Raw genomic sequence first — 60,948 nt, forward strand, 5'->3', positions numbered from 1 at the left:
GCAGGCTCGAGGGGCCGAGTGGCCTACTCCTGCTCCTAAGTTGTATGTTCGTATATTGTGGGCCATCAGAAACAGCAGCCATATACCACCATAATTGAGATGTGCCACCATTGTTTTATCATTGCAGCAGTTCAAGGAGGCTCCACCAGCTTTTCAGGGCAACTAGAGATGGACGATAAATGTGGCTTTGCCAGCATCAACCACCTTCTGCGAACAAAATAAAAACTAGCTGCCACATAAATGAATAGTTTTAGGCAAGGTATAAAAATTTATTAGTAGGATAACATTTTTATCTCTGATTACAGTCCTCTTATTTTTTTCTGTTGTGTTTGATTTTTAACTGTGTTGCAGCAAGTTGTTTTTTCTGTATTCTAAGCCCGTTGGGCAGATGGAAGAGACAAGTCCTAAAAGGGGAGATTGTCCTGCGTCTGTATCCAGTCACATAGGATCATTTTATGAAAACAGATGGAAAATCAGGTGAGCTCCTTTAACAGGGATGTGCTCTGACTTGCTCGATCTTCAGATAGTCATTGTGTCCACGCGATCCAGCGCACCTGGGCAGAAACCCAGGAACATAAGAACATAAGAAATAGGAGCAGGGATAGGCCACTTGGCCCCTCGAGCCTGCACCGCCATTCAATAAGATCATGGCTGATCTCGGGCTCAAAGCCACTTCCCCGCCCACTTCCCATAACCCTTCACTCCCTTATCTTGCAAAAATCTGTCTATCTCCACCTTAAATGTATTTAATGACCCAGCCTCCACAAATCTCTGGGGCAGAGAATTCCACAGATTTACGACCCTCTGAGAGAAGAAATTCCTCCTCATCTCAGTTCTAAAAGGGCGACCCTTTATTCTAAAACTGTGCCCCCGCGTTCTAGATCCTCTCTGCATTTACCTTGTCGTGCCCCCTCAGTATCTTATATGTTTCAATTAGATCACCCTCTCATTCTTCTAAATTCCAATGAGTATAGGCCCAACCTGCTCAACCTTTCTTCATAAGTCAACCCCCTCATCTCTGGAATTAAACTAGTGAATCATCTCTGAACTGCCTCCAATGCTCTGCCTTGAAAGAAAAAGTATTCGCAGGAGTACTTATCTCCCCTAAAGTCTTTAATTAGTATGTAATGGAACCAGACCCCACCCACCAATCCCATGACATAATTGAATTTTCTCATGACATAGAAATTGTAACAGTTTTAAATCAAGTGCGAACTTACATTTTGATTTTACCTTTGGCTTGTCATAGAATATTGTACATTTTTGATAAAGTGCACAATATTCTATTTGGTGTCAAGTTCTAGTACAGTTCAAAACACCACTGAATATTTGGGCAACCTAGTGTTACAGCATTCGACTCCCATTGTGAGGACCTGGTGTTGAATTCAGCATGAATTCTTATTCAAATGTAGCTGCTTTTTATGTGCAAGTACCCAGCTGGGCCACCAGATGGAGAAACGTTCAGTGGCCCGTGCTCTGTCTTGAAAGAAAAAGTATTCGCAGGAGTGCTTATCTTGGCATTGACTGAAACAGAAGAGAAATCTGCAACAAAGTTATCTTGTATGTACACAGAAAAGGGAAATGGATTCATTCGGGATTGATGATTTGATACAAATTTTTCTTGGAGTCTGACTAAACCAATTTTCCACCACCAATGTAAAAGGATTAGGCTGAAGGGAATGAGGATGCAGGGAGGAATTAGATATACTGTATAGCTTATACCCAGTCCCGGCCCTCTTGTTAAGGAAAGGGAAATTATCAGTTGGGTGATGCCTGATCACAAGCTTGGTATACAAGGACATGGCAGGTTAGCAGTGGGTGCTTCATTCATCAACAACAACTTGTATTTATATAGCTCCTTTAACGTAGTAAAACGTCCCAAGGTGCTTCACAGGAGTATTAAAAGACAAAAAAATTGATACCGAGCCACATAAGGAGAAATTAGGGCAGGTGACCAAAAGCTTGGTCAAAGAGGTAGGTTTTAAGGAGCGTCTTAAAGGAGGAAAGAGAGGTAGCGAGGCGGAGAGGTTTAGGCAGGGAATTCCAGAGCTTAGGGCCCAGGCAACAGAGGGCACGGCCACCAATGGTTGAGCGATTATAATCAGGGATGCTCAAGAGGAAAGAATTAGAGGAAGCGCAGATATCTCTGGGGGGTTGTGGGGCTGAAGGAGATTACAGAGATAGGGAGGGGCGAGGCCATGGAGAGATTTGAAAATAAGGATGAGAATTTTGAAATCGAGGCGTTGCTTAACCGGGAGCCAATGTAGGTCAGCGAGCACAGGGGTGATGGGTGAATGGGACTTGGTGCAAATTAGGACATTCAGAAACAGTAGAAGTACTCTGAGGTGACGAGACTTTTAGCGCTTTTGTGACGGTGATTTTTTTTATATTCGTTCATGGGATGTGGGCATCACTGGCAAGGCCAGCATTTATTGCCCATCCCTAATTGCCCTTGAGCAATAAAAGATGGCCTTGCCAGTGACGCCCACATCCCATGAATGAATATTAAAAAAATCACTGTCACAAAAGTGCTAAAAGTCTTGTCACCTCAGGTTTCCCGACGTCCGGACACCACACCAGGTAAGTGTGGCTTGTTGTGAGTCTGGTGTAATGTTTGTGAAAAGATGACAGCTGTAGAAGTGGTGTGAAGGATGCAATGTTCAACATGTTGCATTTCAGAGCAAAGAAAATGTTGGTTACTGCATTTTTAAAACATATATAGATTTCTTTAGCTTACAAATGTTTAAATCCAACTATATGTCCAGTGCCACCTCATTGGGAGAACCTCTATCGCCAGTGACAGATCGCTTCTGTTATCTCACCTGTCATCTATTCCAGCAAATGGAGGGAGTCATTGGAGAGCCTGGGTGCAAGAGTTCACCTTTGTGCAGTGATTGTCAGTGTTTTCAGCCCCTCAGTGCTGTCAAACACTGAGAAATCAACTGTCAAAATAAAATTGTGCCTGGTTCCTTAAGGAAATGGGCAGATGACGCGTCATCAAATGATGTCATCAGACCCGCTTACAGTTAATTGGCTGTTAAGCCCACAGAGCGGGCTTAACAAGGTCAATCAAGGGAAAATCACGTCTGTGGAGCGGAGGCAGCTGGGGGAGGGACCAGAACCCGGAAACCAGCCAACCCGCACCCATCCCAACACCGAATGCAAAATCGTGGCCTATGTCTCCATTCCCTTGCCTGCCCAGGTGCTGGTGTTAGTTGCCAGTTTCAGGATACAATGCATTTGAATCCAATATCAGCAAATGGATGAATGGGCTAGGAATAGGGGTGCAGAAACCTATGTGGTGGGCAGGGAATTGAGAAAATAAGCTCCCAGTCAAGGGCTCTGGAAGATTATAAATCCTGTGGAGGAATCAAGTGGTAGATTCTGCATTCTGAAAATGCAGAAGCAATGGCAGGTCTAAATTAGGCTGGTTAATGAATAGCGTTCAATTCATAGTATTGTACTCTGCTACTTCCCTGGATGGTTACTATCAAGTCACTTGAGTCCATCTATACCAGTTGAGAAAGCGAGAGAAGGTGGAGAAAAGACCAAACTGTATAGAATCAGTTTCAGAAAGACCTTTTACTAAATTAAAACATCTCCTATTTAAAGCTATTTCCTTCCTCTTAAGTATAATTTGACAAGGATTGGATTTGGTATGATAAACACACCATCATTGTGAACCTGCTATTACTGCGGATGCTGGAAATCTGAAATAAAAACAGAAAATGCTGGAAATACTCAGCAGGTCAGGCAGCATCTGTGGAGAGAGAAACAGAGTTAACGTTTCCGATCAATGGCCTTTCGTCAAATGTTCTGACGAAAGGTCATCGACCTGAAACTCTAACTCTGTTTCTCTCTCCACAGATGCTGCCTGACCTGTTGTTATTTTGGTCATTATTTTGGTCATCTTGCTGACATTTGTTATTCCTGGGATATGTACTAGCCTATCCGTAATGACAAGAATAATGTTTTTATTTTCTGTTGAACACCCATATCCTGTTCAGTGCCCTTCTCTCCGTCTAATATTTAAAGATACCTAAGCCTTTTAACCCTGTAATAATAAGACATAGTTTGATACATTCAATAAAATGTTTTAATCCACCCTGGAGAGAGCTAGAATGAATATTTAAAGCGTAAAACATATCAAGTGTATGAGCTTACACCAAGATATTAAATAAAGTTTGAAATTGGGTGGGACAGTGGGACCTGTGTTCGAATCCGGCCTAGACTGATGTGATGGAAGTCTTTTGGAGGTGCTGTTCGGGACAGCATTGAGGGTGTGCAGCCTGTGTAATTACACGGGGCCCCGAGCAAATCCAGTGAAAGGGCACTTACACTGACATGAAATACAGCACCAAACACAATCAGGAGGGTTATTTAATGTTTCTGCTGGTTTGTTATCCTCGCCTTTACTATTTGCCTCTGGAAACGGAAGATGGAGCTCTTGTCTGGAAACGGCAATTGATGCTAGATCAATTGTTAATTTTAAATCTGAGATTGATACCAAAGGTATTAAGGGATATGGGCCAAAGGCGTGCATATGGAGTTAGGTCGCAGATCAGCCATGATCTCACTGAATGGCGGAACAGGCTCGAGAGGCTGAATGGCCTCCTCCTGTTCCTATGTTCCTAAGCGAATCACAGGCACTCTGGTCCAGCGCAAGAAGTTAGTGGGAGACTGTCCCAGCCAGGAACCCCAGCCTTCGGGTCCTGGTAGAACTTTAGGCACTGATTCCAGAGAAAAACATTTCACTTTAGGGCTCTTGATACTGTGCTGCTAGTGAGTGTAGGGGTATGTCTTTGGGGTCCCATAGAACAAAAGGGCAAGGAGGGAGTGGAATTAAGTCAGTGAGAGAAGTCAGGACAGAGGAAGTGAGAGAGAGAAAATAATAAAAAGGAGTACAATCCCCTCACACCGTGAGATCGGGGTACAATCCTCTTTAACTCTGGGATCAGAGTACAGCTCCCTCTCCCTTTGTGAAAAGGGGGGGGTGCTACTGAGTGAGAAAATGAGAGTGCGCAAGAGAATGAGTGACTGACTGCGTGAGCTTGAGTGTGTGAATGAGTGAGTGTGAATCTGAGAGTGAATGTGTGAGAGTAAAAGGGATGAGTCACTGAGTGAGCGAGTAGATCGGAGTGAATGGGCATGAATGAGTAAGAGAGAGTGAGGGAAAGTGATTGAGGGAGAGAGTTTGAGGATGAAGGGATGTGTATGAGGGAGTGAGTTACCAGACGAATGAAAGAAGAAATGAAGGAGGCAAAGTCTGCTTTCTTTGCTATTTGCCCTCCGGCCTCGCCTCTAACTTTGCTCTCTTCTATCACCTTCGAGAATGTCCGTTGCATTCCAAAACTCTTTCAAATCCCTCAAACTATTCTACCTTCTCTTGGCATCTTTCCTAAGTACCCTAGCAACTTTTCTCTCGACTCTCCATTAGTCATGACAACCCGGTGAAAATGGTCATGTTTGGCTAGGCCGGTGCCACACATTTCAGAGAGAGAGGGGGAAATCCCATGACAAAGCGGTAACCTTGATCATTATTACTTTTGGAGGTGGAGTGCCCTTAGTGGTTTGGCTGTTTTCTCTGCTCTCAGTGGGTCTTCCTTTATACAGCCTCAAATGGCAAGCTGCCGCCCTACACTGAGCAAAACAAAAATCTGGAACGCAAGAGATGAGATAGACCGTGCCGCTAAAGATTGTTCACTAGATTAAACTGCGATTGGAATGAAAGGCTGCAGTGAGGCAAAAGTAATAATAAAAGAAATGACAGAACTTTGCAGCAATTTTTTTGTCAGCCTTTCTGTTATGTTCTAAGCTATATCTGTTGTGATACATTATTAAATAAAGCAGGTTCCATGCTAATTGCACAACAGCTGAATGACTTAACTTTAGTAAGATAGTAAGATTATGTTAATGTGTAAACAGTGTATGAACACAAACAAAAACACACCTGCTCCAATCTACCAGTCCCCCAAAAAATGGTTCAGCCATTTATATGGATTTTTATTAATTAGTTCTCAATTTGTATAGCGGTATTAATAGAGCTAATTTGAGTAATTCACTAAATTCCTATGTAACAATTTAATTACAAAAGACTTTTATTGCAACTCAAGCTCAAATAAACATAAAAATTGGCAGCAATAGGAGTGGTGGGAGAAGAATGTCGAGAATTATAATAACTTCAGCTAATTCCATGAGATCTACTGCAATTGGCTGTGTGTTGTAAGTTCGTGCATCTTGGCATCTGCTAGATATTTGCTGGATTTTTCAAAAACATTCCAAAGTAGCTAAAACCATCAAACCAGCTGAATTATTTTTTTTTATAATTTAGTATTGCTACTCTGCAGCTAAGAGCAAATTTGAACCAGAAAGTCAGGAGAAACCTATTTTGGCATTACATTAAGGCAACTGATTGCACTCATCTCTACTTCCTATAAATGATTAAGAGATAATGTATTCACTCACTGTCATTATTGTTTAAACTTTCAAATGTAAAAAATCATTCTTGCCATGAGAATGCAAAAATAATTCTGATGCTCCCCCTTATCTATCTTTTATTGTACCAAGTGAAGTTAAGTTAGTGGATAAGATTATTAAATTCTGTTTGCCATGAGACTAAACATTAATGTGTGGTAAAAGTTCAAATTATTACAGCAAGCTGCTGCTCAATAGTTACATCACAACCTATCTACAAATAGTCATAATATCTGTTCCAGTACTTTTTATGCTAGGATTGAGGATAGAAAACTGATCACATAATTTACAACTCCTATGACCAAACAAAAGAAAAACGAGGATAACACAATGAATAACAAAACAGGTTTCAGAAACCCCACAGTGCAGATAGAGGCCATTTCGGCCCATCGAGCCTGCACCGACATATATCCCACCCGATCCCCGTAACCCCTACACCAACACATATCTCACCCTATCCCCGTAACCCCACGTATTTAATCCCCCTAACACTAAGGGTCAATTTATCATAGCCAATCAACCTAACCTGCAAATCCTTGGACATTCAACATTACATACTTAGATTGAGGAACGTTAGAAACTGTGAACATATGACGGAACTTTCAGAGATGACACATCTGCATTTCTAGACTGAAGACTCATTACTAGTCTAGGGAGATAAAATCAAATACTAATCTTTCAAAGAAAATATTGTCATCCTAATCCTATACTACTGTAGCTGATTCCTTTAAGCCTTGGACTGTAGCATTACCAGGGATTCTGTACATCAAATGTTGTGACCAATTCTTTCTAAGGATCAACACCTAAGAAGTGCAGTCATAATTAGAGCTCATGTGAATAAATTACTAATTTCTCTACATTGCTCCAAAGTTTCACTGACCAGTATTTTTTTTGCCTTACTTCCTCATATCAACAGACTTTTTGTGTTGCTGAGAAGAACACAAATAGAAATAGAGTGAACCTTCACAGAAAATGCAAAGACGAACAACTCTGAGCACCTTAGCTGGGACATCCCTATATGCACTCGGTAATTTTCCTTTAAGACAGGCAGATTAGCCTGACTGTATCTGTTCTTTCAAGCAGAAGTGAATATTTAATGGAACATTAAATTTACCTACTGAGAGCATGGGCTTTGTTCAACTTTATGCACAATTGCAATTATTATAGTATTACTGTGTATCTATTTTGAAAAGCTTGTAATTTTATCCAGCATTAATTATATTGCCTTGGTGTCATATTTGATTATGATCTGAGCGTCCTACCTCATATTCATTCAACAACAACAACAACTTGTATTTATATAGCGCCTTTAACATAGTAAAACGTTCCAAGGCGCTGCACAGGAGTATTTTAAGACAAAAAATTTGACACTGATCCACATTTGGATAAATTAGGGCAGGTGACCAAAAGCTTGGTCAAAGAGGTAGGTTTTAAGGAGCGTCTTAAAGGAGGAAAGAGGTAGCAAGGCAGAGAGATTTAGGCAGGGAATGCCAGAGCTTAAGGCCAAGGCAACAGAAGGCACGGCCACCAAAGGTTGAGCGATTATAATCAAGGATCCTCAAGAGGGCAGAATTAGAGGAGTGTAGATATCTCGGGGTTGTGGGGCTGAAGGAGATAACAGAGATAGGAAGGGGCGAGGCCATGGAGGGATTTGAAAACATGGATGAGAATTTTGAAATCGAGGCGCTGCTTAACCGGGAGCGAATGTAAGTCAGCAAGCACAGGGGTGATGGGCAAACGGGACTTGGTGTGAGTTAGGACATGGGCAGCCGAGTTTTGGATGACCTCAAGTTTACGTAGGGTGGAATGTGGGAGGCCACCCAGGAGTGCATTGGAATAGTCAAGGCATGGATGAGAGTTTCAGCAGCTAATTCCATCACTAAGACTGCCCATTTCCACCTCTAACATTGCCCGTCTCCGTTCTTGCCTCAGCTTATCCGCTGCTGAAACTCTCATCCACTCCTTTGTTACCTCTAGGCTTGACTATTCCATTGTACTCCTGGCTGGCCTCCCTAGTTCCAACCTACATAAACATGAGGTCATCCAAAACTCTGCCACCCGTGTTCTAACTCGCACCAAGTCCCGCTCATCCATCTTCCCTGTGCTCACTCGCCTACATTGGCTCCCAGTTAAGCAACTTCCTGATTTTTAAAATTCTCATCCTTGTTCTCAAATCCCTCCACGGCTTCTCCCCTCCCTATCTCTGTAATCCCCTCTAGCCCTAAAACACCCGCGATCTCTGTGCTCCGCCAATTCTGGCCTCTTAAATATTCCAGATTTTAAGTGCTCCAACATTAGCAGCCGTGCCTTCAGTTGCCTAGGTCCTAAGCTCTGGAATTCCCTCCCTAAATTTCTCTGCCTCTCTACCTCTCTTTCCTCCTTTAAGACACTCCTCATTGATCAAGCTTTTGGTTACCTGCCCCAACATCTCTTTATATGGCTCGGTGTCAAATTTAGTTTTTTGATAACTCTCCCGTGAAACACCTTGAGGCATTTTATTATGTTAAGGGCATTTATATAAATACAAGTTGTTGTTGTTGCCTCTTACCCAACTAGATAATCTGCATAACAGCAGGAGATTTTGAAAGTACCAATTTGTCTTCCATTATTTATCACGTGCACTTTTTATTGAATGGGGTTATTTACATCCCCTGATCATTCATACAAAACTTTGATCATTTCTCACCCATTGATTTATATAATCTGTTGTCAAGTTACTATAGGGCTTCAAGACTCTGAAAACAGAGATTTTATTGTTAGTTTCTGCTGTCTTTTTTACTTTTATTCATAATCATAGTCCATATATGAGGTTTAATGATTGTGGAAGCGAGGTAAAGCTCCATTAACTTTAATGTTGTTTAATAGCATAAATGACTTACAACATTGTGAAATTAAGTGGGAGTTATTTGGAAGAGGCTCGTGTTCCTGTACAGATGCAACTTAACTAATATAAACAAAAAACTCCAAATGGTGGAAATCTGATACAAAAACAGAAAATGCTGGAAACACTCAGCAGGTTAGGCAGCATCTGCGGAGAGAACAGAGGAGTTAACGTTTCAGGTGTTGACACTTCGTCAGGTTTCTACCTGACCTACAGAGTGTTTCCAGCAATTTCAATTTTTTGTTTAAAAAACTTAACTGTCATCTGACTGCAGACAAATAATTGCCTTTAATCAGTGATGTATTCAGATATTTGAAGTCAATAGTCTACTCTGATAAGTAAACAGTAACTTTTCATTTACCTCCAACAGACAATGAATGTCTTGTGTTGACTATAAATGTTGAAGCGTTGGGCCAAGATGTTTTAGTCAAACATCTTTTGAAGGCCACTTTGAAAAGTTATTGGCCCGGATTTTGCGGTAGGATTAACGGTGAGGCTATCGGCCAGCTTATAAATAATAACATACTTGCCCTTGAATTGTATCTTATCACATAAAAAGATCTAAAAAAGCATCACCCAATTAATTACATTTGAGGTGCAGTGAATGTTATCTAGCTAAATACATCACCCATGCTGCATCAGTAACATTCCATCGTAGCAATAGGATGATTGACTAGTCAATCTGTTTTTGATGACATTGGTTGAGGGAAAGGGTTGGCCAAGATACCAGAACACCCTACTGCACTTCAAATATAGAATGCCCGCCTGAACCAATGAAATAGGCAGGATGGGGCCTCCGCAGCAGGAGGAAGAGCTAGTGCCACAAGAGTAGCCGTTGCCAAGCCATACCCATACCTTAAAGGGGCTGCATACTGAGTAGCAATAATTAATCAGCAGAAGCTATTCCTGCAGTCCTTTGATAATCTTCAGAGCTCCCTGCATGGAATGTTGGAGAACATATAGCAGTGCTGATCCAATATTTGTGTAGGCATGTGAAAAGGTTTCAGGAACCTGCAGAGGCAACAGAGGGAGCAAGTGGCAACTCCAAGACCCAAGTGTTAATACAGTGTTAACCACCAGCAGCGTGTCTGCTGCTATTGAGGAGTTAGACTCCAAATTACTGGACTACGGAGAGAATCAGTTTGAGAGCACTTTAATGGCAGATTTTATGCCCTTTAGTGTGGTGGCCAAGGGTCTGTCTTCACACATATCCCTACTCATCCATAAGAGGCAACCAGCATCCAGGATATGGCAGGAGGAGAGATGGATGAAGACTTGACCTCGCAGGGTGATGGCACATGCGCCCAATCCAGCCAGCCACCTCGGGGATGCAAAGGCAGGTAGGGGTCACCAGGAGCCAACCAGCGCAGACTGAGTTGCTGGCAGCAGTAGTTGAGCTATCTCATGATCCTGCAGAATGGTATCACCATCAGTGAGGTCAAGGGTCTCCATTGAGGGCCAGCAGCATCCACTACACTTGCTCCTCCCACTGAGGTGACACTTAGAAAAAGCAGATTAGAAAGTAGACAACACACCCCTACACTATCACCAAGGGCCATCATCAGGGAAACAAACACTGATGTAGGGGCATGACTGGAGTAGGAAAATAAACTGCTTTCACCTCCTTTGTAATGTCAGGTCATTTTATGGATATATGGCTGTTGGGTGCAAACAAATAGGAATAGTAACAAAGGGGGATTTGACCCAGCATGTTGGTACTGGGCAAGAGTAATACAAAGAAGCCCATAGGATGGCTCTAATAGGGGCTGCTGCAAGGCTTCTTTTAACTAAAAGTCTGATCAATCAGTTCTTGCCACACCAGCTACATCATCAAAATCTTTTTCAATTCATACATGCACTGGGTTGTTACAGGAACAGGAGCATGCTATTCATCCCCTTGAGCCTGTTCTGCCATTCCATTAGATCATGGCAGACCTGTATCTCAACTCCATTTACCTGCCTTTGCTCCACATACCCTTAACGTTGTTTGGCATTCTGGCAGTAACATAAACAACAACTTGCATTTATATTCATAAATATCCCAAGGTGCTTCAGAAGAATGTTATAAAACAAAAGTTGACACCAAGCCACGTAAGGTGAGATTAGGATAGGTTACCAAAAGCTTGGTCAAAGTGATAGGTTTTAAGGCGAGGTGGAGAAATTTAGGGAAGGAATTCTAGAAGATGGGGCCTAGGCAGCTAAAGGCACGGCCGCCAATGGTGGTGCGATGAAAATCAGGGATGCGCAGGAGGACAGAATTGAAGGATGGCAGAGGTCTCGGAGAGTTATAGGGCTGGAGGAGGTTACAGAGATGGGGAGAGGCAAAGCCACGGAGAGATTTGAAAAGAAGGACGAGAACTTTATTTGCAGCAACTTCTGAGAGCCAAGCCACTGGTAGAAATGCTGTGCCATCTCCAGTTGTTCCTTCCTTTCATCGGCGGTTTAAAATGAGTTGGTAGCGTAAAAGTTCAATGTAGTGGTGACTTTAACTACAACAGGTGTTGCTGTCTCTTTGCTGGATGTTGTTTGAAGGTTAGGCTCATGTAGATGGTACAACTCAATGGCTGTCTCCGTCCTGGATCACAGACGGCGAATGCAGGTCTCGTCAGGCATGCCCAAATAGTCATGCATGAGTCATTTGATGTAATGAAAGAAAAATAGTGGAGTTGAAGAACTTTTCTCTGTGTGGACATGTGGAGCACTGCTGTAGTCAGAACTAAGCAGGAATCCAGACAAAACTTTAAGTTCTGCATGGGAATTAGGAAATCAAGTTTGCAAAAAAAACTTCAGCATCCCCTAATTTCCCCCCATCTAATCAGGGCTCAGATGAGTTATAACTGCTTGATCTGCTAATTTGCTTTCTGTTTAGTCCTAGGCATCCACTACAGTCTACTCCTGTTAAAGTACTTTTCTGCTTGGAAAAAAAATCAAATTATCCACAGAATGAATTAAGCAATTTTAATGAAACGGCACAGGAGACTGTTTTTTGGACAACTTCAATTCAAATTTGTAGAAAATTCAATTTAAGCAACTTTGAATTGGGGAGGAGGAGCAGATTATATTCTGTATGGAATAGCCACACTACAGTATATGATTAAAACAACTGTATGAAGATTTAAAGGACATTTTCCCAGAAGGAAAAGGCTAACCATATACTTTAGACCTTCTTGCTTGCTTAACAGCTCAAAAGGAAGTTCTATTGAATTATCTGAAGTAAGACACCGACCATGCATTTATTTGGTTTCACAACAAAACTGGAATCCAAAATTGGCAAAAATTGGAGTTTGACAAAGAGTGAAATTCTCTCCAGCGCTTTTGCTAATTTATACAAATTACTCGACGTATATTTTCTTTCTCTTGAAACAGTCTAGCCTTTAAACTCGCTCAAGTAAAATTACTAGCATGCCATCAGAAAAGACTTTTTTACTTTAAAGGAAAGAAGGCACCATATTTGGACAGAATCAGAGCAACAAGTCACTTAATCCTTTTCCTCATTGTATGCACACCCACACAGAGCCGAAACCAAAAATTCTCAAATTCCTTTAATGTAAGGTTAGGCAAACCGCATTACAAATATGCAGGATAAAACTTGTAAGGAAATGGTGTTCAATATTGGTAACTTTGAGAATTAAACACAACTGGTTCCGAAGAGTCTGTTTCAGTTATTTTTCTGTGAAAACCATTTGGAATGTTTTTACTTGTTTGGCAAAGGGACAAAAAGGCATAGCATGAAGGATGATATCAGTGAAGTCATATACCGGCCAACACCTGCATAGAATTTGAGCTGATAGAACCACAGTAAAAAAAAGCTTTTGTTAAAATGCCAATGAATACTTCATACAATTGTAAGAATCAGTTACAGTGTATGAGCAACAACTAATCAAGATTAACGCCTCTTTATGAACAATCTGCCACCCATTCAAAATAAACAGCTGTATTAGATTACAGGAGGAGACTGCAGAACAGTATTTTTAAACTACATGTACAGTATTAAATAGAAATCCTAATAATGTCCAGGAGGAGATTTACGAGAATGGTACCAGGGATGAGGGACTTCATTTATATGGAGGGCTTCACAGAATCACAGAATCACAGAATCTACAGTGCAGATAGAGGCCATTTCGGCCCATCAAGCCTGCACCGACACATATCCCACCCTATCCCCATAACCCCACGTATTTAATACTAAGGGTCAATTTATCATAGCCAAATCAACCTAACCTGCACATCTTTGGACTGTGGGAGGAAACCGGAGCACCCGGAGGAAACCCACGCAGACACAGGGAGAATGTGCAAACTCCACACAGACAGTTGCCCGAGGCCAGATTTGAACCCGGGTCCCTGGCGCTGTGAGGCAACAGTGCTAACCACTATGCCACCGTGGCTTGGAGAAGATGGGATTGTTCTCCTTAGAGCAGAGAAGGTTAAGAGGAGATTTAATAGAGGTGTTCAAAATGGCTACCTTTGGAGCTCAATGGAACATAGGAATAAGAGTAGGCCATTCAGCCCCTCTGTTGTGTATGTCCCTTTAAGGGAATAACTGGTCTCAGACTGCAGTACCGGCAGTGACCATCCCTGTATAAAAGACCCTGGCAGGCTTCTGTAGTTTCAGTTTCCAGATTGTCTCCATTCAGTAAAGACTTGTTAAACCAACTCCTGCATTCCGTGTCTCCATTAACACACGGACTTAATACCCTCAAGCCTGTTCCGCCATTCAATGAGATCATGGCTGATCTGCGATCACGCCTTTGGCCCATATCCCTTAATACATTTGGTTAACAAAAAGCTAGCAATCATGATTTAAAATTAATTGATCTAGCATCAATTGCTGTTTGCGGAAAAGAGTTCCAAACTTCTACCACCCTTTGTGTGTAGAAGGGTTTTCTAATTTCACTCCTGAAAGGTCTGGTTCTAATTTTTAGACCATGCCCCCTAGTCCTAGAATCTCCAACCAGCAAAAATAGTTTCTCTCTATCTACCCTATCTGTTCTCAATATCCTGAAAACTTTGATCAGATCACCCCATAACCTTCTAAATTCTAGAGAATACAACCTTAATTAGTGTAATCTTTCCTCGTAACTTAACCCTTGAAGTCCAGGTATCATTCTGGTAAACTTACACTGCACCTCCTCCAAGGCCAATATATCCTTCCTAAGGTGTGGTGCCCAGAACTGCTCACAGTACTCCAGGTGTGGTCTGACCAGGGTTTTGTACAGCTGCAGCATAACATCTACCCCCTTGTTATTCTGTTTAACTTAAGTAAGACAGCCATCTGATGTGGAAAGCAAAGTGTGGTATTATTTTATACTATTATGTGAAGGCAAGTTATCTTGCTTGAAATAAGTGAAACCGATCATAACTGTTGTTTTGTATGTTCACTTGATGTGGAATAAGAGAGTTTAATTATTCATATTAAGCTTCTCATCTCACCAAGTGTTAACTTGGTCTGTTTTCAGAGAGATTAAAGAAATAGATGTGGAAAATCATGATTATCGGGTCCAGATCACAAGTGGATGCTATTGTTACATCCTGGGTTATCATACAAGTAGATATAGAGTCAACTCCATTAATAGTAAGATGCTCAGACCACTTGTGGGCACTACTGATGCTGTTGAACGTGAACAGGTACCTACGAAAGACTGAATTTGTAATGAAGGGAATTTTACTAGTCCTAGCCCCATTAGGGCTACCCCGGATCAGGTGTATTTCTCAGACGTTCACTTTCAACTAAAGTTTGAGGTAGCCGAATCCTAAAGACGCTTAATTGGGTCTAAACATCCGGACTATCTCTCCCTAAAGGAAAGGAACAGCCTGAGAATGTTACCGTCTTCCAGATAGCGCTTTTAATAAGTTTAGCTAGACTGTAACGTTCCGGATATTATGAGGGTCCGGAAAACTCCCTCAGAATTCTGCAACTCCTGGCCAAAGAGTGTACAGAGATTGAGTTCGTGAGTTTTTGATACAGAAGTCTTATGTGAGACAATTCTAAAAATGTATAGATTTATTAAAGAACCGACATGCAATTTACAGTTGGTGAATCAGTCAATCACAACATTAACTGTTCTAAAAAGAGAAAACTTACGATCTTATCAGAGAATCTTACTTTTAAATCTTAACTTCGCTACAGTATTACAGATCTTAAAGTTCTCTATACAGGATATCTATCAATATCAAATACCTTTGATCCCCGAGGTACAAAGAGTGGTAGACTACACAGCCGCCTCTGAAGCCGAGAATCGCTTTGCCCGATTAAAGCGAGTCTGTTATCCCATTTGAGAGTTCAATATTTATACCCTTTTCCAGTGGTATTTCCTTTAAGGTTTTCTGCTGATGCAAGCTAATTATCTCTAGTCATTTTTCTGCTGACCCCTGCAACTCTTACTGCCACCTCAGCCAGAATCTTGTCTCATCTCTAGGTGTTCTAAGTTTACCATATAAAAACGGTGTGACGGCAGGTGTTCCTTACTTTGTCATCTTTACAAGGGCAGATGTTCCTTATCTTATGTACTATCTTTATGAAGTTTAAATTAGAACACCTTAGCCAGGGTGAACCATTGTTTTTTTCCCCAAAAGGTCAGCCTGTCGGAGCCCGTCACCTTCTGTTTCAATAAGGTTATTTATTCAGGGTCAACAACTGTCTTATCTCAATAGCCAGAATGCTTTCATAGTTATTTCATAGTTAGGTTTCTAAATTTCCAAACCCAGCTTGTCTTGTTTTAATAAGGTCAGAATTCTTTCATAAGATAGTGTATTTTTCTGAATAGGTTATATGGCTTATTCCTTCATGGTAATACCTGGTTCCAACACAGTGAATTAAAATTCCTTTATTTTACAAATCCCTCCTTGGTCTTGTCCCACCAAATTCTGTAATTGCTCCAACCTTGCATCCCAGCCTAAGCTCTATGGTCCAATAACTCTGACCTACTATGTAAATCCTCCCGCCCCCGGATGCCCCTCATTTGTTGGCAGAACTTTCAGTTGTCGGGGTCCTACCTTCTGGAAATATGTCACTATATCTCTTCACTTAATATATCCCTCAAATCTTTTTCAGCTGTGCCTTCAGTCAACTCTTCTACAGCCACTCAGTCGGTTCTCTCATATATGAAGTACCTTTGGACAGTTTATTCTGTTAAAGATGCTATACAAGTGTAACACCTTACTACATTTCTCAGGACATCCCAAAGCAACTGATATCTAATGAATTACATTTCTGAGTAAGGTGAAGTAATATTATACCCTCTTTAGAGGTGTGTAACTTTACTGGAGTATCTAATAATTATCTGATTGTAGCTGAAGGAAATGCAGAGCATTTCATTGCCATGGAAATACTGGCAACATATGACCAGATGTTTCAACATGTTGATGGTTTAATGCCAGCCAGTCATCATTTACAGTAAGTGCAATGATATACTTACAGCTCATTAATGTGACAGGAATATGTCTAAAACATACACCACTGATTTTAAACTCAGTAAGCCTTTCCAATCATAGAATATAAATCATGAAACAAATGTACAATTTCCCATTAAAATCAACCTTGGTAATTCAGAAGATATGCAGATTATTATTCTTAAAAGGAAATCTGATTTCATCGGTGCAGTTACATATATCATTGCTACAAATGAAAAGGTCCCACATGAAGTTTATAGTAGGTGTAGAAAAAAGTCTATATAGCACTTTATCATGGCCTCAAAATGTTCTAAAGCACTTTTTATGCAATGAATCACCTTTCCAATTGCATTCACTGTTAAATTAATTCAACAGGCACAAGTAGCATCAACAACTATAACAGCATCAAGAGCAGTAGCCCAAGACCAGGCTGCAGTTAGGGCAGAAACATTCCATGACATTACATTAAGTATCAACAACATATATAACCCTTGTACTTACAGACAGGGTCAGGGTAGCTCAAGCCTTGCGTATTTGGGTATTAAAATGTAACTCATTTTAATGTATCTCACTCCTAAAAATGAACACAGCTCCATTTGTTAAAATAGGTTTCTAATTTGTCTCGCTGTTTATCAATATAAGTCTCGCTACTAACAACTCCCTGATGTCAACAGCTCTGCTATGCATCATGCACGCTGGAGATATACAAAATGTCAGAAGATCTAACCCGTGTCACCACACTTACAGCTTGGGATGGGCACGCCTATTTTTTCGAGCAAAATCATGAAAGTCAGGAGCAAAACAATTTTTACTTTTATATTTTTAAAGCATACCGTAACTCAACTCACTCATTTGACAAGTGCATTCTTTAATGGTCAAAAACACTCGCTCTGTTCCTGTATGTCACTTTTTTTCCTTCTGTCTGTCCCTGTGTGTAACTGTATTTTATTTTTGTCCTTCTGTGTGTAATACCCACTGGAAATGTTATGTACGCTAAGTATGGTTATCAATCTTTAACTTAGACACTGTATTATCATTGTTATAAATCCCTGGGTTAAAGTTGCCCATGTGAAGGTACGGCAAGAACTTTTAAGGACACAATGTGACTAAGAGCATACTTTCCATAATTCTGCACCAGTATCAACTGTTGCAGACAGTGAGGCTGCGCAGTCTCCAGGCAGAAACCCCAGGAGGAAGGGGTGGAGTCGGGTTTTTCGAGCGGGAAAAGCTGCAGAGAACGACTGGAAGAGAAGAGGGCAGGAGCTCTGAAAAGAGGGCTCAGGAGGCAAATGGCTGCCGCATCCCGTCCCGGGCTTCCACAATCGGCCGCCGCCCTTCGTATTAGTAGCACTGCATCCTGAACTGGCTGGCTGCAAGTCACCAGTACCGGGGGATCGTCGTCTGAACCCAGATCTGCAAGGCAGAGGTCTGGGGAGAGCTGCTTGCCTCGTGCTGATGGGGAGCTACTTGGAAAAGCTGCAGAGAGAGAGAGAGAGAGAGAGAGTCACCAACTCCAGCTGCTGCTGTGTGCTCTGCATCCAGAACTCAAAGTGGGATTCAGTGATCGTGAAGAGAATTCAACGAAGGGGTTTGGAGTCGTAAGTCTTGCAGACATTATACATACCATGAGCTCCAACTTAAGCGCGCCAACGAAAGAGTGCACTCGAATTTGGACACAGGGACAGATTCTCCTTTGAATCCATGTAAATGGAGAATGTATGTTTATTATGTCTAGATTCATTCTAATGCATGCAAATGTCTAATTTAGTTCATTGACCTGTAATCTTCTTATACTGTCTGATGTTAAAACTATAAAGTAAGATAATTAGAATCAAGCCATTGTAGTAGTGATCTCCTTACTGGACTATAGAATACTGTCTACAACAGAGACCACATCTCACATATATCTAGAGAACCGTGAAAGGGGTTACATTTTGGGGGCTCGTCCGGGATTGTGGTCTATTTATGTCAGTAAACTAACAGTATTGAATGCTCATTGCTAAGAGAGTGGTTTGTGGTTTCTACTGGGCTGTTTGAGCATAAAAGATGGATGTTATTGAGGTTGAAGCTTGGTGCAAACGGAAGCAGATAGCTACTACCCATGCCATTGTGCTGAATGGTGTTGCTAACGATGACCCTGATGATGTCTTGCTAAGGGCTTTGAATTGTGTCAAAGCCTTTGGAAAGGTTAGGATAGTTGTGCGCTGCTTGGATACAGCTACCAAGAAGCAGTTTGTGTTGATCCAGACATCAGAGAACCTGAGAGGTCATGGTTTACCTGAGGCAGTTGGGCTTTCTGAAGAGGCTGGTCCCTGGCCAGTTCAGTTTGTCCCTATTACTACTAAGGAAGAAGAAGGGTTTCAGACCAAGTTGTTGTCATTCTTGAGACAAGAAGGAAAGACTGTTGCTGATGTCAAAGGTCTGATAGGTCCTTCAGCCCTAGATATGAACACTCAGTTGATCAGTGCCATTAGTTCTCTGGTGGATAAATGCACCAATCTGCCCTTCGAGGCTCAGGGATTGATGCGCTATCAACAATACCAAAGACTACGAGATGGACTTAAATGAAGTAGGCTTTTATTGACTAAGAACTAGAGCATGCCTCTGCTAGTGAATCCATCCTAAGAGCTCCCGGGGGAAGGGTGGTGAGTCACCTTTATACCCGGGCTTAGGGGTGGAGCCAGGGGCTGAGACATGCCTGGACTTGTACAGGGTTAACAGTGGTTTACCACACAGGCATGTACAGGTTAACAGTGGTTTACCACATTCACCCCTCGTTTAAAAAAGAGTCCGGCGGGGTGAAGTGTTTCAAAAGTTCGTATACGAAAGTCTCTCCAGGGGTCTTGTCTGCCGTAATGATCTTCGTGGTGCCAGTTGCGGCGGTTCTTTACCCGCGGCCGCTTCTCGCGTGGGACGGAGCACTGGCGTGTCGTCCTCTCGGGGTAGGGATGGCACCGGCATGTCGTCAGTTCGTGGTAGACACCCCAGTGGTGCGTCGTGGGTAGTGGTGGTGGGTGGAGGTAGTGGATGGTGATCGATGGTGTTTCGGGTGGTACCTGAGGGTGCGAGGTCTCGAATTGAGACTGTGTCCTCCCGCCCGTCAGGATACGCCACGTAGGCGTACTGTGGGTTGGCGTGGAGGAGGTGAACCTTTTCGACCAGGGGGTCCGTCTTATGGCTCCTCACGTGTTTCCTGAGCAGGACGGGTCCCGGAGACGTCAGCCATGGCGGTAGTGATGTCCCCGAGGTGGATTTCCTGGGGAAGACGAACATCTTCTCGTGAGGGGTGGCGTTTGTGGCAGTACAGAGCAGTGATCGTATGGAGTGGAGCGCATCGGGGAGGACATCTTGCCAGCGGGAGATTGGGAGGCCCTTGGATTTTAGGGCGAGCATGGCGGTCTTCCACACCGTTGCGTTCTCCCTCTCTACCTGTCCGTTACCCCGGGGGTTGTAGCTGGTAGTCCTGCTCGTGGCTATGCCCTTCTCGAGCAGGTACTGGCGCAGCTCGTCGCTCATGAACGACGAGCCCCTGTCGCTGTGGATGTAATTGGGGAAGCCAAATATGGCGAACAGGTTGTGGAGGCACCTGATGACTGTGGCGCTGGTCATGTCCGGGCAGGGGATGGCGAAGGGGAAATGGGAGTACTCGGCAATAATACTGAGGAAGTACATGTTGCGGTCAGAGGAGGGAAGGGGCCCCTTGAAATCGACGCTGAGACGTTCGAAGGGGCGGGTGGCTTTAATCAGGTGTGCCCTGTCTGGCCTATAAAAATGCGGTTTGCATTCGGCGCAGACCTGGCAGTTCCTGGTCATGGTCCTGACCTCCTCGATGGAGTAAGGCAGGTTGCGAGCTTTAATAAAGTGGAAGAACCTGGTGACCCCCGGGTGGCAGAGATCATTGTGGAGGGTCCGTAGCCTATCGACTTGTGCGTTGGCACATGTCCCACGGGATAGGGCGTCTGGGGGCTCATTAAGTTTCCCGGGCCGGTATAAGATATCGTAGTTGTAGGTGGATAACTCGATCCTCCACCGCAATAGCTTATCATTTTTGATTTTCCCCCTTTGTCTGTTGTTAAACATAAATGCTACTGACCGTTGGTCAGTGAGCAGGGTGAAACGTTTACCGGCCAGGTAATGCCTCCAGTGCCGTACAGCCTCCACTATCGCCTGGGCCTCCTTCTCGACTGAGGAGTGTCGAATTTCGGCGCCCTGGAGGGTCCGTGAAAAGAAGGCCACGGGTCTCCCCGCCTGGTTAAGGGTTGCGGCTAGGGCGAAGTCGGATGCATCGCTCTCCACTTGGAAAGGGATGGACTCATCCACTGCGTGCATTGTGGCCTTCGCAATGTCCTCTTTTATGAGGGTGAAGGCCGCACGGGCCTCTGCCGTCAGGGGGAAGGAGGTTGACTTGATGAGGGGCCGGGCTTTGTCCGCATAGTTGGGCACCCACTGGGCATAGTAAGAGAAGAACCCTAGGCATCTCTTCAGGGCTTTTAGGCAATGGGGGGGGGTAGTTCCAGGAGGTGGCGCATTCGGTCGGGGTCGGGGCCGATGACTCCGTTTTCCACCACGCAGCCAAGAATAGCGAGGCGCGCGATGCGGAACATACATTTTTCTCTGTTGTATGTCAGATTCAGCCGTTGGGCCGTACGGAGAAATTTTTCTAGGTTGGCGTCGTGGTCCTGCCGGTCATGGCCACAGATGGTGACGTTGTCTAGATAGGGGAAGGTGGCCTGCAGCGCGTTCTGGTCAACCATCCGGTCCATCTCCCTTTGGAAGACCGAGACCCCGTTGGTGACGCCGAAGGGGACTTGGAGGAAGTGGTAGAGGCGACCGTCAGCCTCGAAGGCCGTGTACTGGCGGTCCTCAGGCCTGATGGGGAGCTGGTGGTATGCTGACTTCAGATCAATCGTCGAGAATACCCGGTATTGTGTTATCTGGTTGACCATGTCAGATATGCGGGGAAGTGGGTATGCGTCTAATTGCGTGTATCGATTGATCGTCTGGCTGTAATCAATAACCAGGCGCTGTTTTTCGCCGGTCTTTACTACCACCACTTGGGCTCGCCATGGGCTGGTGCTGCCCTCGATAATCCCTTCCCTCAGGAGTCTTTGTACTTCTGATTTAATAAAGCTCCTATCCCCGGCACTGTACTGCCTGCTTTTAGTAGCAATTGGCTTGCAGTCTTTGGCGAGGTTAGCGAACAACGGGGGGGGGTTTGACCTTCAGGGTGGACAGGCTGCATACTTTGCGCGGCGCCGTGTTTAAATTCTGCTGGCTGCAGACTGTAAGTGGGGGCAGGGGCCCGCCATATGCCATCGTGACGCTCTCCAGATGGCACTGGAAGTCTAATCCTAGCAGTACGGGAGCGCAGAGCTGTGGCAGGACGAGGAATTTAAACTCTCTGTACTCCACGCCGTTCACTGTCAGTGTCACTACACAGTAGCCGCCGACGTCCGCCGTATGGGACTTTGAGGCCATAAAGACCTGGTGGCGTGTGCGCATAACCGATAGGGAGTAGCGTCGCACCGTGTCGGGGTGGATGAAGCTCTCCGTGCTTCCGCAGTCGAAAAGGCAATTTGTGGCATGGCCATTTACCTTTACGTTCATCATGGACCTGGCTAGTTGATGGGGCCTAGATTGGTCCAGGGTGATGGAGGCCATCGTCGAGGTTGGTGGGTTGCTATAGTATTCGCCCGCGCCGAGGGCCTGGTCCCGAGATGGTGTCCAAGATGGCGGCTCCCCCTCGGCTGGTGGTGTCCAAAATGGCGGCCCGCACGGCTCACACGTGGTTGGTGGGGTCCAAAATGGCGGCCTGTACGGTTCACACGCGGCGCTGCTGGAATTGGGGGTCGATTTCGCCTTGCACACTCTCGCGTAGTGACCTTTCTTGCCACATTTGGAGCAGGTCGCGTCCTTTGCTGGGCATTGCTGTCTGGGGTGCTTGGCCTGGCCGCAGAAGTAGCATTTCTGGCCTCTGGTCATTGCAGCTGTAGTTGGGCTGCTAGCGGCTTGTGGCCTTACCGGGTCCCAAGATGGCTGCTCCCGTGGCATCCACGTGGCCATCCGGTCAGGGGGGTAGGCGTCCATGTTCTGGAGGGCCACGTCTAACGAGTTAGCGAGGGCCACCGTCTTCTGCAGGTCGAGCCCCCTCTGTTCCAGCAGCCTCTGCCGAGTATAGTTGGACCTGATGCCGGCTACGTAGGCGTCTCGGATCAGGTCTTCCGTGCATTCCTTGGCCGTCACCGCTTTGCAATTACAGTCCCGGCCGAGGACTCTCAGTGCCAGTAAATATTCAGCGCCCGATTCCCCGGGGCGCTGTTTTCGGGTAGCCAGGAGGTGTCTGGCGTAGACCTCGTTAACAGGCCTCAAGTATTGTTCCTTTAGTGTCGCGATGGCGGCCGCGTAAGTAGTGGCGTCTCGGATGATCGAGTAGACTCGGTGGCTCACCCGTGAGTTCAAGACAAGCCGTTACGCGTCATCTGTAGTGACAGTAGTGCTGGAGGCCTCCAGGAAGGCTTCGAAACAGCTCAGCCAGTGTTCAAAGTTATTGGCTGCATCTGCTGCTTGAGGATCCAGGTCTAAACGTTCCGGCTTCAAGATTTGCTCCATGTTGAAAATTAGTCAATAAAATTGATGCGCTATCAACAATACCAAAGACTACGAGATGGACTTAAATGAAGTAGGCTTTTATTGACTAAGAACTAGAGCATGCCTCTGCTAGTGAATCCATCCTAAGAGCTCCCGGGGGAAGGGTGGTGAGTCACCTTTATACCCGGGCTTAGGGGTGGAGCCAGGGGCTGAGACATGCCTGGACTTGTACAGGGTTAACAGTGGTTTACCACACAGGCATGTACAGGTTAACAGTGGTTTACCACAGGGATACCGTAAGCTCCGTATGTTCTCAGGAGTGAGACCAACTCACAGTGGGGAAGAGGAGTACGACGCCTGGGCTGAGCAGACCCTGCCTCTGCTAGAGGAATGGCAGTGCAGTGACAATGTGAAGAGGCAGAGAATAGTAGAAAGCCTTAAGGGTCCTGCTGCTGACATTGTAAGATTCTTAAAGGCGCAGAACACCTCTGCTACTTCCTTTGACTACATGCAGACTCTAGAAACTGCCTTTGGAACTACTGAAACCATTTCAGATTTGATGGTCAGATTCAGAAGCACATCCCAGTGTGAGGGAGAGAAGCTGTCCAGTTATCTGCTAAGAATAGACAAACTGCTGCATTGTATGTTACGGAAAAGAGGGATTGAGTTGCCTGAAATGAATCGGTTCCGCATTGAACAGGTTGTGCGAGGTGCATTGCTTGAAGACGTGACTGCTCTTCGCATACGCATGACCCATAAGTTGCGAGATCCACCTACCTTCACTGAGCTGCTAAGGGAAGTCAGAGAGGAGGAGGATATGCTTCAGGCCCGGAATGTAGCAAAGAGTACTGTGATGTCCAAGCTTGTGACTCCTGTTACAGTTCCTACTCCTAAGGGTGATGTCAACCCTGAGATGGAACAGCTGAAGAAGGAAATAAATGTCATGAGAGCCGAGATGGCATATTTTCGGTCTAAGCCCAACACAGAAAGGGATGACGCACGGGTGCAAAAGGTTGAACACCCTGCGAAGTCTAACAGCAAAATGAATGATTCCTCTAAAGGATATCCCCATGAAGGAGATAGACCTGGAGTCTTTTGTTATAACTGTGGAAAGGATGGACATTTCAAGCGAGAATGTAGAGGTGAGGAAAATCTAAAAAAAGTAAATGACCGTCTCATAAAACTTACCAAGAAGTCGGGAAACTACAAAGGGGCACAGTAACGGAACGGCCTGCTGTCCCTGTAGTTAAGACACGTTCCGCTAAGTGCAATAATAGACGAGGGGATATGAAAGACATCATACCTGAAGGTTTAGTAGGGCCGAGTTCTGCTGTATCAATACAGATTGAAGGCATTTATACTAAAGCTATCCTCGACACGGGTTCTCAGGTTACCATACTGTACAGATCCTTCTATGACCGATACCTGACGCATTTGCCATTAACCCCAATCAGTCTTCTGCAGATCTGGGGCCTTAGTCCTGCTGATTACCCATATGATGGCTATTTGTCGCTGAGGTTGGAGTTCTTGGAAGCTGATGTAGGGACCACTGAGACCATTGATGCACTTGTGTTGGTTTGCCCTGACCCCATGGTGAAAGGTGAGGTTTCCATACTGGTTGGCAGTAATACACCCATAGTGAGACGACTCCTGACAAGCTGCAAAGAGCAGGGAGGTGAAAACTTCTTGAGCACCAGACACATTCACCCTGTTTTCAAAAAGGCTTTTGAGAAACTGCCTGAACTTTCTTCCGACGTAGATGATAGCAAAAGAGGAACTGTGTGGTACGTTCGAGCCAAACCTATCACCCTGCGTCCTGGAGGAGTGGCTAGAATCCCTGGGATACCAAAATTCCCTGGAACGCCAGGTACTGAAGCCATTCTGATAGAGTCACCTGATGATCCTGCAGAAGAGTCACGGTTTCCAAATGAGCTTCTGGTGAGACCAGAGTTGCAGACCTTGACAGCTGTGATGTCAAGGAGAGTTACAGTGACCGTGAGGAATATGTCAGGCAAAGGAATCACATTGAGGAAAGGAATGCCGATTGCGCATCTGTATCCTGTAAATGTACTGTCGTCACATGCGAAGGAAGAGTCCAAAGTTAACTCAACCGGAGATCTGACACCCTCCTCCTTCAACTTTGGAGATTCACTCGTTCCTAAAGAATGGAAGGACCGACGTACTATTCCCGACCAATACACCATTCCAAGAATTGAGGATGCACTGGCTTGTCTTAATGGAAGCAAGTGGTTCAGTGTGTTGGATCTCAGAAGTGGATGCTACCAAATATCGATGAGTGAATCAGACAAAGAAAAGACAGCCTTTATATGTCCAGTTGGGTTCTACCAATTTGAAAGGATGCCACAGGGAGTTTCAGGCGCTCCAGCAACTTTTCAAAGAATAATGGAACAAACAGTTGGGGACATGAACTTGCTCGAAGTATTGGTGTACTTAGATGATATCATTGTGTTTGGGGCAACTCTTGAAGAACACGAAGCTCGGTTGCTGAAAGTGCTTGGTCGCCTGGAGGATGAAGGTCTCAAGCTATCATTGGACAAGTGTCAGTTTTGCCAAACATCCGTGTCCTATGTGGGGCATATTGTATCACAGGATGGAGCAGCCACAGATCCATCCAAGATCGAAGCTGTTACCACATGGCCCAAACCGAACACAGTGACTGCCTTGCGGTCATTTCTTGGGTTCTGCGGATATTACAGGCGCTTTGTGCAGGATTACTCCAAAGTGGCCCATCCTCTGAATCAGCTGCTGGCTGGTTACCTCCCACCAGCCGAGAGGAAGAAAAAGGCTAAAGGTAAAGAGAACAAGGACTACTTCAAACCCTCTGAGCCTTTTGGTGTTAGATGGGATGAGAAATGCGAAGAGGCCTTCCACACCTTAAAGCAAAGTCTTACTCAAGCCCCCGTGTTGGCTTTTGCAAACCCACAGCTGCCATATGTGCTACACGTGGATGCCAGTCAAGAAGGGTTGGGTGGTGTGTTGTATCAGGACCAAGGAGCAGGGCTGAGACCCGTAGCGTTCATCAGTCGCAGTCTTACGCCATCAGAGCGTAACTACCCAGCTCATAAGCTAGAATTCTTGGCGTTGAAGTGGGGGGTGGTGGATAAGCTGCAGGATTATCTGTATGGAGCGAAGTTTGAAGTGAGGACAGACAATAATCCATTAACCTATGTGTTGACTTCGGCAAAACTTGATGCCACCGGCCACCGCTGGCTTGCTGCACTATCTGCTTACGACTTTAGTCTCAGGTACAGACCTGGGAACCAGAACATTGACGCAGATGCTCTGTCTGGTCGCCCACACTACCAGAAACCAGAGTGGAAAGATGTTGCTTCAGCAGATGTGAAAGTAATGTGTCAGATGTCCGTGGTATCTGGACCAAAGAATTCATTTCATGCCCGAGAGATTGACCACTTGGGAGCATCAATGCATGCTGTTCCCCAGGCATTTTGCAACCTTTCCAGTTTGGATGTACAAAACTTACCCATGTTGTGTTCATCTGAAATATCCAAAGCACAACAGGAGGATCCCTGTATTCATGAGGTGTTTTCAGCTCTCCGTCTGGGTGATATTACACAGGTCGACAAATCAAAACATCCTGACTGTCGTCTGCTCCTAAGAGAATGGGACCACTTGGAAATTAAAGAGGGAGTGTTGTGTAGAATCACTCACCCACCCACTAAACCATGTCATTCACAGTTGGTCCTGCCTGAAAAGTACAGGGAAATAGTGATGAAGTCTTTGCATGATGACGCAGGTCATCTGGGAGTAGATAAGACTTATGGGTTGGTCAAGGACAGATTCTATTGGCCGCGTATGAAGTCTGTGGTTGAGGAGTTCTGCAAGTCCTGTGCACGCTGTGTCCAGAGAAAGACTTTACCTAAAAGAGTTGCTCCTCTGTTTCACATGCAAAGTGATGGACCTCTAAACCTTGTCTGCATGGATTTTCTGTCCATCGAACCCGATTCCAGCAATACCGCAAATGTCTTGGTCATTACAGATCATTATACTCGCTACGCCTAAGCTTTCCCCACAAAGGATCAGAAAGCATCCACCGTTGCCAAAGTGTTGTGGGAGAAATACTTCATCCACTATGGACTGCCAAAGCGAATACACAGTGATCAAGGTAGAGACTTTGAAAGTAGACTTATACATGAGTTGTTGTCCATGCTCGGGATTGAGAAGTCAAGAACTCCATACCATCCTCAGGGAGATCCTCAACCTGAGCGGTTTAACCGTACTTTGTTAGACATGCTTGGAACGCTGGATTCAAAGCGAAAGAACAAGTGGAGTCGGCACATTGAACATCTTGTTCATTCTTATAAATTGTACCCGAAATGACGCTACTGGTTTTTCACCGTACTACCTCATGTTTGGACGTGAAGCGAGGATGCCGGTGGATTTGTGTTTCGGAGTATCCAGTGATGGCACATCACAGAGAACTTACCTCAAGTATGTATCTGACATGAGAAAGGAATTGCAAGCTGCTTATGAACTTGCTGAGTCTGTTTCTGCCAAACAGAATAAAGGAAATAAGCAGAGGTATGACCAGAAGATCCGTTTTTCCCAACTCATGCCTGGTGACCGAGTTCTCATACGGAACCTAGGACTTCAAGGGAAACATAAGTTAGCAGACCGCTGGGCTTCTACACCTTACATTGTTGAAAGTCAAATGTCACAACTACCTGTATTTCGGCTAAAACCTGCAGGTGGGAATGGACCCATAAAAATACTGCACCGGAATCATATCCTGCCATTGGGACAGCAAGTGCGTCTGGATCCGCCAGCGGATAATGAGCCGACACCTAGTAGGAGAACCCTGCAGAGAAGAAGAAGGAAAAAAACGAGAAACCAGGAAAACTTTGTTCCAGAAGACAGAAAACCCATGACACAGTGTGTGGATCATGAGGAACCTGATGAGTCGGAAGATGAAGAATGGGGTCTATGGTACGACCTCCCAGAGGGACGCATAAGACAGAATCTGGATGAATTGTCTGAACCATTTGGCTCAGACTTGGACATGGTCTGGGAAGAACCAGATGCTTCCGAGAAGGAGATAAAAGAGACTGAAAGGCACGATAACAAAGGAACCAACGCCTCCAACGTAGTTGAAGGAACTGAAGACCGGGTATCCGAAATAAGGAGCTCACAGCGAGTTAAGAAGGTTCCTGAAAGATTGACATACAGTACACTAGGAGTGCCAAGTGTAATGATAGCCCCTACAGTTCGATATGTTACCTCCCTTTATACATGTGCAACCACTTATGTGTAAAGTTCATTAGTCATGGGGACATGCCTATATTTGGTGGGGGAGTGTAATACCCACTGGAAATGTTATGTACGCTAAGTATGGTTATCAATCTTTAACTTAAGACACTGTATTATCATTGTTATAAATCCCTGGGTTAAAGTTGCCCATGTGAAGGTATGGCAAGAACTTTTAAGGACACAATGTGACTAAGAGCATACTTTCCATAATTCTGCACCAGTATCAACTGTCTCCAGGCAGAAACCCCAGGAGGAAGGGGTGGAGTCGGGTTTTTCGAGCGGGAAAAGCTGCAGAGAGCGACTGGAAGAGAAGAGGGCAGGAGCTCTGAAAAGAGGGCTCAGGAGGCAAATGGCTGCCACATCCTGTCCCGGGCTTCCAAAATCGGCTGCCGCCCTTCGTATTAGTAGCACTGCATCCTGAACTGGCTGGCTGCAAGTCACCAGTACCGGGGGATCGTCGTCTGAACCCAGATCTGCAAGGCAGAGGTCTGGGGAGAGCTGCTTGCCTCGTGCTGATGGGGAGCTACTTGGAAAAGCTGGAGAGAGAGAGTCACCAACTCCAGCTGCTGCTGTGTGCTCTGCATCCAGAACTCAAAGTGGGATTCAGTGATCGTGAAGAGAATTCAACGAAGGGGTTGGGAGTCGTAAGTCTTGCAGACATTATACATACCATGAGCTCCAACTTAAGCGCGCCAACGAAAGAGTGCACTTGAATTTGGACACGGACAGATTCTCCTTTGAATCCATGTAAATGGAGAATGTATGTTTATTATGTCTAGATTCATTCTAATGCATGCAAATGTCTAATTTAGTTCATTGACCTGTAATCTTCTTATAATGTCTGATGTTAAAACTATAAAGTAAGATAATTAGAATTAAGCCATTGTAGTAGTGATCTCCTTATTGGACTATAGAATACTGTCTACAACAGAGACCACATCTCACATATATCTAGAGAACCGTGAAAGGGGTTACATGTGTATCTATATCCTTGCGAGTGACTGTGCTGCTTTCTATGTCTTTCTCTCTGTCCCCTTTCTGCTTCCTCCCTCTCAACCTTTCACTCTGTGTATGTGGGTCTCCATCTCTAAACCACAGCAAATTGAATTATGGAAGATATCCAGGTATTAGAAACAGATACCCTGCTTAGCTTATGGCCAAGTTTAGTATCATTCAATAGGTTTCCCTCACATTAGGAATAAATTAAATGGTTCAGAACTTCAGTATGATCTTAGTGATTTGCAGCAGGCCCACTCAGGGTAATCAGGATACAAATTTGTCAGATAGATATAGGGACTAGGTACTTAACAGATGCAAGCTTTGAATTGAAACTGATGCAGCAAAGATGTACATAGTCATAGAATGTTACAGCACAGAAAGACCATTTGCACAAATCTGTGCCAGTGATTTTCTTCACACTTTGCCTGCTAATCTAATCCCACTCTTCCAATCCATGAGGTTATATTTCCCTTAATTCCACATGCCACTAACTATGCTATATATCAGTTATGTGGTATAGTGCTATATATACACAGAACATAGAGACCAGTTCATTTTAATTAGAAAGTGTTGACTTTTTTGCATTTAGTGGGAGTGATCATGCTGGCAATATTACAATGGTTACTGACACTAAGCATTCAATGTCCGCATCACTGACTGATATAGTAGTTACAGCAAAGGTCAGGCGCAGAATAACACCTATGGCTATAATTTTCTAGTAAGAAAGCAGGTAGGTGGGATTGACAATCAATCAAGAAAAGCAGCCTTGTTAGACCAAATATTCTTTCACTGTTGAATGTTTCATATTTTTGTGTTAATATGCCTCAGATTCAGAAAATTACACTACCTACAGCACTGTTCATATTTTGCCATGATAGCCATTCTTAAGGTATTGAGCAAGATAGCCATTGGTGAACAGAAATCCACACCCAAAAGCAACTCCAAAGCATTTTACAAAAACATACTTGTCTTGTGTGATTTCAGTCAGCTGCTGCCATTTTGAAAATAAGTAAATGCCTTAAATTGCCACTTTAATTGAAATCCGTTGTATTTTGTCAAAATTTGCATTTATTATGTGCAAATTCATATTCAAAACAAGATAGTCTATCTGTGCAAAATACTGACCACTGATAAGCCTATACGCAGAGCCCATCTGTCTGCAGTTTGGTCATCTAACCAAAGGAAAGATATTATTACTCAAAGCATACATGAATAGTAATGATTGAATATTTGACACTTAAACTATGAGGAAAGGTGAAAGAAATGGGGCTTGCCTTCTTTGTAAAAGAGACTTCAAGTTGATCGAATTGAGGATTTTAAAATTATGAAGGTAATTTATAAAAGTGACGCACATAAATGATTCACTTTGTTGGAGGGCTCAATACCATGGGCATAAGTTTAAAAATTAGTGTTATGAGTAAGAGGAGGATTCAGGAAATGAGCTACCAGTGAAGGCTATTGAAAATGGGCAGTATAACTGTTCGAGACAATAGAGGCATTTCTGGAGACAAAAAAGATTGGTAGAGGTGGGTTGGTGGGGGAGGCTTGTTGGGCCTATTAGTCCTTTCCTGCTTCTAACATTACCTGTTAAGGTGTGTGTCCTGCTTCTGACAGAACTGGAAAAGCAAAAGGAAGAAAAGGGAACTAGATTGCCTACATCTAGTTTTATTAACTGTACTCAGCAATAGCTTTCCTGATTGTGGGGGGATAGTACTAAAAATGGTGACACTTAACCACTTACTATATCCAAAAACAGCGTAGGAGGCAGAGGTCAGAGTGGGAGCACAGTTCCAATGAAGCTCAACAGAAGCTCGAGGAACAGCTCCTCATCTTTTGATTAGGCACTTTACAGCCTTCCGGACTCAACAATTTCAGATCATAACCTCTGGCCCCATTTTTTCCCCAGACGGCAGCTGTTGCTGATGATTCTGATATTCCCATTTACACCTCCTCTAGACCCATCTTTTGTTTCTTTACTTGTCCCATTAACATTTTCTTTTGCCTTGCACCACTTTGGCGACAGTGACCATAATTCGGTGAGATTTAAGGTGGTCATGGAAAAAGACAAAGACGGCCCGGAAATAAGGGTTCTAAATTGGGGGGAAGGCCGATTTTAATATGATAAGGCAGGATCTGGCCAAAGTGGACTGGGAGCAGCTACTTATAGGAAAATCCACATCAAAACAGTGGGAGACTTTCAGAAGGGAAATAGAGAGAGTACAACGCCAACATGTTCCTGTAAAGGTCAAGGGTGGGACCAACAAGCAAAGGGAACCTTGGATGACAAGGGATGTACAAAAATGCATTAGAAATAAAAGGGGGGCTTTTGGCAGTTACAAAAGACTAAAGACGGAAGAAGCCCTAGAGGAGTATAAAAAGTGCAGGGGCATACTTAAAAAAGAAATTAGGAGGGCGAGGAGGGGCCATGAAATAACACTGGCGAGCAAAATAAAGGAAAATCCTAAGATGTTTTATAAGTATATTAAGGGCAAGAGGATAACCAGGGAAAGGGTAGGGCCCATTAGGGACCAAAGTGGCAATCTGTGTGTAGAGCCAGATGATGTAGGCGGGGTTTTAAATGAATTTTTTGCATCTGTGTTCACTATGGAGAAAGACGATGCGGACATAGAAATCGGGCAAGGGGACTGTGACATACTTGAACATATTAGCATCGAGAGGGAGGAGGTGCTAGCGGTTTTAGCAGGCCAAAAAGTGGATAAATCCCCAGGCCCGGACGAGATGTATCCCAGGCTGCTGTGGGAGGCAAAGGAGGAGATTGCAGGGGCTCTGACACAAATTTTCAGAACCTCTCTGGCCACAGGGGATGTACCAGAGGACTGGAGAACAGCTAATGTAGTACCATTATACAAGAAGGGTAGCAGGGATAAACCAGGGAATTACAGGCCAGTGAGCCTAACATCTGTGGTAGGGAAATTATTGGAAAAAATTCTGAGGGACAAAATTAGTCTCCACTTGGAGAGGCAAGGATTAATCGGGGATAGTCAGCATGGCTTTGTCAAGGGTAAATCATGTCTGACAAATCTGATTGAATTTTTCGAGGGGGTGACTAGGGGGGTGGATGAGGGAAATGCTGTGGATGTGGTTTACATGGACTTCAGTAAAGCTTTTGACAAAGTCCCGCATAGGAGACTGGTCAAGAAGGTAAGAGCCCATGGGATCCAGGGTGCCTTGGCGCGTTGGATCCTAAACTGGCTGAGTGGCAGGAGGCAGAGGGTGATGGTCGAAGGTTGCTTTTGTGACTGGAAGCCTGTGTCCAGTGGGGTACCTCAGGGATCGGTGCTGGGTCCCTTGTTGTTTGTGATCTACATAAATGATTTGGATGAGAATGTAAAAGGTATGATCAGTAAGTTCGCAGATGACACGAAAATTGGTGGGGTGGTAAATTGCGAGGAGGAAAGCCTCAGGCTAACAGGACGATATAAACGGGTTGGTCAGATGGGCGGAGAAGTGGCAAATGGAATTTAACCCTGAAAAGTGCGAGGTGATGCATTTTGGACGGACAAATAAGGCAAGGGAATACACAATGAGTGGTAGGACCCTAGGAAGTACAGAGGGTCAGAGGGACCTTGGTGTGCATGTACATAGATCCCTGAAGGCAGCGGAACAGGTAGATAAGGTGGTTAAAAAGGCATATGGGATACTTGCCTTCATTAGCCGAGGCATAGAATATAAGAGCAGGGAGGTTATGATGGAGCTGTACAAAACGCTGGTGAGGCCACAGCTGGAGTACTGTGTGCAGTTCTGGTCACCTCACTATAGGAAGGATGTGATTGCTTTGGAGAGGGTGCAGAGAAGATTCACCAGGATGTTACCTGGGATGGAGCGCCTCAGCTATAAAGAAAGACTAAACAGGCTGGGGTTGTTTTCCTTGGAGCAAAGAAGGCTGAGGGGGGACCTGATTGAGGTGTACAAAATGATGAGGGGCATAGATAGGGTAGACAAAGTGGAACTTTTCCCCTTAGTAGGGGGGTCAATAACAAGGGGGCATAGATTCAGGGTAAGGGGCAGGAGATTTAGAGGGGATTTGAGGAGGAACTTTTTCACCCAGAGGGTGGTTGGAATGTGGAACTCAATGCCTAAAAGGGTGGTAGAGGCAGGAACCCTCACAACATTCAAGAAGCATTTGGATGAGCACTTGAAATGTCATTGCATACAAGGCTATGGACCAAATGCTGGAAAATGGGATTAGACTGGACAGGGATGGATGGGCGGCGCAGACACGATGGGCCGAAGGGCCTCTTTCTGTGCTGTAAAACTCTATGACTCTATGACCATCACCCCTTTTGTCATTTAATCTCTCCTGCCTTTCACCTTATCACAGACCTTCCCTTTTGTTCTTTCCTCCCCTCCCCCGCCTCTGTACTTGCTTAAAACCTGTTACATCTCTAATCCTTTCCAGTTCTGGCGAAAGGTCATCGACCTGAAATGTTAACTCTGTTTCTCTTGCCATTGATGCTGCCTGACCTGCTGAGTATTTCCAGCATTTTCTATTTTTATGTAAAGGACCTTTATGGTCTCTAGAAGCATGATCGCTCTGCAACTAGTGAATTGCAAAGTGGGAAACTAATTGCTGAATGATTCTCCAGTTGCTTTTAAGGCTTTTGTGGTTTCCTGCCACACTGCCAGACTGGAGCACAAAATTTAAGTTAACGCTTCGGGGCAGTAGTTAGGGACTGCTACACTGTCAGATGTGTCGCCTTTCCAGCCGAGATGTTAAGCGGAGACCTTTTCTGCATGTCCAGGTGGACATACAAGATCCCATGGCACTATTCGAAGAACAGAAGAGGTCTCTTGTCTTAGCCAACATTAAACACACAACTAGCACCACCAAAATAGGTTAACTGGTCTTTCATCTCATTACTGTTTGTGGAACCTCACTAGAAAAATATGTGTGCATTTTTCTGAGTAAATGTTGGACCAATTAACAATTTTTCATTTATATAGCACTGGCTCCATATTTTTTTCCAAACCTTTCAGAGGCAAAATTAGAAAATACTTTAAGACAAGGCCAGATACAAATCTTTTAAGTGAAAGATAAAACAAAGCATTTCTCAGAGAAAATCAGATATCAAGCAGGATGAGTTAGGACAGGTGACTGAAGACATGGTCAAAGAGCTAGATTTGTGAAAGAGGAACGAGAGGTAGTAGGGTGCAGCTGTGTCAGGATGCGTCTTGGATGAGTTGCAATTTATGTAGGGTGGTCAGAAAAGTGTTGGAGTAGTCAAGCCTGGAGGATCAGCGTGAATAAGGGTTTCAGTGGCATTGAGCGCGAGGCAGTAGTGAAGGCAGGCAATATTATGGGGTTGGAAATATTGGATTTGGTGGTGATTAAATCACCAGAGTTTGAAACTCAGAGCCAAAGAGGTCATTCTCAGCCCTCAGCTTGAGTGAGCAACTATACAGCTTGTTGTTCAAACATACTTCTTAGAAGAAAAGCACTGCAAGTAAAATTTTCCAATTAATATAAAAACATTAACTTTGGAATATAATCATTTAAAAAGTCAAAATTGGTGTCTTTTCTCACAAAGTATCTCTGCAGAGAATTTTAAACAGCGGTATTATACATAAAATTAGTTTTCTTCAAAGTTTGTAACAACTGGATATCCTTTCATATGTTGTTTCAAGAGATTGTTTCTGTAACTTATGAATCTTTATAGTGGGATGTAGCTCCCTCTTCTGTCCAAGCTTATAAATGAGACCTCTGCTCATAAAGCTTGTGGTTCTGTTAGTCATGCTGCACAGCACTGTCAACAGTTCCATGTTGCAAAATCAAAACACAATGGCCCGTATTTTGCAGTCAGCGGTGAAGGAACGGCGCTCACCGTTCACTACGCTGACAGCTGGCTACAGTGTTTTCGCAGGGTTTTGAGCATAGACTTGCTGTCATCGAGCATCTTATCCAGTGTGGCGCCCTCTACAAGGGATCTGTGACATGTGAGTAGGGCAAGCAACAGTGAGGCTCTTCAACCAATCGGACTGAAGGATCCTCAGAGACACGCAGAGTCTAAACCAGGAGGCATAAACCAGGAATTATAAATTTGATTTAAATCATGTACGGAAAGCGAAATAAAGATTGGGAAAGAAAGAAGGGATTAAGAGAGAGAGAGAGAGAGATAAGAGACAGAAAAGTAAAAACAATTAAAATAAATCTCCAACACTAATTAAATTCTGAAGAATGAGACTCCACACTTGTAAAATTACATTTTCAGGGCCAGAGAGGTTATTTGGCAGTAATTATGACTGATCATGCCGTTAAAAAATCACTTGCACCTGAATGCACCAGCCCTAACTTTTTCTGCCGTGTTTAGTGGGTAAGTACTGCAACATCACGCCCTTACATTGATTTTAATGCCAAATCTAGCGGCGAGATACTATTATAGCGCAGCCTGTGGAGGAGCAGGGTAACACGGACCGCAACTTCCGGATTTCCACTTTTAATTGTGCACATGCATACTCTGGAAGTTGCTGTCTGATTTACTCCATAATAACTGAGCACTGATAGCTTCACCATTATTCTCAATGCAAAATCCAGGCCAATGGCCTTTCCTGCATATTTAAGATGCCTCATTGCACATTTCTTAAAATCTGAATCTAGCTATGACCCCTGCAGAAAATAAAGCAACATAAACATCATACAAATTGGAAAATAAATATTTATTTAACATGAATACAAGTGTTCCAGAATTCTAAAGAAAATATAAAAATGGGCTACAGAACAGCTATTGCCATACAAGATTCATCTAAATTACCAGTCGCATTCTTCTGGTATAGTCTTCTACAGGTAATCCAAAGCTTTCTATTTGTTTCAGGAGTTCAACAACTGACAAAAGAACAAGGCTTAAATCGTAAAGTAGAGGAATTTTTCATTGGACAATCACTGATTCTTCTCTTAACACCCCAAGTACTTTATACAAGAACACTGTAGCTTCTGCATAACGTTGAAATGCGAGAAGGGAAGTGGGCCACAAGAGTTTATTGTCACTATTTTCTAGGACCCCACCTGATGTCTTTTACACCCTGAAACTGTCTTTTTAAAGCATGCCTGTCTGACCATTCTGAATCAAGATGAGACTCCTCATCATTTTCATCAAGTTTCTGGAAAAAAAGCAAAAAAAAACTTCAAATAATCAAAGCAAAGTAAGGCTAGGATTTCTTTTCAAATTAAGGTTTCTTGTATCAGAGTATAATCATAAGCAAACATTTATTTCTAACCAACAGGAGAAGATTTCTGAAACTTTTGATTGAAAACTCAGGAGGATTTCCTTTTAGTTGGAAAAAGATACATTTTACAATTTTTTAAAAACCATAGCTGCATTTAATTTATTTTAAACAATTATTTTCTTCAAAATAAGCAAATTTTTAATCTGGGATTCTTCGATTAAATTCTTTTAGAATTTTTGGGTTCGTTGCTTGTATTTGTGTAAATTCTTATCCATTGCTGAAAATGTAAATGGAATATTGATGTGTACCGCCAGCTCCCAACACTGAATTTTCTCCCTTTTTGTCCTTTCCTCTTAAGATGAGGATTCATGTCGATACAGCTCATTATGTGCCTCTGGCTCTCTGGTCCCTTACCAGGATGGCTAATCTTCATAAGTAAGCTTAGACAGCAAGTGTTTGCTGACTAGTTACCATAGGAGGATATAACAGCTAAGCCTAAATCTATTGTCAAATCAATATCCACAAGTGCACGTTTTAGCAGGGATTACTAGATAATGATCAGGAACATGAGGCATGACTTTTTTTTCTCCTCCACAACCAGAGACAGTGAAACCACATATAATGCCCTCACTACTGCTATGGCCGACATGAGCTAACTCAGCACAGACCAGGAACTGAAGCCTTGAACTTCCTGATCTCTATGGCTGTGTATCACCCGACATAGTACATTTAGCCAATAAACCAAAGGGAGTGATTAAATGTTTTCAGAGACCCTACTGTTTATGTAATAGTAATGATATCTTAGAGATTTTTAATTAAAATGTGTTCTATTTCCAAGTTCATTACAAATTCTAGCTCTATCCTTGGACACAAAAACTGCCAATACCTGAAAGCCAAAAAAGGTTTGGCTCTGCACACACAATCAGATTTCCTACATTAAAGCACTGAAACTTAAGAAGTCTATCTATTCAATAGACTGAAGAACTAGATCAGGGTCATAAAGCAAACAATATTCTAGGCAGAAGTCTAAGGCCAGTAAAGCATCATTAATCCCACAGGACAATATGAATTACAATCTCTCAAACCATAACATGGTATAACACTAGCACAGCTTGCTAGCTGTTGGGAGGCATTATCCCATCTGAATTCTGAATTTCTTTTTCCAAAAGACTGGTACATCATGTGGTGTTACAGCAATATTTGCAGCTGGGTTCAAAGTATTTGTGTGCTTTGTCATGCAATTTAATGTCCTCTGGATAGTTATTTTATAACCATGTCTGAGTTGAATGTAGATTCTTCCGATTACACAAAGGGTAATATTTCATGTAAAGTAGATAAATCGCTGTACCTTGAGTTCCTCTTGTCGTTTGTAGTAGTGCATCATCATTTGCTTCTGTTCATGCTCATTGATAACTGGCTCTCTAGCTGGAGCACCTTGACCTTGCTGTGAATAAAACAAAGCCACAATTGTATTAACTGCATTCACCTGCTAAAGCTGCATGATTTACTGCTTGTTATTTAAAAAATGTTCACTCATTTTTTGCCCCTTTCCCTTCTGTCCCGAAGATGGTCGCTGCTTACTGGGAAATAGTTCCACAGGCACTGGTTGCCCTCTAGTACTTTGCTCAAGTGGCCATTCTTTGTGTGTGAGCCAAGACAGAGAGAGTTAGCATGCTGTTCAGGAGGGGGAGGAAATCATAGAGGAGACCTTTTCAGTAGTCATGCAAAACTGACAACCATACTTCCACTAGGGGTCACTGGACAGTTATCAGCAGTCAGAACTCAAGCTAATTTTCCCCTTTCTAGGATGCTAAAGCCAACTGTAGTGCCCCAATACTGCCCTCTGCTGAGATCTGCATAGAACAGGTACTGTACCTGCAATCTTCTCTGGCTCCGCTACTCACTGACTTAACCAGCTGAGTTATCAGGGGGAATATTTGTTGATTATTGTTAATCTGCTCCTTATATCCCAATTCTGAATGAACATAGGGGTTGAATTTCCACAGGGGTTCTCCAGGGTTGTCCACCATAGCTTTAGCAGAAGATCTGTGGAAACCCTGGAGAAATGGCATGAAGCCCTAGTTCCCCTAAGATGGTGGTGGTGCGTCTCCTTCTATAGCTATTGTTTTTACATCCGGCTTGTTTGGCCACTTCGGAAGGTGTTATGAGATGTTCCACATAATGTGGAAGTGGAGTCGTGTAGGCAAAACCGCATGGCAGGGTCCCTTCCCCGAAGGACATTAGTGAGCTGGTTGGATTTTTATTTCAATCTAGCGGCTATCATGGTAAACTTTTTCTGGTGCCAGCTCGCAAATTACCAGATTTACTGAACTCAATTTCACAACTTGCCATGATGAGATTTCAGCTCAAGGCTTCTGTTTTGCTAGTCCAGTGCCATAGCATTACTGTACCCTAAATTTAGGGGAGGTGGAGGGAGGAGGAAAACAAAGAGTTCCAGATATCCTTTACCCTTTTGTGAAAAAGTGCTTCCTGATTTTATTCCTAAATCTCTAATATTAAGATTATGCCCCTTGTTTTAGATTCCCCACCAGAGGAAATAGTATATCTGCATCTACTTAGTCAAATCACTATCATTTTAAACACCTTGATTACATCACCCCTCAAACCTCCAAACTCACAGGGAATACACAGCAACCTATCCTCAATTTAATCCTTTAAGTCCTGGCCCAGAATTACATTAAAACATTGGTTCAACCATGTACTTACTTTTTGTATCTTTACAACAATTTTAGTTTTTTCATTCTTGCCTACATAGTCAGAAAGTTTCTTTCCCCTCTGCAACTCTTTTCCTGCCCACCACAGCTGAGCCTCAGCCTCCTCAGTCACCATCTTCCCAGCCTACAAAAATTACAAGAGCAGAAAATTAAAAATGTAATGAAGTCTCCTAATATAACCTGCAACAATGTAAAAGGGTGGAATCCTCCCTTCATCAGTTGCTCACCTCCATTTTACTGAAACTTTAAGAAAAACATTCACATATCTCCAAAGCAAATAGTGCTGTGAGCCAACCAGGAAACAGATATGGATGAGCCTGAATCCGATCAGTTATCTCTTTGCAGTCCATTATTCTGCATGTTGTTCTCTACTTACTTGTAATCCTGACAGGTCTTCTTTCCCTTCAAACTCCTGTCGGATTGGATCATGTGGTGGCAGCCCCATGGGATAAACAATCATAACAGCTCCTCGCAGTTGGTCAAGTGCATCCTTTATCATCTCCTTTGTTACACATACATTGGCCTGAACTTGTTTCTAAAAATACAAGAGGGAACCCTTCATTTACCAATCACATTTCTTAAGTATCTTTCACTGGAAGTTACCATTACAAAAACAATGTATTAAGCCCCTAATTAACAATCATTGTTCCTCATTCAGCACCCTCCATAACCACAAGTTAAGCCAGGCTTATCTCAACTAGGGCAATCAGCCAGATACACTAAAACTGACCATACCACTATCAGTTCAGGAGTGGGAAGAAATTATTAAAGATTCCTGCTCCTGATCACTAATAAAGGGCTGGTGCTGGAAAACAGGTTCCAGCAGGTGCTTGTGGACATAAGGTGAGTTGAGGACAGGATCAGGCTCAACTGTGCCAATGCCATTTCAACAGATTTAATTTATTTGTTGCAGATCATGGAATTTCATCATATTCAAATTAATTTAGTAGAGAGTGAATTGAACAGAACGCCACAAAATACTTCTTAATTGGTGTAAAATTGGGTTCAGAAGTTCTGTTAAAGTGAAGAAACCAATGAAATGTTTAAACAACTAATATTTAAAACACTGGTGATGCATGCACACAAAAATTAACAATGGAATTTATTGGGTCATTCTTTAGAGTCGAGGTGTTCAAACTTGGCAATCTGGCCCAAGATGTCTATGCAAATCAGTTCCATTTGCTCCTTTTATTTCTCACTCACTGATTTGTCTTGTTTGAATTTCAGGGACCGGAGGATTGAAAATTACTGTTCTTATCCCAAATTGGTGGATAAATCCTAAATCATAACATTAAGATCTGAAGATTCCACAGCTTGAAATAGATGCTAATTGGCATGTGTTCCATTTTATGTACCTAATCAGTATATGAAAACAAAAATATTAGATATTCTTGAACAAGTAAATTAATCTTGACAAAGTAATATTTTAAATAGTAATGACAGAGGATATGTGATGGAATAATTCAGATTATTTTTTTGTACTGTTGATATAATATTTGCTTTAATCTGGAATGCACTTAATTTTACAAAATTGAAAAAACTCAAAAGTCCAAAGCTGCAAACTTAAAATACAAAGAATTAAAATAACTGGAAACCGGACCAGCTTCTAAAGGTAAACTCGGAGACTCTTTCATACCAGTGCAAAACTAAGATTACATAAATTAGGACTATAAACACAGAACTAGATGCCATAGTACAAAATAAATCAGCCTCAATACTAGATATTAGAAGAATTCCCCTCTCACAGGAGGAGCTATCTGCAACAGATCCCCAGCAAAAGTAGTTAATATTTTTTTTTTTTTAAAAACGAATACAAAATAGGATATTCCAAACTTTTGCTCAAATACCTTTACAGTCAAGAAAACAATTTGGCAATTTCCCCTCAGAGATTTGTTAGCATTCAACCTCCTTCCTTCTATAGTTCACAACATGTTTCGAGTAAGCACTAGTGTAGTATACGGAACAGACTTTATTGATAACTAGGATGAGGGACCAACTCAACCCGGATCAGAGAGTGGCTTTTCGGCTTCAAGTTCTATCTTTCGAGCCCTCCAAAGAACTATTGAAAATCATGTTCCTTTATACACTATATTTTGTCTACATCAAAGTACGTCTTAGATAAGACCTCATGACGTATCTATTCCTAAATCCTTTAAAGACAGTCTATTCATGTAAACGGTTGTAGTTGTTCAATCCAAAGCTACTTCCCTTAAACAAGACTTCCTGATGCAACCGTTCTTAACCCCTTTGAAGAATAGGCTTTATTAACTCAAACAAAAGCAAAATACTTCGGATGCTGGAAATCTGAAATAAAAACAGAAAATGCTGGAAACACTCAGCAGGACAGGCAGCATCTGTGGAGAGAGAAACAGAGTTAACGTTTCAGGTCGATGACCCTTCATCAGAACTGGAAAAAGTTGGAGATGTAACAGGTTTTTAAGCAAGTGTAGGGGCCGGGAGAGGGGAGGAAAGAACAAAAGGGAAGGTCTGTGATAGGATGGAAGGCAGGAGAGATTAAGAGACTAAAGGGATGATGGTGCGAGGCAAAAGGAGATGGTAATGGGACAATTTAAGAAACAAAAGATGACTCTAGATGAAGTGTAAATGGCAATGGCAGGATGATCAACAGCTGGCATGAGAGAGAGAGAAAAAAATGATAGGGGCAGAGGTTATGGTCTGAAATTGTTGAACGCGATGTTGAGTCTAGAAGGCTCGCACCATCATCCCGTTTGTCTCTTAATCTCTCCTGCCTTCCATCCTACCACAGACCTTTCCTCCCCTCCCACCTCTCCCGGCCCCTACACTTGCTTAAAAACCTGTTACATCTCCAACTTTTTCCAGTTCTGACGAAAGGTCATCGACCTGAAATGTTAACTCTATTTCTCTCTCTGCAGGCTTTATTAACTGTTATCCTTCTATACAAATCGTCTACCTATGTTTATTACCCAAGCCCCTAAAGTTAGGCCTTAATCACTCATGGCTGACGTCATTACTGTCATGTATTTCTTTGCACAAGCACTTTACATATCAGAAGACAAGCTATGCATTCCTTTCACGATACTTCAAAGCCATCCTATTTATATTGGAAAGTCTATTACTCCATGATATGAACAAATTTGACTATTAACCTTTAACTCCCCAAGCTGTCCAACATACAACTCTCCAGGATATCCAACAGGAATAAATAACCAAGACAGACTCTTAAGATATGGAAAATTGGACTTTTCTCATTCCATGCTTTATTGTCATTAATGCATCAACATATCTTAACTATTAATGTAGGGATGATAGATCAGTTTAGTGATGAAAACAATTGGAAGCAAAAAGCTATGCAAATATGTTCTTTGATCTCCCAATTTCTAATGTTAGAGTTGCCGTATTTTAGATGATATGTTAAACCGAGGTCCTATCTGCCTTCCCAAGTGGATGTAAAAGATCCCAAGTGTTGAATCCGTGTGTTAATGGAGACACGGAATGCAGGAGTTGATTTAACAAGTGTTTACTGAACAAAGTCTGGAGGTGAACTAACTATACAAGACGCTATACAGGCTTATATACCTGAGTGATCACTACCGGTACTACAGTACACAGGGGCTTCAAAAAAATAGTTCCTCTTAAAAAGGTACATACACTACAATTCCTCCCCTTTTAGATAAATAGTACATAACATTTTAAGTAATCATTAAATAACATTTTTACAAGAACAATAATCTACACATTTGCTAAAGTTAATCAATTACAAATTCAGTCTCTCTAGAGGCTTCCTGACTCGGTCCGGATAACGCCTCGGTGGTGTAGTAGGTTCTTTTGGCAAGGTCGATTCGGCTTGAATGCCAGTGTCGGGTTCATCTGGTTCCAGTATCACCGGATCGGAGGTAGATACTATGGGTATCTCTGCTTCATCACTAGGCGTATAGAGTTGTGGTGTAGGTTGTCCCTTTTCGGATGACTCTATGATCTGGTCAGCATGGCGCCTTATTATGCTTTCTCCAATGTCCACGGTATACATCAGCGGTCCTAGTCGTGTGCAAATAGTTCCAGGCTGCCATTTCTCGGTACGGTAGTCCCGGGCCAAAACTTGTTGACCTATCTGGAAGGTTCTAGTTGGCCTTTCATTCATGCTTTGAAATTGCCGGTTCTCTATGTCCCTTCTGATGTTTGGCTTGATCAAATCCAGCCGGCATCTTAGTCTTCTATTGAAAAACATCATGGCGGGGGTTTGGTTTGTAACCACGTGTTGCATTCCTGTATGCAAACAAGAAGTTATCTACCTTATGTTGTAGATTTATGTCTTCATTACCCATGGCCTTTATGAAGGTCTGGACAAACCTTTCAGCTAATCCATTGGTGGCGGGATGGTATGGGGCAGACGTGTAGTGCTTAACCCCATTGTTTTTTTTAAAGAACTTCCTGAATTCTTCGGATACAAATTGCGGTCCATTATCAGAACAGATCTGTTCAGGCAGCCCATTCCTGGCGAATATGGTCCTTAATACTGTGATGGTTTTTCCCGTGGTGGTGGAGGACATCTTTATTACCTCCGGCCACTTGGAGTGTGCATCCACCGCGATTAAGAACATTGAGTCCATAAATGGACCAGCAAAGTCGATATGTACCCTTTGCCATGGAGATGGATGTAGAGGGGCTTGTGGTGGGGCGTTTTGGACCTTTTGGCATCCTAGACAGCTCTTGGTCATTTCTTCGATGTCTCCATCGATACCTGGCCACCACACAAACGCTCTGGCTAAGTTCTTCATTTTCACTCCACCCAGATGCCCCTCGTGAAGCTCCTTTAGCACTTTATCCTGGAGTTTGGGTGGAACCACCACTCTGGATCCACACATCAAGGTTCCTCGGCACACTGACAGCTGTTCTCTTCTTTGCGAGAATGCTGGCAACAGTGGTTCGCCATGTGCTGGCCATCCCTTCACCGTTAAATCGTAGCAAGTCGGGTCATTTCTCGTTTCCTTTTCAATGGTAGAATTTGTCACTGGTAGACATTCCACTATGGTCGAGTGGAACATCTCCACTGGGTCCACTGTAGGCGCCTCTTCTACCGTTGGCAACGGTAGGCGCGATAACCCGTCAGCATTCCCATGCTGTTTTGTTCCTTTGTATTCTATGTCATATTGGTGTGCCCCTAGGAAAAGGGACCACCTCTGTAGCCTTTGCGCTGTCATAATGGGAACGCCCTTTTTAGGGTTGAATATGGAGACGAGGGGTTGATGGTCAGTCAACAAGGTAAATTTTTGTCCGTGTAGGCAATGGTTGAATTTCTTCACCCCCAACACCAGGCTGAGTGCCTCCCTGTCGATCTGGGCATAGTTACGCTCAGCTGAGTTCAATGAGCGTGACGCAAAAGCTATCGGCCACTCCGAGCCATCAGGGAATCTATGCGATAATACCGCTCCCACGCCGTAAGGGGATGCATCGCACGCCAGTCTGATTGGCAGTGATGGGTTGTAAATGAGCCAACACTTCCTTGGATGTGATCAAGCCTTTGCATTTATGGAAGGCACGTTTACAGTCTTCGCTCCATTTCCAAATTACTCCCGTTTGTAGCAGTGCGTTAAGAGGGTGCAGAACCGTTGACAAGTTCGGTAAAAATTTATGATAGTAATTTATTAATCCCAGGAACAACCTTAATTGTGAGACATTTTCAGGCGCTGGGGCTTTTACGACCGCTTCAATTTTTTCAGGTGACTTATGCAACCCTTCTTCGTTAATGACATGGCCACAATATATTTGTTTCTGGAAAAATTCGCACTTGGGGCGATTTGCTCGTAGGCCCCGTTCTCTCAGCCTCGTGAGCACCTTCTCCAAATTGGCAAGGTGCTCGTTGTCGTTTTCTCCTGTTACAAGGATGTCGTCTAGGTAGCATTGAGTCCCCGGAATCCCTTGCAGGACTTGCTCCATAGCTCTTTGCCAGATAGCTGGAGCTGATGCTACTCCGAAAACCAGTCGATTGTACTGGTACAGGCCTTTGTGTGTGTTTATCGTGAGATACTTTTTAAGAGGCCTCCTCAACCTCCATCTGTAGATATGCCTGTGCCAAGTCAATTTTGGTGAAACGTCTCCCTCCGGATAGTGAGGCGAAAATATCTTCTATCCTAAGAGGATACTGTACTGTGAAGAACCAGGTTTACAGTCACCTTGAAGTCCCCACAGATGCAAATTTTTCTCTGTTCTTCAGATTTATCATTATTCAACGTTTTCTTCATGACCGGGATGATGGGTGTTGCCCACTCGCTCCAATCTACCTTGGATAACACGCCTGCTTTTTCCAAATTCTCCAGCTCTGCCTCGACTGCTGGACGAATTGCGTATGGCACCGGCCTTGCCTTAAAAAACTTGGGAATTGCCGCATCTTCCACTTTTATTGAGGCGGTGGCGCCTTTCAGGGTTCCTAGTTCCTGTTGAAACACTTCTTTGGCGTTAGCCAAGATTTCTTTTAGTCGTCCAGGTATGACGTCATCATCATTTTTTTTCTTACTGGTCACCGTCAGTGCCTGAATGGAGTGCCAGTCTAAACGTATCTTTCTGATCGATTCACGTCCCAACAACGGTGGACCACCATCTTGCAGAACGTATAAATACTTTTGTATTTCCTTGCCGTTGTATACAACAGGCACCCTTATTTTCCCTCTGGGGTATACTTTCTGCCCCGTATATGTCTTCAAGATAATGGACGTGTCTTTCAAAGGTATATGCGGAAATAGCCGCTCGTAATCCCGTCGATTTATGACGGTCAGAGCTGATCCTGTATCTAGCTCCATTTTAACTGGGGACCCCGCTATCGTGAGGGTAACCCAAATGGTCTGGTAATCTTCTTTGGCAATTACATTATGTAATTTGAGACAGCTTAGTCTCTTGTTTCCGGAGTTGCTATCGCTCTTCTGGTCTTCGGAGCTACTGTCCGTCATTATTTGTACCTTTCTGTACTTTTCCTTATTGACCTTTTTACTGTCAGCGAATTTTTTTCCAGATCTGCATACACGTGCAATGTGTCCCATCGTTCCGCATTGCCTGCATGCTTTGTCCTTGAACCAGCAGTCCCTCTGGTCATGGGTGGATCTGCCGCAGCGATAACATCTCTCGAAACCCCGTGTCATTTCATGGGTGCCGAAGTCCTGTGGCTTTTGCTGTATTTCTGCAGCTCCTCTTGCTGCTGCTTTGTATGATACAGCCACACTGAAAGCCTTGTCCAGTGTCAAATCTTTCTCAGAAAGTAGTCTTTTCTGTGTTCCTTCGCTTAGGAGACCGCAGACGAATTTGTCTCGTAGAGAATCTGCCAGTCCTGCCCCGAATTGGCAGTGCTTTGACAGCTTTCGTAATTCGGTGAGGTAATCAGCTTTACTTTCATTCTTGTGCTGATTCCTCCTGAAGAATTTGAATCGTTCTGCTGTAGGGTATCAACAATCTCCTTAAAATTCTTGTCCATCGGTTTGGCTGGAGTGATCAAGTTTCGTAAGAGCCCGTATGTCCTTGCGCCCATCAGATTTAGAAGTACCAATGCCTTTTTATCATCCGCTACTTCATTCGCCTTGCAATATACCTCCACTCTTTCCACATGTGGTCCAATCCTCTATATCACTATCGAAAGCAGTAATATTGCCAGTCTTAGGCATCCTGAAAATCAAAAATGGCGCTTCCCGCGCTTTTCCTTCTTCCCTGCCGAGTCAAGATGGCGCCTCCCGCGCTTTCCCGCCGCTGCCAACGCTGTTCTCTGCGGTATTTCTATTTTTAAATTTTATTTACACATATATTTTAAACAGTTTCTCCGTCACTTGGAGAATTGTTCCCGTCGGACTCTCTGGGACTTCCCCCTCCCTCTGCTCAGTCCGAACGCCGACCTGCTTTGCAGCGCCGGCCGTCTCCTGAGTGCTCCACCCTCTGTCTCTGTTTGCTTCTGCTTTCCGACTCGCTGCCCGGCCCCGCTGCAGAGCCACCCGATCGAGCCACAGCCCGCCGCCCAGGAAGGATCAGTGCACTACCTGCCACCAGCCCGTTTAGCTGGTGAAACCACAGTTTCTTTTTCTTTGACCTTCGTCTGAGGAATCGATCTCCTTGAGGTGCTGCTGAATTGCAGGTAAGTTCGTTTCTAACTCGTCGCCACTGTTGAATCCGTGTGTTAATGGAGACACAGAATGCAGGAGTTGATTTAACAAGTGTTTACTGAGCAAAGTCTGGAGGTGAACTAACTATACAAGACGCTATACAGGCTTATATACCCGAGTGGTCACTACCGGTACTACAGTACACAGGGGCTTCAAAAAAACATAGTTCCTCTTAAAGGTACATACACTACACCAAGGGACCATTTGCAGAGGACAGGGGATTTCTCCTGGTGCCTTGGCCAATAATTATCACTAAAACAGATTATCTGGTCATTTATTTCGGTGCTGTTTTAAGACGTTGCTCTACCCAAATTAGCTGCCGTGTTTCCCTACATTAGAAAGTGACTACGCTTCATTGGTTATAAAGTGCTTTGGGACGTCCTGAGGTCGTGAAAGGCACTATATAAATGCTTTCTTGAAACAGTACCTTTGATATCAGCGCTTTAGCTTCTTCTATAGTCTTTCTTAAAACTTCTTTCATTGATTGATTAGGAGCTGGAATATAGAAGAGAAAGCTCATTAGGTACATTTTCAGACTAATTACGCAAGTACAGAAAATTCTTTGGTATCCGGCACTGACGGGACCGGCGCGTTGCTGGTTGATCAAAAATTCCGGATGACGGAGAGGGTTATTTACCGAGGCTATTTTTAACAAAGAAAAATTTAAAAAATCAAGAAATGTGCAGTATACAGTAATTGGGTACTCACCTACAGAATGTTGCGTTAAATGGATGGTGGAAGATGCTTGATTAAGTACAGTATTGCCAGTTGAGGGTAATGCAATGCAATGACTACCAGCAGCATGGGAGACACACAGTACCCCTGTAAAACGGCGGATCAGAAGAGACTACCGGTAGTGCGGGAGAGTCAGACTCCTGTCACAGGGGTATTGAGGTGTTCAGACTTCCGACAGCGCCAAGAAGCCGAGTAGTGGCAGTTTGGAGAACTACCCCCACTGACTAACTCGGCCACTGCGGGAGACTCGGACCCGGCAACATTGCCGGTTATTGAGATGTTGTTCTCGGAGTGAGAATTTTGCCGGTTAATAGAGAATTCCGGATATTTAGGTGCCATTTAAACAAGAGTTTCCTGTAATGTTTTACATCAAATTCCTTTATAGGTAAAACATATTCACAATTAATAATCCTTGATCCTTACGACAGTACAGGTAGACTACCCTTTATCCGAACTTCCGAAAACCGAAGCCCTCTAAAAACCGAAGGTTTTTTCGGTCAGCGTAAGTCGTGCGCACGACATGACCAGAGTGGCGCACGACCCCCCGCGGACCCCCGCCGACCCCGACCCCCGCCGACTTACGCTGAGCAGAGGGTCAGCGTAAGTCGTGCGCACGACCCCCCACCGACCCCCCCGCGGAACCACCTGACTCTCTTCCAAAGGCTCGAAAGCAACGAGAGCACTGAGCCCGCGGCGGTGCCGGCCCCTGTTCCGACCGAGCACGACGACCTGTTGGTGGAAATGCGGAACTTCATTGCATTCCAGGCTAGCAGCGACGGACAAGCCACGACTGCGGACCCCCGCCGACGCCGACCCCCCCCCCCCCGCGGACCCCCGCCGACCCCGACCCCCGCCGACCCACCTTCCGAAATCCGAAATTTTCCGAAAACCGAAACACGGCTGGTCCCGAGGTTTTCGGATAAAGGATAGTCTACCTGTACTTCTATTCCACTGCCTTAAATGTGTTTACCAGGATACTAATGGTAGCTTAACAAAGTTGCTATGCTGAAATAGAATTCTCTATTTCTAGTTCATTCCGGGAATAGAAATTGTAAAGTTTACTTAAACCAAGAATACTTCGTAACATTTCTTATTTGCTGTTACTCCACCTTTCCCAATGGTACTGCAAATTGGAAAGGATTCTTCTCAACCTCAGCTTGAAATATGCAATAACAAAAGCTCCTGCAAGTTGTTTTCAGTGTTAACGACCCTTGCTGTCTTACCACGTCCATTTCTCCGTCCTATTTCGTCCCTTTTGAATTCAAATCCTCCACTTGGTATACATTTCTCTGCCCACTCGTCCTTCAGTTTGAGTTCCTCTATCTGCTCATCTGTCAGTCCTTGCATATTAATAGGAAGGAAGGTACCATGCTCTACCAATTCACCCATTTCTATAAAATAAAACATTATTTAGAATTTTAAAGAAACACAACACTGGTTTCCAAGTATCATTTACTTGTACACAAACCAAAAGGACTTTTTTCCCTTCAAGAACAGACCATGTATTGATTGCAGTTTCAGCCTTTTCTTAATGGTAACACTCTCACTACTAGGTCAGAAGGATTTGAGTTCAAGGCCCACTCCAGAGACTTCAGCACATAATCTAAGCTGGAAACTCAGTGCAATATTGAGTGTGTGCTGGGCTGTCAGAGGTGCCATCATTCAGATGAGACATTAAACAGAGATCCCATCTGTCCTCTCAGGTGGATGTGACATTCAAAGAGTAGGATAATTCTCCTTATGTCCTGGCCAACATGTATCCCTCCACCAACACCTCCGTTCACTCCGCAAACATGACCCCGAGCTTCCGGTCGCCCGTCATTTTAATTCTCCGCCCTACTCAGACTCTGACCTCTGAATAGTGCCCTTGGCCTCCTACACTGTTCCAATGAAGCTCAACATAAACTTGAAGAATAGCAGCTCATCTTTCGATTAGGCACTTTACAGTCTTCCAGACTCAACATTGAGTTCAACAATTTGAGATCATAACCTCTGCCCCCATTTTTTCTGATGGCAGCTGTTGGTGATGATTCTGATATTCCCATTTACACCTCCTCTAGACCCATCTTTTGTTTCTTTACTTGTCCCATTACCATCGCCTTTTGCTTTGTACCATCATCCCTTTTGTCATTTAATTTCTCCTATCACAGACCTTCCCTTTTGTTCCCCCCCAACACTGCCTCTGTACTTGCTTAAAATCTGTTACATCTCTAACCCTTTTCAGTTCTGATGAAAGGTCATCGACCTGAAACGTTAACTCTGTTTCTCTCGCCACAGATGCTGCCTGACCTGAGTGTTTCCACCATTTTCTGTTTTTTTATCTCAAGTTATAAAGTCAGGTTTACTTGTGTGATCAATTTCACCCTGCACTATTTCTTGACTGATTTATAACTCAATTGTGGGCCCCATCTGATGCCAAGTGTAGAACTGAGCCATGTAGACCAGTAAAAGTCCCATTTTTAATTGCCTGTCCATGCTGAGTTAGATGCTTTCAGAAAGGATGGCAGTAGGGGTTCTACAATTGCACTCTTCAAGGCTAGGAAGGAGGAAAAAAATAATACCCAGGCTTTCCACTTTGATTGTATTCCAATGATTCTTGCTGGAAACTGTACGTGTGTGAACGTTAAATAAGGCGAGGATCATGTTTAGCTACAATGGCCCCATGGTAAAACAGCCTAACCGTACTCATGGTATACATTTAACGGCTACTTAAGGCAAAATACTGAACAGTGGCTGGTGCATGTGGAATTGTACTCAAGCCATGACAGTCCTTCAGGAAAGAACAGAGAGAAAATAAATATAACTCAATTGTTCAGAACAACACGGTCATAAACAGATTTATAATAATGCTCAAACTGATTATTCTGAGTACTGATAGTACTGTACCCACATAATGGTGATGCCTGCTGCACTGTCAAGATTATTCTTGCCAATTTACCAATAAATTTGACATTTGTAAAAACTTATCAATACTAACCTGTACAAATCCTGTCGACCTTGAGGTGTCCATTATAAATGACTGCTACCAGCTTGGTTAGGTCCTCCACTGTAACGTGCACTGTAGTGTCAAGCAAAAACTGGCTGTCGCTACCTCGTTTGATGTGCAACTGAACCATAGCTACAATAAAACAATTAAATAATGTTCAGTATTACATCTTCATATATGGCAGAGATGTGATAATAAATGCCTGCTGAATCACAAACTAAATAAGCATTTTATACCATTGCTTGGTCTTGAGTATCATGGTATGCAATGGTATGGACTTGCAGCCCAACTATAAAAGAACTCTCATAACTCCCTTATGTCCATATAGTAGCAAAAAAGGGAATGCTAAGTACACACTTAAGACACTTGGACACTGATGATATGCCATCAGCAGGAGGTATGCAGAACTCCAGACATCATTAGCGCACAGTAATAAAGAAACATGCCGATGCACACTTTCAATAGCATCAGGATGCAGATTTTCCTAGGAAGTAGCCAGAGATATGTAAAATGCAGATGTCTTCCTACTGACCCTCCAATAGTAACCAATGACACACAGGTACAGTAAAAAGGTAGCAGCAGTACCAAGAGGTCACAAACTTGAGCAACATTAACTTACAGCCCTAGTCTGTGCAAAGTGTCTTGTCATTCACTTTATTTTGTATATTATCAGTGTGCAGAGGGATAGAGGATGTAACACCACCAGCAAATTATCTACCTATTATATATTAAGTTCAGTACACGGACACATGATAAGTAATGTAGCCCACAGCTCTCCACAGTCCCTATTTCACAAAGAAAAAGAAATATGCTGCCTAAGTCACCCTTCTCTTTCATATGCCAAAAAAGAAATCCACAGAGCATCCACTAAAACACCAAAATCGTCATGGAACAGCCACTAAAACAAAACCAAAAACCCATTGGGTATCTACAAAATAAACACATGGTATCTACAAAAAAAAGCAAGACCCATTATGTGCCCACAGAAAGCTCTCAGAATCCCTCTGTCAGGTCACTTTCATATTAGTAATAATGCCAGTTTCTATGATGCAGTATCTACCCCATTTCAATTGAGAAGCAGACTTGGGCGTAACTGGAAACTGTGCATGCATAGCTTCTCTGAGGTACAGATAGACCTTCCCTCACAAGCCAGTAATGCTGGTTCCCAAAGTGGGGAACACAACCTACATGTCACTAACAAGTGAAAACAGCAGTATAGAATATGTTGCTGCCTCTGATGGCTCTTGCCGAAGAAGCAGAGAGCTAGTTGAGAGCTCCATTCATATTAACCACTGGCAAAAACCCTTCCCTATTTCCAAAATGTATCACTTCACATTTTTCTATTTACTGAATTGCATATTGCTATCCTATGTCCTCCTGCAGCTCTCACAATCCTCAGCACAATTTGTCGTAGCCCCCTTCCCCCATTAGAAGTCAGCAAATTTCAATATTCCTCAATTCCAGATACTCCAACACAGACCCCTGTCTTTCCAGTCTGTTAAACTACCTTTTACCCCTAAACCTTTGCTTTCTGCCCTCCAACCCATGTGGCCACACTTCCTTTCATTCTGTAAGGCACTATCTTTTCCATAAGTCCCATATGTGGCAGCTTATCAAATGCTTTTCTTTAAAAAAAAATAGAAGATCCATATAAACCACATCCATTGCATTTCCTTTATCCATCCTCTTATTTCTCTAAGGATGGTCAAAGATGGACTGCTTTTTAGTAATCATAGTATTACATAGAAACATAGAAGATAGGAGCAGGAGTAGGCCATTCGGCCCCCTCGAGCCTGCTCCGCCATTCAGTGCGATCATGGCTGATCATCCAAATTCAGTACCCGGTCCCTGCTTTCTCCCCATACCCCTTGATCCCTTTAGCCTTGAGAAATATATCCAACTCCTTCTTGAATATATTTAATGAATTGGCCTCTACTGCCTTCTGTGGTAGAGAATTCCACAGGTTCACCACTCTCTGGGTGAAGAAATTCCTCCTCATTTCAGTCCTAAATGGCCTACCCCTTATCCTTAGACTGTGACCCCTGGTTCTGGACTCCCCGACCATCGGGAACATCCTTCCAGCATCTAGTCTGTCTAGTCCTGTTAGAATTTTATAAGTTTCGATGAGATCCCCTCATTCTTCTAAACTCCAGCGAGTACAAGCCCAATCGAGCCAATCTCTCCTCATTCGTCATTCCTGCCATCCCAGGTATCAGCCTGGTGAATCTTCGCTGAACTCCTTCCATGGCAAGAACATCCTTCCTCAGATAAGGCGACCAAAACTGCACACAATACTCAAGATGTGGTCTCACCAAGGCCTTGTACAACTGCAGCAAGACACCCTTGTTCCTGTACTCAAACCCTCTCGCTACGAAGGCCAACATACCATTTGCCTTCTTAACCGCCTGCTGCACCTGCATGCTTAACTTCAGCGACTGGTGCACAAGGACACCCAGGTCTCGTTGCACTTCCCCTTCTCCCAATCTATTGCCATTCAGATAATAATCTGCCTTCCTGTTTTTGCTACCAAAGTGGATAACCTCACATTTATCCACGTTATATTGCATCTGCCATGCTTCTGCCCAATCACCCAACCTGTCCAAACCATCCTGGAGTTTCTCGGCATCCTCCTCACAGCACACACGCCCACCCAGCTTTGTGTCGTCTGCAAATTTGGAGATATTACATCTAGTTCCCTTGTCTAGATCATTAATATATATTGTGAATAGCTGGGGTCCAAGGACCGATCCCTGCGGTACCCCACTAGTCACTGCCTGCCACTCGGAAAAAGACCCGTTTATTCCAACTCTTTGCTTTCTGTCTGCCAACCAGTTCTCTATCCAAGTCAGTACCTTGCCCCCAATCCCATGTGCCTTAACTTTACACGCTAATCTCTTATGCGGGACCTTATCGAAAGCCTTCTGAAAGTCCAAATACACCACATCCACTGGTTCTCCCTTATCTATTTTACCAGTTACAGCCTCAAAAAATTCCAGTAGATTAGTCAAGCACGATTTACCCTTTGTAAATCCATGTTGACTTTGTCTGATCCTGTCACTGTTTTCCAAGTGCTCTGCTACTACATCTTTTATACTGGATTCTAGCATTTTCCCCAGTACCGATGTCAGGCTTACCGGTCTGTAATTCCCCGTTTTCTCTCTACCACCTTTTTTGAATAGTGGGGTAACATTAGCTACCCTCCAATCCATGGGTACTGTTCCAGATTCCATCGAATGTTGGAAGATGATCAGCATTGCATCTACTATTTCTAGGGCCACTTCCTTAAGTACCCTAGTATGTAGATTATCAGGCCCTGGGGATTTATCGGCCTTCAAACCCATCAATTTGCTTAACACCATTTCCCTACAAATACTGATTTCTTTCAGTTCCTCCCTTTCATCAGACCCTATGTTCCCCAACATCTCTGGGAGGTTATTTGTGTCCTCCTTTGTGAAGACAGAACCAAAATACATATTTAATAATTGGTCTGCCATTTCTTTGTTCCCCATTATAAATTCCCCTGATTTGGACTGCAAGGGACCTACGCTTGACTTCACCAATCTTTTTCTCTTCACATAGCTATAAAAGCTTTTACAGTCAGTTTTTATGTTCCCTGAAAGCTTACTCTCATATTCTATTTTCCCCTTCTTAATTAATACCTTTGTCCTCCTTTGTTGAATCCTAAACTGCTCCCAATCCTCAGGTTTACTGCTTTTTCTGGCCAATTTATATGTCCTCTCCTTGGATCTTATGCTTTCCCTAATTTCCCTTGTTAGTCACGGTTGAGTCACCTTTTTTGTTTTATTTTTATGCCAAACTGGGATGAACAAATTCTCTCATAGAATGTACAGCACAGAAAAGGCCATTCAGCCCAATAGGTCCATGCCGGCGTTTATGCTGCACACAAACTGCTTCCCACCCCTCTTCATAACCTTCCAAATCCGTGTTTACTGATCCCCATTAGTTCATCTTTCTCCAAGTGCTTGGTACATTCATCCTATCTGTCTTCATCCTAAGTATCAGCTGTGCCTTAGTTGGTAGCATCCTTGCCTCCAAGTCAGAAGGTTGTGGGTTCAAGTCCGACTCCAGAAACCGGAGAACAAAAATCTAGGTTGACACCCCAGTGCAGTACTGAGACTCCGCTGCACTGTCGGAGGTGCCGTCTTTCGGATGAGACATTAAACCGAGTCTGCGCTCTCAAGTGGACGGAAAAGATCCCGGAGCACTATTTCGAAGAAGAGCAGGGGAGTTATCCCTAGTGCCCTGGCCAATCTTTATCCCTCAATCAACATCACTAATGATTATCTGGTCATCATTATCACATTGCTGTTTGCGGGAGCTTGCTGTGCGCAAATTGGCTGCCGTGTTTCCTGCATTACAACAGTGACTACACTTCAAAAAAAGTACTTCATTGGCTGTAAAGCGCTTTGGGGCGTCCTGAGGTCCTGAAAGGCGCTGTATGTAAATGCAAGTCTTTCTTTATCTATCCAAAACTGCATGGAGAGAAACTCTAAAACTAAGCTAGTGAAACAGTGTTGCTGACACTTGGGATGAAGACAGATAGGATGAATGTACTTGGAGAAACATGAACTAATGGGGAATCAGTAAACACGGATTTGGAAGGTTATGAAGAGGGGTGGGAAGCAGTTTGTGTGCAGCATAATCGCTGGCATGGACCTATTGGGCTGAATGACCTGTTTCTGTGCTGTACATTCTATGTAATACGATGATTACTAAAAAAAACAGTCCATCTTTGACCATCCTTAGAGAATTCATTGAAGAAATAAGAGGATGGATAAAGGAACATTCTCAATTCTGGCTGTTGGGAAGGATCGTTAACAGGAGTCAGAGGGGCAGAAAGAAACCCTCAGTCCAGGAGTGCGACCGTCCTCAGCAGCAGCAATCTGCTGGTAAAACAAGAAGTTGCCATGGTGACCACAGCACTCCTCGCAACTTTACCACTCAACAACAACAAAAAAACACGCATGCCGCCGCTAACTGGCAAGAAATAAAAAATAACAAGTAATTCCGTGCAATGCGACACACGCCTCACCGAACAGACTCGACAGTCGGCGGTTTGAAGATTCTCCGAGGCACCGACCGCTGCGGCCTTCCAGACGCTGCGCACGCGCCAACCCGGAAGAACATGCCAGAAGCTTGGCGCGCATGCGCACGAGCCGCGTTCTCCCCGCTGCGAAGGGAGGGGGCGGGGCTTTTTCTGTTTTGTCCAAGACCGAGGGTCGCCTTGTGGCGCTATGGCCAGATAAGTTTTTTTTTAAACTGTTTCAGTTAAGCTTGTTTTTTTAGTGTGGAATATCTTTAGAAACTAAGACGCTGCCGGGGCTCGGTGGGACAGCGGGTTACTTTTCCAACTTGGTCCTCTGGCTGCATCACCGCTCACCGCAAGATAATTGCAGTTGGGGGAAGGCTATTGGTTCATCTTTTCCAGAAAACAAATCCTTACAGTTCCCCATTGAAACAACCAATTGTTCAATGTTGCTAAGTTTTTGCCTGCTCTGTACAATCTGGCTGTGATGAAATATTCCATTCACCACTGCCTGTGACTGAGATCGGTTTCAGTGTCATTTCCCTTCCCCCAGACCTCATTGTATTGTGTACTGGAATGTGCTGTGTGTAGGGCTCCGCCCATACCTGGCCCCGTTTGTAAGCTAGCTTCAGTCTAGCCCCAGTCTCCAGAAGGAAGACATCTCTCTCTCTCTTACGTGTTACTTTCTAAGCTAATAAAAGCCTTGTTTTTGTTCTGCTAACTTCGAGTCTCGGAATTATTGAGGCACATCAATTTTATTAGCTTATTTTTCAACACTATGGATCAACTCCTGAAACCCGAACGTTTGGATTTGGATCAACATGCTCCGGACGCATCAGCACGCTTCGGACACTGGTTTGAGTGTATGGAATTCTTCCTGGACAATTCCGCAGCCGTCAAAGACGCTACGGACGCTGCGAGGATGAGACTCGGAATTCTGCGGAATTGGGTAAGCCACCGGGTTTACCCCCTCATCCAAGACGCCGAGACATACCTGGCTGCCTGCGACATCTTAAAGGCGCATTACCAGCAGCCTACGAATGAGGTGTATGCTAGGCACCTGCTCGCTACCCGCGCACAGCGACCTGGGGAATCGGTGGAGGAGTTCCTAAGCACCCTGAAAATGCTTGGCAAAGACTGCAAGTGCCGATATGTAAAAGCCGCAGTGTACACTGACGAGCTTGTTCGTGATGCCTTTATCACAGGCCTCAGCTCCACTTACATCCGGCAAAGACTGCTGGAAAAAACGGGGTTGGACCTGAAACAGGCTGCGGACACCGCGCGATCCCTGGATGTGGCCCAGAGAAACTCGGACGCCTACTCTTCAGCCCGCGCCATCCACGCCGCCACGTGTGCACCGCCATCTTGGAAGGCATCTTCCCCGCCCGACAGCCCGACACCGGCTGGGCCCCGCTCTCCCCCCAGAAGCCCTACGACAGCCGCGACGCGTCAGGGACCCAACTGCTACTTCTGCGGGCAGCCAAAGCACACCAGAAACCTGTGCCCGGCGAAAGGCACCACCTGCTTTAAGTGCGGTAAGAAGGGGCACTTCGGGAAGGTGTGCAGAGGGAACCCCGCCGGAAAACCAACCGCCGGAAAACCCGCCACCGCCGCGTGTGCGCCGTGGGAGCGGCCATCTTGGACGCCATCTTGCCCGACCTCATGGGGTCCGCCATCTTGTGAGCAGACAGCGTGGACGCCATCTTGTATCGATCAGGGCCCTACAGTGGCATCGGTCACAGTGGACCAGACCAGGCCGCACCCGCTATCCAGATCAATGGTGGACATCGAGGTAAACGGGTGCCGGGTTAAATGCTTAATTGACAGTGGAAGCACGGAGAGCTTTATCCACCCAGAACTGGCACAACAACTCTCCCTAAAGGTGGTCCCTACTCAGGGTACCATCTCTATGGCTGATAAAACCCAGACATCGACCATTCTGGGTTACTGCACGGTACAATTGTGCGTTAACGGAACTGTATATGATAATTTTAAAGTATTAATCATGAAGAACCTATGTGCAAGCGTGATCTTGGGCCTGGATTTCCAGTGCAACCACCAAAGCATCACGCTCAAGTACGGTGGGTCCCAGCCGCCCCTCACAGTGTGCGGTCTGGCTACCCTGAAGGTAAAGCTGCCTTCGCTATTCGCGAACCTTACCCCTAACTGCCGGCCAATAGCGACCAAAAGCAGGAGGTACAGCTGGGAGGACAGGCGGTTTATCGCGACCGAGGTAGACCGGCTCCTGAAAGAGCGCATTATTGAACGCAGCAACAGCCCGTGGCGCGCCCAAGTGGTAGTGGTAAGGGGTAGCGAGAAGAAACGGATGGTGATCGACTATAGTCAAACGATCAACAGGTACACCCTACTAGACGCCTACCCGCTACCCCGCATATCAGAAATGGTGAACCAAATCGCCCAATACCGGGTGTTCTCCACCATCGACCTCAAGTCAGCGTACCACCAGCTCCCTATCAGACCAGAGGACCGCCCGTACACCGCCTTCGAGGCGAACGGACGCCTCTACCAATTCCTCAGAGTCCCCTTTGGGGTGACGAATGGGGTCTCGGTCTTCCAGAGGGAGATGGACCGCATGGTCGATGACCACCACTTGCAGGCAACCTTCCCCTACCTCGACAACGTCACCATCTGCGGTCACAACCAGCAGGATCACGACTCGAACCTCGAGAGGTTCCTGAAAACCGCACAAAAACTCAACCTCACCTACAACGAGGACAAGTGCGTTTACAACACCACGCGCCTCTGCATACTAGGCAGTGTGGTGGAGAATGGGGAAATCGGGCCAGACCCCGACCGATTGCGCCCCCTACGGGAGCTGCCCCTGCCCAACACTCCCAAAGCCCTGAAAAGGTGCCTGGGGTTATTTTCTTATTATTCCCAATGGGTCCCCAACTACTCCGACAAAGCCCGCCCCCTCTTGAAAGCATCCTCTTTCCCGCTCTCTGCTGAGGCCCACGCCGCCTTCAAAAGCATTAAGCAGGATATTGAGCGGGCCACGCTACAGGCAGTGGACGAGAACACTCCATTTCAAGTGGAAAGTGATGCGTCTGACTTCGCCTTGGCGGCCACCCTCAACCAGGCGGGGCGGCCCGTAGCTTTCTTCTCGAGGACCCTCCAAGGGCCCGAGATCAGACACTCCTCCGTGGAAAAGGAGGCCCAAGCCATCGTGGAGGCAGTGCGCCACTGGCGCCACTACCTAGCCGGCAAACGCTTCACCCTACTTACCGACCAGCGGTCGGTAGCGTTTATGTTCAATAATAAACAGAGGGGGAAGATTAAAAATGATAAGATTCTTAGGTGGCGGATCGAGCTCTCCACCTTCGAGTACGACATCATTTACCGGCCAGGGGCCCTTAACGAATCCCCTGACGCCCTCTCACGAGGGATGTGTGCCAGCGCCACCGGGGATCGGCTACAGACCCTCCACAACGACCTCTGCCACCCAGGGGTCACGCGGCTGTTCCACTTCATAAAGTCCCGTAACTTACCCTACTCGATTGAGGAAGTTCGGTCCCTGACCAGGAACTGCCGCACTTGCGCTGAGTGCAAGCCTCGGTTCTACCGCCCAGATAGAGCCCACTTAATCAAAGCTACACGGCCCTTTGAGCGGCTCAGCTTAGATTTCAAGGGCCCCCTCCCGTCCGTCGACCGCAATGTTTACTTCCTGAACATTGTGGACGAATACTCCCGGTTCCCATTCGCCTTCCCCTGCCCAGACATGACCAGCGCCACAGTCATTAAATGCCTCAACAGCCTGTTCTGCCTGTTTGGTATGCCGAGCTACATCCATACGGATAGGGGGGCGTCCTTCATGAGTGAAGAGCTACGCCAGTACATGCTGTCCAAGGGGATCGCCACGAGCCGCACCACCAGCTACAACCCCCGGGGTAACGGCCAAGTGGAGCGAGAGAACGGGACAGTATGGAAAGCAGTCACTCTAGCTCTAAGGACCAAGGGCCTCCCTATCTCCCGCTGGCAGGAAGTCCTCTCGGATGTGCTCCATTCGATACGGTCGCTATTGTGTACGGCCACTAATACCACGCCTCATGAACGAATGTTTGTCTTTCCCCGGAAATCCACCTCAGGCGTATCCATGCCGTCATGGCTCTCCACCCCAGGTCCGGTACTCGTACGAAGGCATGTGAGGGGCCACAAGACGGACCCTCTCGTGGAGCCAGTACACCTACTCCACGCCAACCCCCAATGCGCATATGTCCGGCACGCCGACGGAAGGGAGGACACCGTGTCCATAAAAGACGTCGCCCCAGCCGGCATCGACAACAACCACGGCAATAGCGGCAACGACGATCACAGCAACTCTTACCCACCCACTACTCTTTCATCACCCCCGGAAGAACACCGACCAACAGCACCCCCACCAACTACCCCTCCAACAACCCTGGCGGCACCCCCGGCAGAGACCCAGGAGGCTACCGGGGACACCCAGCCGACACCCGCGGCACCGCAACAGCCACGTCGGTCGCAGAGGACTATCAAACCCCCGAACA

The 60,948-nt window shown here is 44.5% G+C and overlaps 1 protein-coding gene across 1 annotated transcript; it reads right to left on the bottom strand.

Annotated features, from left to right (window-relative positions):
• Positions 1-36,273: 36,273 nt before the first annotated feature.
• cfap298 (cilia and flagella associated protein 298) lies at positions 36,274-56,534 on the bottom strand. The gene is made up of 8 exons (XM_086007059.1): positions 56,426-56,534; positions 51,364-51,504; positions 49,610-49,777; positions 48,079-48,146; positions 39,911-40,069; positions 39,527-39,658; positions 38,148-38,243; positions 36,274-36,733 (listed from the first exon to the last, which is right to left on the bottom strand). The coding sequence occupies exons 2-8, from the start codon at positions 51,500-51,502 to the stop codon at positions 36,620-36,622; spliced, it is 876 nt and encodes a 291-aa protein (XP_085863185.1). The 5' UTR covers positions 51,503-51,504; positions 56,426-56,534; the 3' UTR covers positions 36,274-36,619.
• Positions 56,535-60,948: the final 4,414 nt, after the last annotated feature.

The sequence above is a fragment of the Somniosus microcephalus genome, chromosome 14 (genome assembly GCF_052327205.1).
Source record: "Somniosus microcephalus isolate GS21.2 chromosome 14, FLI_Smic_1.0, whole genome shotgun sequence".
NCBI lineage: Eukaryota > Metazoa > Chordata > Chondrichthyes > Squaliformes > Somniosidae > Somniosus > Somniosus microcephalus.

Bases quoted from the DNA above. Each gene is read 5' to 3' on its own strand.
- cfap298 (XM_086007059.1), bottom strand. From the start codon at position 51,502: ATGGTTCAGTTGCACATCAAACGAGGTAGCGACAGCCAGTTTTTGCTT. The intron at 48,147-49,609 runs GTAAGACAGCAA...TCTATATTCCAG, and splicing joins AGGACGGAGAAATGGACGTG to CTCCTAATCAATCAATGAAA. The intron at 38,244-39,526 runs GTAAGTACATGG...TTTTATTCACAG, and splicing joins TTGTTGTAAAGATACAAAAA to CAAGGTCAAGGTGCTCCAGC.